Below are 70,836 nucleotides of genomic sequence, written 5' to 3'. Positions count from 1 at the left end.
CTGGAAGACCCTCAGGGATACTTTGCTCAACATCCTTATTTCACAGAGAGGCAAGCTATGGCCCAGACAGGTTATGTGATGTATTCAAATCACAGAGTAGGCTAAGAGAAAGCCCCAGAACTGCATCAGTTCTTCTGACTTCAGTCCAAAGCTCTCCCTCACCCCAACCTCCCACCCCCAGTGTGGACTATCGTTAGACTGATTCCACTTTCCCTTTTCCTCTTTTTTAAATCACTAGGCTTTTGAAATTCACATGTAAACTGCTGGTCCCCCTGAAGACAATGAGAGAAACCAGGTGTCTCAAAACCTCTAAAGCTCTACTCTTCGGGAGGTGCCTAGGCCTGGGCATGTCTCCTATTGGGTCCAGTTGACTATGAGACATTTTAAAGTTAGTTTTAAAATGTACCCACATTACAGGTCATCCAGAAGATCTTCCTATGACTAAGTACTCCCTCCCACTTCCAGGGCCCATGCCATCAACTTAAGAACCAACCACTGCGTATCAGTCAGGACCAAGAAGAAAAGAGCCAATGCTGGCTTACAGATTCACTTGCTCTAGATGCAGATGAAGAAGGGCACTCTGTATAACGAATACCCAGTACATAATATATCTCCAAACATATTTGTTAACAAGTGAATGTTTGAAGAGAATAGTAGGAAAACGAGGGTCTCCACAGAGCACGGTTACAGACACGTGCCCAAACTTAAAAGAACCTATATCGTATTCTCTGAGCAAGCTGCAATTATGTTTCAACAAAAAAATGTAACACTCATATTGAATTGTTCATTTATATTTTCTTGGTTTTGTAGTAGTTTTATTTTAATGCATGTTTGGGTTTTATGGTTGTGTAAACACTATAAGCATCAAGAGCTTCTACCCAATTTTGTTTATATATATATATATAAGTGCACAAAAAATTCGTTATCACTAGAGGTCCAGGATAAGTTCTTTTCCTTTAAGACAGAAGGGTACAGCACTCAGGTTTGGGAACATGTCATACACTGCTAGCAAACAGAGTGTCACTTTTATACAGCACTCCACACACATATCACCCTCCTCGCCCCCCAACCCCCACCAAGTGCTGGAAGCTATCTCCCCTTGAAGCTTACCTGCAGGGCGATTTCCTTCTTCTTGCTGCCCATGGCTCTGCAAAAAAGACGAAGCCCGGTTACCACTGGCTTGGGCCTTCCCAGCCGCAGCCCCGCGACAAACCGCTGCGCGGGTCAGCAAGCCCGGAGCCTTCACCAAACAGAGCCCCCGCCCCTTTCTTAAGGCGCTTCTAAGTGGCAGCAAATCAACGCAGATACAAAATGAAGACCCCACGACGGGGAGCAGAGTGTGCTGCCCGCGAGCTCGTGGCTCGCCCGGTGGTTTTCTGGGGACCTGCGAAGCCCGTTCCCCACCCTGGAATCGGCCAAGGGGCGCGCGCACAGGCTGGATCAGAGCGCGCGGTACGGCGCAGCCTGCCAGGCATCGGAAAGAGGACACGGGACCCTGTTATCCCCACCGTTCCCATGTACTACCGGGAAACTGAGACGCTGGGAACGGTCTCCCGACAGGTACACGGTCTTCGACGGGCCTGGAGAGGCTCCAACGAGTCTGTGCCGACACCAGCGTGTCGTCATGGAAACCCAGCTCCCGCCAGCCCGCAGGGACACGTGAGCCACGCCCACTCGGCTCCGCGCGCAATCTCTCAGCAGAGTCTCTGAGCCCCGCAAATGGCCAGAGGGCGTCCCGCCCCCTGCCGTCAGAATTGGGAGATGGGAACGTGTCATTGGCTGGCGCGTTTGTCAGTGTCTGGAGGCTTTGCACAGCCAGGCAAAGACCCGGTGCATCTGTGCGCCGTGCAGTTGCGTCCTAAATCCCTGCATCCCTCCTGCCCCGCCTGCCGGGCCCAGTGTGCAGCTTTTCTACCACTGTATACCCGCATAATGCGTGCCCAGCAGGGTTGGCTCCAGATTTTGAAGGGTCTGCAAGGGTTCTTTTTAAGATAAGTAATACAAAATTACAAATCCAAAATAAGGAATAAAAGTCAAGTGGAACAATTACAAACATGGTAGATATTATTCCAACAATACCAGTAATCACTTTAAATGTGAATAGTCTAATTAGACCAATTAAAAGACAGAGTTTGTCAGAGTGGATTAAAAAACAAACAAGCAAACAAACAAAACCAAGGACCAACTGCGTGTTGTCTGCAAGGAACTCGCTTTAAGTATAAAGACACAAACGTGTTAAAAGTAAAGGGATGAAAAGCTATGCCATGCTAACCCTAATGGAAAGAAAGCTGAAGTGGCTATATTAATTTCAGGCAAAACAGATTTCAGAACAAGAAAAGTATCAGGGATAAACAGGGGCATTACATATAGTGAATATGGTCAGTTGTCTAGGAAAATATAACAATACGTAACGTGTATGCACTTAACAAAAGAGCATCAAAATACGTGAGGTAAAAGCCAATAAAACTGTAAGGAAAAAGAGATAAACCCACTATAACTGAAGATTTCAACATCACTTGTTTAGTAATTGATAAATCCAGCAGGCAGGAAATGAGCAACAATACAGTTGAACTGAACACCAATCAAATTGGTGTAATTAACATTTATAAAATACTTCACCCAACAACAGCCAAATATAAATTCTTCTAATGCTCACATGGAACATTCACCAAGATAGACTATATTCCAGGCTGTAAAATATACCTTAACAAATTAAGAGGATTACAGATCATGCAAAGTATGTTCTCAGACTACAATGGAATTAAAGTAGAAATTAATAACAGCTGATTAAAAAAACCTAAAAGATTTAAATATATGGAGAGATATTCCATATTCATAGATAGGAAGAATGAATATTGTTAAGATATCAATTTTTCCCAACATGATCTATAGACTAAACATAATTTCACTCAAAATCCCAGCAAGCAGGCTATTTTATGGATAGCAACAAACTGATTCTGGAGTTTATATGAAAAGGTAATATACCCAGAATAGCCAACACAGTAATGAAGAGGAAAGAACAAAGTCAGGGAACTGACACTACCCAACTTCAAGACTTACTATAAAGCTAAAATAATCAAGATAGCATGATATTAGTGAAAGAATGGATACATAGAGTAATGAAACACAATAGACAACCCAGAAATTGACCTGTATAAATGTAGCCAACTGATCCTTAACAAAGGGGCAGAGGAAAGCCAAAGGAGAAAGGATAGTCTTTTCAACAAATGGTACCGAAGCAATGGGTTGTCCATTTGCAAAAAAAGAATCTGGACACCGACCTTACACCTTTCAAAAAATTCATTCAAAATGGACTATAGACCTAAATGTAAAATGCAGAACTATAAATCTTCTAGAAGAAAACCAAGGTGATCCTGAGTTTGGTAATGACTTTTTAGATACAACACTAAAAGTGTGATCCATGAAAGAAAAAATTGATGAGTTGGATTTTATTAAAATCTTGTGCACTGCCAAAGACTGTTAAGAGAATAAGACAAGCCACAGACTGGGAGAAAATGCTTGCAAAACACATATCTGATAAAGGACTTGTATCCTAACTATACAAACCCAATAATAAGGAAACAAGTAACCTAATTAAAAAATGGGCAAAAATCTGAAGACATTTCAGCCTAGAAGATATACAGATGGAAAATAGGCATATAGAAAAGATGCTCAATATCATTTGTCATGAGGGAATTACAGACTAAAACAACAATAAGATATTTCTACATACTTATTAAAATGGCTAAAACCCCGAAAAACTGACAATGTCAAATGCTGTTGACCAATAACAAGGGTGATGCCAGTCTGAGGTCAGACAGTTGCTGGGCAGATGTCCTCACAGAAGTATTTTTGTGTAAGTTTGCTATGGACTTTGTGCAAGGTTGTGGTTTTGCAGAGTCCTTTGTGATAATTTTTGTTATCAGGCATTCATGCATGAGAACCCTCTCTTCGTAGCCTTCCCCAGCTCTGTTTGTCATAGGTTTTTTTGTTTTTTATCACAAACAACTCTATTTGATTCTGACAGCTTTCACACAAGTCATGTTTGTTGTCACAAGATGGTGGTTACTTAAGCTCTTGAATGGTTTGAACTTAGATCCCAAAATGAAATTCAAATGAGATGCTAAACTCCTCCTGCCACACATTGATTAATAGACACTTTTTATTCCTTCTGAAAGGGTTAAGTTTCTTATCAAGTGGTCTCTGCCATGAACTGTATTCATATCTTTGCCAGGCTGAACCTCAGAAACAAGTTTAGGGGAACCATATGTCCCCAGTTTGCCTGGGACACCCCCACCTTACACCTGTTGTCACATACAATTATTAATAGCAACCCCTTTCACTTTCAAAAGTGTACTGTTTGGATAATATGGAATCTCATCAATTTTTCCCCAAACAGAACACCTTGGGTCATTCCTGCTTATCACATCTTGATTTGATGAAACTTCCATTTTTTTATATGTTTTGTAATATGGGTCAATTTGATTGCTTTGTCCAAAGGTCAGATATCTTTTTCAAAGACATCTGTTTTTAATTAGACATGCCCTAAGGGAGGCACTTTTTTTTGTTTATTTTGCTTTGTTTTAATGCAAAAAACTTCTAGCTTTAAGGGTTACTGAGATGTTTTAGAGTCTGAAAGGTTAAAAAACAAATTCTTTCTTCTGTAAGTCATGTTCATTGCCACAAGATGGTGGTTTATTCAAAGAAAACCCTTCTGACACACAAATTGGACACCAGGAACATTTTCCATCAAAACACTTCAGAACTGATGTGACTGTGTGAAACAAGAATGAACCTACTCATTTTAAGAGCAGATCATAAACCAAAGCAGGCAATGTCTTCGCCCAGATAACATTCAATTTTTCCTCTTAGATAACAGGAATGTATAGGCACATTGTAGTCTAAACTGACTTCTCTCTGCTTCCACGTTGTATTAGTCCGTTTTCTGTTGCTTATAGCAGAATATTTGAAACTGAGTAGTTTATAAGAAAAAGGGTTTATTTCTTAATAACTCCATGAATGGATTAATTCAAGAAGTCATACTCCTCACTATCCAATCACCTCTTAAAGGTCCCGTCTTTCAAATACTATATTGGAAATTAATGGGCTGACCTGTTAGCTCAGTTGGTTAGAATGTGGCCTTATAACACCAAGATCAAGGGATTAATCCCTGTACTGGCCAGCCACCCAAAAAAAGAGAAAAAAAAAATTAAGTTTTCACATGAGCTTTGGAGGGGATAAAAATTAAGACCATAGGACAGATATAATGTTTTCTTTTTTCCACCACTAATAGCATGTCGCTCCTATGACTTGCTGTGATGAAGGCAACTGGGAGTAGTGCAACTGGGAGCTGTAGAGTCAGACTTGGGCTGGATCCTGGATCTACCACCTACTACCTGTGTAAGTTTGGGTAAGTTACTTCAACTTCTTCCATCTCAGTTTTCTCATCTTTAAAATGGGTAATATAATACCTACCTTTCAGGAATGTTGCAGAGAGAGGTAATGTCTTTCAAAGTTTCTTGACATTAAAGCCAGTATTATTGTTGTTGTTGTTAAGGTGTCTTGCGCCCTTTGCACAGCATAGAATCGATCATGCTGGGCAGTAGCTTCCCAGTCGAGGATCACAATGGCCTCCCGCCTGCCCCCCATGCCTTACATCTAGATGGAGTCATTTGATTATTTTTCCTCAGTCAGGATGGAAGTAATGAGTGTTACTTTTGGACACAAGTGGTTAAGTATCAGATGTGGAGTCCTCCATACTATGTCCCCATCTGCCAGCTTGATGCCACCAGAGTGACTTTAATGACCAGAAGTTTTACAATTTTGATGCAATTTAATTTACCAGCTTTTTTCTTCTATGATTATTGGTTTCTTTGTCCTATCCAAGAAATCTTTGCCTACCCCAGGTAATGAAGATATTCCCCTTATTTTCTTCTAGGAAATACAGAAACATTATAATTCTAGGAATTATTTTTTAAATTATAATGAAAGAAATTATTTAAAAAGTACCTTTAAATTTAGGCTTATGATCTATCTCAAATTCATTTTTTTAATTGAAAGTTTTAGTGAGATTATTATAGATTTATACAGTTGTAAGAAATTAACACAGAGAAATCCTTGGTATGCTTTACTCAATTTCTCCCAATAGTAATATTTTGCAAAACTATAGTACAATATCACAATCAGGATATTGATGTTGATACAATCCATCCATCTTAGTCAGATTTCCCCAGTGTTAGTTGTACTCATTTGTGCGTATGTGTGTATTATGTATTGTAAAATTTTATCACCCGTGCAGCTTGGCATATCCTTGGCCATGGTCAATAACCTGAATGCAGGACCCCTGGTGTTGCTTTTTATAACCACACCCAGCTCCCTCCTGTGGATCTCCTTCTGTCCTTAATGTCTGGCAACTGCTATTCTCTCCTCCATTTCTAAAATTTTGTTGTTTAAAAAATGTCATATAAATGATATCATACAGTATGTAAACTTTTGGTATTGGCTTTCTTTCACTCAGCATAATCCCCTTAGAATTTGCACTTCCCCTGGAGACTCATCCAAGTTGTTGCATATGTCAATATTTTAATTCTTTTTTATTGCTGTGTACTCCACAGTCTCCGTATACCACAGATTGTTTCAAATTAATTTTTGTGTGGTATGTAAGGTAAGGGTCAAAGTTGTTTTTTTTCCATATAGATTTCCGGTTGTGCAAGCACCGCTTGTTGAAAAGACTTTATTTCATTGGATTGCTTTGGCACTTTTGTCACAAGTCAGTAGGCCACGTACGTGTAAGTTTCTTTCAGGACTCTAGTCTATTCCGCCGATCCTTTTGTGCATCCTTATGCCGGTACCTCACTGTCTTGATTACTAGTTGTGTAGTAAGTCTTGAAATCAGGTAATACAAGTGCTCCAACTTTGTTTTTCTTTTTCATAAAATTTTTTGGCTATTGTAAGTTCTTCAATTTTTATATAAATTTCTCTATAAATATAAATTTTAGAGTCAATATTTTTTGAAATCTTTTGTTGCAAATTTGATTTGGATTGCATTGAATCTAAAGATTGACTTGGGGAGAATTGACATGTTAAAAATATTGAGTCTTCCAATCTGTAAATGTGGTATATCTTTCCGTTTATTCTTTAACTTCAGCAACATTTTATAGTTATTGAACCAATCTTGCAAGTCATTTGTATTTTATGTTTATTAATATATTATTAATAAAATTAATTTTATTTTTTTACTTTTTTCAATTACATGCTGCCAGTACCTAGAATGCAACTTTTTGTTTGTATTGACTTTTTGTTTATTGACTTTGTATTCTGAAATCTCGCTAAATTCAGTTACTAGTGCTAGTAGTTGTTTTGTTGGTTGTGAGGGTGACTTTGAAAACACAAGATAGCAAGCCATGAAGTGGAAGCAGCCTGTCTATCTGAGCCTACCAACTGACATTGGACTGTGTCACATTTTCTTCATGGTATAGAAGTCAGTGGGGACCATCAAACTGCTGATCTGTGTGGTGAGTCCCTGTATGGCAGGTTGTCCTAGCTACTTTCCAGTGACTTTTATCATGGAGCCTCAGGTTCCCATCATGACCGGAACTAATGAGCCCGGTGCTAGCCACCGTTCAAGCTTCCTGAGAAGTTAGAGGGATGGCGAGGAGACGTTATGCATGTTGGATAGTAGTCTGCTCATATATTGCTCCTGTTGGTAGACATTTCTCCGTGGATCTCTCATGTTTCTGCACATTTTGCAAGCAGAGGCACTGAATGCTTTTATTCTTAACTATCTTTTCAGGAATGTTTATTCAGTGAACAGCTTTGAAAGAAAAGATAGTATCTCCTTCTAAAACAAGGAAAGGTTTGCTTACAACCTTGGAAGATTGAGTCTCCCTCTATAGAAAGCATTCTTTGCAGTACAAAAGCATTCTTTCCAGTACAAAAGCTTTGGTTTCTTGAACCTAGGGTTCTTCTTCTGTAACACAACCCACTTTGGTTGCAGGTGTTACCTGGCCCTCTTTGCATTGTGCTGCGGGAATTTGGGTTCTGGAAACCCATGCAAAAATGCTAAAACCCTAGCTACTGCCATTGCTTTGGGTACTAAACTACCCTTCACCACTGACCCTGGGGCTTCATGTATTCAGCCAACATCCATGAAACTATGGACTGATAACTTGTTAGCTTGCAAGTGGGATGAAATCTCAGATGCTTCACTGTTCTTTTTTTTTTTTAAAGATGATCGGTAAGGGGATCTTACCCTTGACTTGATGTTGTCGGCACCATGCTCTCCCAAGTGAGCCACAGGCCGGCCCACTTCACAGTTGTTGACACCTCCAGAGAGGTAATGAACTTTGTCCCTTGGTTGTTTAGGCTCCTCTGGGAGATCAGAGAGCATGTCATTCTAACCTCCTACTAGAACTTCTTGCCCATCTATTTGGGCTGACAAAAGAAGCTTTTGAGACAGAGCTAGATCTCAGTCAAGCCACAAAGACCTCATTACCAAGGACTACACTTCTCCCGTGCTTCCTCTGAAGCTTCCTGAATGGCTGCCCCAGCGATTTGAGGGCTTAATGCTAACTGGCCTTCAGGGATCTCTAAACCTCAATAATATTTATCTCAAAGATTTGTGTGCATTTTGAAACATGCTACATACCATATCTATATTAGCTTTAATGTAAAAATGCTATCTTAAAATTCTATCAAGGATTTAAAAATTGTTTTCTAATTGTCTTATTTGTCAACAGGGGTGAGGCTTTTGGATTTCAGACAATTGGGCTAAATTGAAATGAGCAAGCCCTGCATTTCAGGATCAGCATCCAGGCAATTTTCTTTCTCTGACTTGGTATTACAATATTTCAAGTACTAAGACTCATGAAAACATGTGACTATGAGTGACGGAAATTTTTCCACAATTTTACAAGCTGGGGCTAGGTAATTACTGAGAAGAGATGTTCAGGAAACTGGTCCCAGGCTATGGGTTGCAGAAAGTCATAGAGAATATCCCCCATTGTGAGGCTCCCATCCAAGCTCAACCTCTTATCAGCTTCCAGGAAATGCTCATTAAAGCATTTTTTTTTTCAATGAAGAAAGATGTCTGATGCTTTAAAAATCATGTTTTATTCTCAATGCTGTCATTTTTATCAAATGTAAGTTACTAAAAATGTAAGATTTAGAGTTAAATGCAAGTTACTCAAAAGACTCATAGTCCTATTAACGTGACTCCCCAAGATTTGGGAAGTAATAAACAGTTACATTATTTTAGTGCAGAAGACAACAAATTTGCTGTCTAAACAGTTAGCTGTCCCCCACTCCCAACAGGACACAGCACCAGCTGTGTGGGCCAGAGACATCAGTTAACAGCCCATACCCCAGTGATCACTCCCCCCATACCACGCCTTTTTACTTGACCATGTCTACAGAACCAATACCAGCATCAGAGAAGAAAGCCTTTTGAGGCCTTGGTCTGAATGAGACTAGAGGAGGTGGCGGGTGCAAAGGGACTGGCAGGGAGGGCTAAAGATGAGAAGTGACTGGACTGGGATTAATAAAGGCCATGAAAACCCTGAAAGCAGACTGCATAGTTCTTGGTGCAATATCATGGGCAGCCCAGGGGAAGAAAGGCCTCATACCTGGCACAGAAGAAAGCTCAGCTTAGGGGATGAACAAGCATGGGAATGCGGCAAGGTTCTCTTGCTGGCCAATGGTTGGTGCTTCAGAGTCACCCAAAGATCAAGTTCCAGCCACAGGCCTGAAGAGACTGACTGGAATGAGTGCTCGTCCCCTATCCACCTTCTCCCTGCTTCCCAAATACCAGGCAAACTGAGTGCCAACCAAGGGGTAAGCAGTGTGGAGGAGAGAAGCAGAGGGGCTGTGGGAGCCCAGAGGAAGGGCACCTAACCCAATGTGGGGAGGGGGCAAGTGTCCAGGGCAGGATTTCTATGATTGCTGATATTTAAGTCAGGTCTGGAGGGAGGAATAGCAATCAGGTAGGCTGAGAAGGAAGAGAGAAAACCTTATATGCTGAGGTATGATTGACTTCTATACCATGAAGAAAACGTGACACAGTCCAATGTCAGTTGGTAGGCCCAGAAAGACAGGCTGCTTCCACTTCATGGCTTGCTATCCTGTGTTTTCAAAGTCACTCTCACAACCAACAAAACAACTACTAGCACTAGTAACTGAGTTTAGTGAGATTTCAGAATACAAAGTCAATAAACAAAAAGTCAGTTGCATTTCTAGGTACTGGAGGTAGCTCTCTGCCCAGTGCCCATCACTCAGTAGGTGTTCTGGAAGTGTTTACCAAATGAATGAACTATCAAACCCAGACCTCACCTTTCTGCTCAGTGACCCTGTTCTCTAAAGCCCCTATTTGCCAGCAACTCAGCCACAACTTTATTTCAGGATTCAAAAAGCAGAGGAGGCAGTCTAAATGGGATAGCCTGTCCCCAGTCACAACCTGCAGGGTTTAATCCCACCGATAGAGAATCCCAAATTCCTGGGTATGACTCCTAGCTGTTTATGTTCCATTTCTGAGAAGACATATTATTAAAGATTTGTGTATGAAAGCAGTATAAAGACAGCTCTTTGACTCTTGTGTAGATCTTGTCTCTGCTCAAGCCGAGGGCAGCAGTAAGGCTGCTTTCCACGTCAGGGCCCAGGAGAGGATGTCTCTTGACAGAGGAAGCCCATGAGGGCTGACAGACAGACAACCAGGATGCACAGACCCTAGGCCACCTCGCCCAAGGCCTGTGGGAAATGGAAGAGGGAGGAAAAGGCAGTTTCCAGGGCAAGACCCAGCCAGTCAAGGTGAACTTCTGTCCTTCTAGCCCCCTTCCCAATCAGTTCTTTTACTCCCTGTTGCCAAGGTGTGACACTCTCAATGGCACCCAATCTACTTGCTCTCCCCTGCCCTGGGGACTCCCCTGAACTCTGGGGTGCACAACAGCTCTCAGTAAATGGCTGCATGGGTGGTTGAGATGCCAATGGAAGCCTGAATCAGATTGAGAACCTGAGGGTGCTGGCCAGTTAGCTCAGATGGTTAGAGCACAGCCTTGTAACACGAAGGTCAGGGGTTTGGATCCCCATACTGGCCGGCTGCCAAAAGCAAAAGCAAAAACAAAAAACAAAAACAAAAACAAATTGAGAACCTCAGCGTGGCATGATGGCATGCAGGACTCAGGGCGGTGAGATCCCCTTAATCCTGGGGTGGAGGGAAGGGAGTGTGTTCCCTGGATGTGTAAAGCTGCTTCCAGGTCATCAAGGTCCATCCACAAAAAGACTGTCCTCAGAAATGACACTCATGGGCTGGCCCCGTGGCTCACTTGGAGAGTGCAGCGCTGGTAGCGCCGAGGCCGCGGGTTCGGATCCTATATAGGGATGGCCGGTGCGCTCACTGGGTGAGCGTGGTGCGGACCACACCGTGCCAAGGGTTGCGATCCCCTTACCGGTCAAAAAAAAATTAAACATAGAGTTAACGTATGACCCAGGAATTCCACTCCTAGGTATACACCGAAGAGAAGTGAAAACATATGTCTATACAAAGACAGGAATGTTCATAGCAGCTTTACTCACAATAGCCCAAAAGTGGAAACCTAAATGTCCATCAACTGATGAATGGGTAAACAAAATATCCGTATACACATACAATGAAATATTATTCAGTCAGGAAAAGGAATGAAGTACGCGTAAGTATGGACCATGAACACACTATGCTAGTCACAAAAGACCACATGTTGTATGATTTCATTTATAGGAAATGTACTGAATAGGCAAATCCATAGCGACGGAAAGTAGATTAGAGGTTTTCAGAGGCTGGGGGCAGGGCAGGATGAGGAGTGACTGCTCATGGGTACAGTTTTTTTTTTTTTTTTTTTTTTTTTTGGAGGTGGTGAAGAAAATGTTCTGAAATTAGATCATGCTGATGGTTGCACAATTTTGTGAATATACTAAAAACCACGGAATTTTACACTTTAAAAGATGGAATTTTATGGTATGTGAATTTTTTAAACGGGGGAAAATGACGCCGTTGGAAGGAGTTAGCGGAACTGAAACAATGAAATGGTGCTCGAGCGTCGCCTGACCCTGTCACATCCATCCGAAAGAACTTTGGGCCCCAGAACGGTGCACCCAGAGGGCCCGGGGGAAACGACGCCGGAGGCATGATCTAGGAAGAAAGACGTCTCCGGCTCCAAGGGAACGCGGTTAAGGTGGCGCCCGGGGACCGCCTAGGACTGGGGAGGCGCCCATCGGGTCACTCGTTGGCGGGGCCAGAGCTGAGATTTAAAGGTCGGCGCACAGAGCCTCTTAAAGAGACCCGGGTGAATTCCTATTCGGCGTCCGCCTTAAAGCCAGCTCCGCAGCGCCCCGGGCCGGTCCCCGGTAGGTGCCGGGGCTGCGGGGTCTGGCGCCGCCGGCCGCTCTATTTTTAGCCGGCGCTGTCGCAATACCAGGAATGCGCGGCGCGCGGGGCGCTCCGGGCGCGCGCGGGCTGCGCGGTCGCTTTAAGGAGGCGCCGGGCGGGGACTGTCCGGAGCGGCCGGCGGGCGGGGAGCCTCGGCGGGCGCGGCGCTGCCCCTCACCGGCGCGAGCGTGGAGCGGGCGGCCTGGGGGCCGGAGCCGAGCCGGGGCCGGAGCGCGCGGTGAGTGGCCGGGCAGCCTTGGAGGGGAGGGGGCCGGCCGCGCCGCCCCCGCGCGGCGCTTTGTTCCGGGGCGGGAGGTGTGGGCGCGCCCTGGGACTGGCTGCGTGTGGCCTTTTGCCCCCATCGCGGGCTCCCGCCTGACGGCGTGGGATCGGGGAGCCGGCCGCGACCGAGACCCCAGTGGGGAGGGCCCACTCACCGATCAAAGAGACACTTTCACGGTCATCGCCCTGGGGTTCCTTGGCTGCCCTGGCGAGGACCCGGCGGGGCGGTGGGCGGCGGGATTGGGGTGGGGGGAGCTCTTCTCCCCCTTTAAAATGTCGTTAACGCGGACAGGGACCCGCCAGGGAGGTGTCAAATTCATCTGAATAATAAAAAGCAGCCTGCTTCATAAACGACCCTTCACGGCGCCCCGGGGCTTGGGGAGCTGGGGTTCTGGTCACGACTAGGGCCTGGGCTCCTACGTTGAACTGTCGCGGCCAGGCGACCACCGTGTGTCGGGCACGGAGCCAGCTCCTGCCCCTCCGAGAGGGCGGGGGGCGCAAACCGAGTGACAACCCAGTGTGCTCAGTGCTGGGAAAGGGAAGCCCGGGGGTTACCGGAGCCTCTAGGGGCCCCGACTTTAGTGTGAGAGGTCAGGGCAGGCCTCCTAGAGGAGGTGATGCCAGGCAGCAGCACGGGCACTGGATGCCCATTTAGACTCTGGATGGAGCTGAGGTCGGTGTTGGCCTGGGGCAAAGTGGAGGCTGGAGAGGTGGACAAAGACCACTTGACTGGGATTGCCCTTCCTCCCCCAAGGGCCCCTGCTGGTATGGAACCTCCTTGGGCTAGAGTGGCGCTTGCTCCTCTCTCACTCTCCGTCCTGGATCTGACCAGAGACGTGACACGAGGCTCGGAACTGTGTGGCAGCAGGAGAAAGGAGATCCACTTTAAAAGCCCTAAAGTTTTGCTGTAATAACAGCAGCCACCAGGGCTTACAAAAGAGCAGGCACTTGACATGGATTTGCTCATCATCTGACAAGATGCTTCCAGAAACGTTTTATTATTATCCCCATTTGCAGATGGGGAAATTGGGGCTAGAAAGTCAACAACTTGCTCAAGATCATGGCTCGAGTCCATGCTTTTGACCATGTGGCTGTTCTGGCACCTGTTATGAGGGTCAGGCTGTCCCGGGCTTGAAGGCTCTGGTGCAGCCTGTATTATGCTTTTACAGTATAGCATTCTCTATAGACATTCACTAGCCGGTTGAAGTGTGAGGTAGTGAGCTGTGGGTATTAATAACTGACACGTGTCAGAGGCTTAGCAGTGAACAAAGCACTTTCACTGAGACAGTTCTTAGAGTTTCTCCTGCTTCTTTTCCCAGGGAAGAAACTTAAGCTCCTAACGTTTTGTAAATCTCCTAATTTCCTGTTAATTGCATGTCCCTGCTGATGGGCTGAAAATGTTTAGGGCCTTGGTTTTAACTGTTGGGTCTATTCACACTGCCCAGCAGCCAGTTTGCTTCTCTGTCTGTGGTTTATGTATAGTTTGTCCTTTCTCTGCCAGGGCAGAAGGATGGGGCTTTGATACTCTCGAGTTTTCAAGGTCTGCCAGCCTCTTTTGGGGGGTGGGGGGGAGCGGTGTTGAGCAAGTCCGGATCTCTGGTGGAAACTGCCCCCCCCCCAGGTGTAACCTTGACATTTCCTCTGGGAGGTGGGAGTTCAAAGCCCTCTGGTGAGGTCAGCAACTGTCTTCCAGGGTTGCCAGCTTTGCTCTTGCACGAAGCATTTTATATTTTCCACTTCTCATGTTTTCACCTACATAAGACATTTTAATGACTGGTATAACTTTTATTTTGTTATTAGCTCTAGCCACTGGTATTTCACACTTTCAGTTGATCTGAGCTGCTTATCAAGTGAAAAGTCAGTTACTTCTGGGGTTGGCTCCTGAGCTCCAGTGATCACCTGGAACCTGGAAGGACTGCTGGACTTTGATAAATTGAGCTCCTGGTCCTAACATCATTCAGAACCACATGTTGACCAGCCACTCAGATCTAGTGAGTTCTCAGGGAAATATGACCTCCATTTTATATTTTACATCTGGTCTAATTATTGTAATCTGTCCTGCCAACCAAATGCCCCCAGAGTGTGCCTCCCTGCAAGTGATTGGAAACATACATGCTCATGAGTATTGTGTAGTTTGTACAACCATACTCATGTGAACTAAGTGGGGACACGTTCTTGTGCAAAGCTGGAATGTTCTCAAGTGTACAGAGGGAGTGCATTGACTTCCAGAGGCTCTGTACCTGCCAGGCCTGGCTGTAAACCTTTGTCTGGGAATGGGAAAACATAAGGAGCTGGATAAGCTCCCTGTGACCTGGGGGATCTGGCAGGTACCCATTGTCTAAGAACTGAGCAGAGAACTCAAGCTTTGAGAGTTATTTTGTTGGTGGTCTCTGAGGCCCTGCCAACCCTCATAGTCTTGGATGCCTCTAGGCCCCATGGTACTAAATCAGTAGGGATGCTTTTGGCTGCAAGTAACAAAATACAAATAACAGTAGGTTAAGCAGAGCTCAGATCTTCCAGAGATGCTCTCAGCTTTTTTGAGTTCTGTGAACACAGGAATGGGATATTAATGCCACTTCCAGCAAGTTCTTTTTTCTTTTTTTTTGGTGGCTGGCTGGTACAGGGGAGCAAGTTCTTACACAGGAAAGATAGCCAAGAAGGCTGAGTATCTGCAGTTCAGAGTAATGGTTTTTACCTTCTTGGGTCACAGCATCTTTAACATGCTAGTGAGAAGACAGGAAAAATTGTTTGATGTACAAAGTTGGGCAAAATATTCAGGGGACTCACAGATCTCTGAAAACAAGCCCTGGATCCCAGGTTAACCCCTCTGTTCTAAAGTCATGTACTTCACTAATGTTTATTGAGGACCTACTTTGCAGCCCTATCATCCCAACCAAGCCAGCATGCACTCCAGGGCAGCCTGAGAGGGCAGAGTGGGTGTCAAGAGTGCAGATAGAGTGGGCCAGTTACCACTTTTCAGCCTGCCAGTTGACTGTGCAGCCAGCCAGCGAACCCGTTCTGGGGACTCTGACAATGAGGGTTTCAGACAGCAGAGCCAACACTGTTGAGGCTGAGGTGAATACCATGTCACACTCCTTGGCAGCCTTCTCTTGTGTGCTAGGTAGTACTCCTGCTCTGTGTGATGAGGTTGGTCCTGCCTATTCCCAAAGACTTCACCCTGGCTTTCTGTGGCCTGCCCCTCCCTCCACCTGCGGCCCTAGGGCCTTTTAGCTGGTCAGCGTGATCCAAGGCAGCTTCCCGCAGGCATCCCTCTTGTAGGAGTCATGAAGCAGCAATGTGTATTTAGCTTCTTGATGTCCCTATCATTGTCCTTTATCATTCTTGGTAGCTTCACGGTGGGGGGGGGGGGCTGCTGATAGCCAGATGACAATGCAGGTCATCACCAGTTGCTGAGATGATATTTTTAGGTCTCAGAGGGCCATACTCTGTCTCGACAGCCTGGTATCAATGGATAAAACATGATTTCCATATGGGTTGTATTGCTAGTGAGATTTTGGAGAGCACCAAGAATGGGTCTGGCTATACAGTTTGTAGTGGCAGAACGAAGGAAAGGTGGGAGCTCTGAGTTCTTGTTCTGGCCGTGTGTGACTGTCCATAGGGCCTTGGGTGGGCCCCATGCTGCATGGGCCGGGCTCCATCTGTGACTTCTCTGCCCAGCCATCAGGGTTGTCATGGGGATTAGATGAAATACACAGATGAAAATATGCTTGTGAAACCAGAAAAAGCCATAGAATGAAGAGAATTATCAGTATTCAAACCATCCTTAGATAACAGAATTGTAGACCCAGAGGGGCCCCCTGAGCATAGTTAGTCTAGATTCACACCTAGCAGAGCCCATTTCTCATAGTGATAAGGGAGATACTTTTAGGTGGGACACAGAAGCAACTTTCATTTTAATAGTTATATACCTGTTTACATGTATTATAAAATACAGGCATCACATCAAATCTGTTTCTTTTCAAATGGATATTTTGCCCAGATTAAGGCTAAAGAAAGATTTTAAGTTAAAAAGTGTGGTGCTTTTTTTTTTTTTTTTAAAGTATGGTGATTTTAGGGTAAAGATTAAGCTAGGAATAGTACAGCAGTGGATAGATACGAGTATGGCCAAAATGGGTAAGTGACCCCTTGAGTAAGGGCTGGGAAACTTTCAACAGGGCAGTCCCTCCTTTGGTGACAGCTGTTAGGGGTGGGTCTTTGGTCTCAGGGTGCTGGCTGCCCTTCAGGTCAGTCCACTCCATTTGGGGATTCTGTCCTCCTTGCAAAGTTCTTTCCTTTCTTCCCATAACCTGTCCCACTGGATCTGTACCACACGAACCTTTGACAGTCTTGCTTTTTCTCCAGCATGAGCAGCTTTACATTTTTCAACTGTTCCTCAAATGGCATGGTTCAAAGACAGCCTCTCTGTATATCCATTCGTCTGTCCTTCCTTCCTTCCTTCCATCCATCTCTCCTTCAACAAAGACTTTTGGGCTGGCCTGTACTGTACACTTTATATTTGCAATCTCTAAGCCTCACAACAATTTTGTTGATGCCGTTAGCCTTTTACAGGTGTGGAAACTGAGGCCCACAGAGGTTAAGAGGTCGCCCACAGTCATAACCTGAGAGAAGCAGAGCCAGGAAGGAGTCTGACCAAGTTCTGTTCGAGGCACATACTCCTTCTGTTACACTGTGCTGTTCCCAGAACTGGATGGCCGAAAGTGACACAGTCCCTTCTCTCCTGGTGCTACGGGACATATCCCAGGGGAATCTGACTATACATAGTCAGTGCTGCAGTGGGGCAGAGCCCTCATGAGGAGAGGGGACGGGGCTGCCCATGCATACAGACATTGTGCGGCAGCAGATGCCACAGAGGTGCAGAAATGGCTGGTTGGCAAAGAGAGGCAGAGAGATGGCAGTAATCTTTCCTGATGCTCATGAATCTTGTAGTCAAATATGAACCCCTAAATGATTTGTGCCTTTTGTTTTATTTAATCTTGAAAAACAAGAAAAATATAAAGGATGATATAACAAACACCACATACCCATTACCCACAGTGAACAGATGTGACCATTTTGTCTCACTTCATACTTTTCATGGTAGAGCAGTACTTAAGAACGGATCCCCCATCATTTGGCTTGGCTAATTTGGGTCCATCCTCAGCCCATGCTGGGCTTCGGGAGGCTTGCTCCTGAGTTCCCATTGGCTCTTGCATTTGGCTTCATGTTCCCAGCTAAGTCAATGAAGATGCCACCTGGGCCTCCATCAGGGTTGTTGGTGGAAGATCCTTTTGCTGCCTCTGACCACACTGGGGAGAAGCCACTGGAGAGTAGGACGAGTATGCATTTTTTGCTTTGACCTTTTTCAGAGAAGTTCATCCACCCTCACAAACACCTGCCTTGACCATTGTGGGTTCAGACCAGGCTACAGAGCATGATTTAGTCACAGCTGCCCAAACTGAACTGTAATTTAAATGGTAGGTTTGTATATTTGGAAAAGACAGAGAAAACATGATTGTCTTTTTATAATTAGATGACGACGACTTGTTAAGCAACTTATCTTAAACAATCTTTAGCAAAATACATTTTATGTTCTAAAGTATAGAACTGCTTTAAAGAAAGGGGACTAACGTACAACTGAGTACTTTCTAATCCTTAAGTGCACCTGTTCCAGCTTTCCCTTTCTGCAGCTTTCACAGAAAGGACATGCACCAGAGCTTTCCATGCCAGCAGGAGGCAGTTTCTCGCCCAGCTGCGTGCAGCCTTCTCCTTTCTGCCTACTGATCCACTCCCAAGCTGGAGCCTGGCCTGATCCATTCGCAGGTAGCTTGAGTTAGAACAGTGAATGAAGTACTGCTTTTAAAAGCTATGCAGCAAAGATTCAAAAACTTCTGGAAAGGCCTTCCTTACCCAGGCAGAATCCACTTACAGTGAGTCACGATTAGAGGCCAAGATTTGAACTAGTTTCATAATAGAACGTGGGGACCTGAGGTGGTCCCCAATTCTGCTTCCTTAAGTGGTAAGAATGAGTTGAAATGTCTTCTGTCCCTGAGTTTCCAGCAAGGAGTAACACCACCAGGTCCTTTCCCCTCGCTCTGTTGGAGATGCTGCAAAAGCCAGCATAGACTGGTAGCTGAAGGCCTCAGAAGGGCCTGCTTTATTGGGGCCTGTCTTGCAGTAGAAGCTGTACCAATGAAGGCAGTTAAACATAATATAAAACCACTTCTTATTTTATTAGACAGAATATTCATGTGTGTTATGTTTATAGGCCCACTTTTTAAAAAAAGGTTGGGTTTAAAAAGAACGTGCTGGCTGGTTATCTCACTCAGTTAGAACATGGTGCTGTTAACACCAAAGTCAAGGGTTTGCATCCCTGGATCCCCATACTGGCCAACTGCCAAAAAAAAAGAACCTGCTCTACATACTATGTGTTAGGCTATCCCTAGTATACCAAGTAGCCAGATTAAAAGCAAAGGTGTGTGTAGGCATGTGGAGCTGTGTGGAGACTGCTGGAAGTGTGCTGGAGTTTGGGAGGCCCTCCCACCCCTTCAGGAGCTGACCATGTGGGGAGGGTTTGGGAACAGGTTCTTGCCTCCCCAAAGCATTATATATTCATTTCTAAAGCAAAATTAATTTTAATTCAGTTTAGTGCTTTCTCTTTTTATCCTTTAGAATTTCAACATGCCTTTTTGAAAATTCCCCCTTTTTTGATGCCCCACAAATTCATCTCTTTATATTCTAAGTCCAGGGGAAGTGGAGGTTCCCAGGAGGAGAAGGAGGCCAAGCCATCTTTCTTAGCAAGTACCATTCTCTTAAGAGTTGGCTCAGCAGCCCAAAATAGCCTCTATCATGCTCTTCTTTCAATGGCTGCTTTACTGTAACCGGAGATGATGGAAGGAGGGTGGAGCTGCTGTCCCAGAGCCTTGGGGGCATATATTAAAGGAACTTGTGTGAGAGATGTCTCCTCAGCCATCCCACACACCCACGTTTCTCAGGCTGCCATTCCTTGGGCGGAGAGCTAGAAGGCCTAGCGCTCCTCACACCCAATCCCTTCTTTTCCCTCAAAGGAAGTCAGGTCCAGAAGAGGTCAGGTGCCCTGTTGGCACTCCCAGGCAACTAAGGCCAGCTGGCAGCACAGCCTTCCCATCCACCCCACTCACTGACCCGCCCCCACCCAGCACAGTGGACAGCGGCCTGAGCCCACTTATCTGAGACTGGGTGGGCGTTTCCTGCATGTTTGAGATTTTACAGAGGAAATCAAAATAAAGGAACAAAGCCTTTGTTTTATTTCTGGACTCCAACTGGGGATGGCTGGAGGGATGGAAACGGGGAGCAGGAACAGGTCACTTGGCACTTCAACAAAATAATCATTCTAATAGAGCATTAATGGGACCTTTTCTGCTTAGAGTTGGTGTGGGTAAAGAGGGAAGATGAGTGGAGGACTGGGAGAGCCCCTTTCTGTGGAAGGAGAGGGCAGGGCAGGGTCTCTGGCAGTGCCTGGTGTTCAGGCAGGGGGCAGGGGCCACCCAGCTGGGGTGCAAAATTGGCAACTTGGGGGCCTTACTTCCTGGAGGGAATCCTCCTCCACTTTCTGCCCTGCTGCCTGTTGTTGTGTGACCTTGAGTGAGACCCCCACCTCTGTGAGCCTTCTTTTCCATATCTGTAACAGGGGGAGTGGGTGTCCTGGCCATGCCCTGTCCCCTTTCTTCTCTAGTCTAGTTATACTAGGTCAGGCCCTCAGCCCACATGTGGAAATGGGGAGGTGCACTCTCCAGTATTTCTTAATTCTTCCCAAAGGGTTGTCTCCTTGTAGAACTTCTCTGGGGGGTATCATTTATTTTTCTTTAAAAATTGCCGAAGTATTGATGAAAACCCTCCCCACCTGTAGTATTTCTAAGGATTTGGGGATGGGGACCAGGTTGTGGCCATCTGGCCTCCAGGATCAGATGCCTGTGCCACGTGCCTTGGCTTTCCCATTCCCTAAGCCCCACTAAGCCCCAGCTGTTGCATTTAACAGGCTTTCACCTAGAGCTTACAAGGAAGGGCGTGACCCGTAGCTCAGAACAGGGCAGACATTAAAACTGAGTGTCGGACATACTCCCCTAGCTTGGTCACACCCTTGGAGAATTTCTCCCCTGCTGTCTCTCTCCTTGAACCTAATTTACTGCCATTTTCCAAGGACCAATTTTCCTGGACACTTTCCCCTAGACCTTCTGAAAACTCCAGATTTCCATTCTTTTGATTGCAGAGCATGATGACATCTGTCCTAGACTAGGCTATGTTTTTACATCTGAATCAGCTCATCTAAACAAGAATTTAGACCTACACCTTTACCTACAATAAGAACCAGCAGAAGCTATGGGATTATTACTAATGTTATTACTAGCCAGATCAAATTCTTAAGCCAGACCTTCTCTCCTAATGACCAGAGCAAATCCTGATGTTGATTTTTTCCCCTTAGAATATTTTGTTAGAATATTTTGCAGAGTAGCCGTGAGGATTGGAGATGATGTGGTTCCGCGGTGTTTACTGAGCACCTTCTCCGTGCCAGGTGTGTGCTAGGCACCAGAGATACAGTGGAGACTGAAACAGAGGACGGGCCCTGCCCTCATGGAGCTAAGAGTCTGGTGGAGATGACACATTACTTCATAAATAACTAAGCAGTTAAGTACCAGCATGAAGAGAAAGTGCTGTCTAGGCAGACAGCTGGGTGCTTTGGGAGAATGTAACGGTAATCTGACCTAGTCTGGGGTGCAGTAAGCATCAGGGATGTGTATGTGAGGTGCTTAGCACATGGTCAGGGCTTGGTAAACAGGCATCATAATTATCCACCCTGGCCCCAGCACTCAGCCTGGTTCCACTTCTAGCTGATTGCTGCTGTCACCTACCACCCGTAGTTCTGCACAGAGCAGTTTTAAATTTGCCTGTGGCTATACAGCTAGCAGAGGGCTAGCTGTGGCTATAGAGCTAGCAAAGCATAGTCAAATGCTTTGACTCATGACTTCTTATGAAAGTGCTGGTATAGAAAGCTGAGGGGTGGGAGGCTGGCTCCCCAGCCAGTATGGGACCTGTGGATGGGCCCTGCCCTCGGGAGCAGAACAGCCGGCCACCCCTGCCTCCTGCCCCCTGGCCAGGCTGCTTAGGAGCTCAGGAAAAAGCAGCAAAAAAAAAAAAAAAAGAAAGAAAAAGAAAATAAAAGGAAAAAAAAGGCAGCAGCCATTTAGAGCTTAGGGAAAGAGATGTGAAAAGTGGCCGCCTGCCGTTCCAGCTGAGTGAGCTTAAAGTCCCCCTCCCTCCCGCGCTCCCGCGTCCCGCCTCACAGGACTTGGCAGAAGAAAATGACACACCTCCCTCCGGCTCATTGCCATGCCTGCCTCGCGTTCAGGAAGTTTCCCTTTTATTTGGCTCCAGTTCGTCTCTCTGCAGTCTGGTTACTCTTTAAAAATGGAGATTGGATCTCCTCTCCACACCTCAAGGAAGACACTAGACAGACCTGTTTCTTTCTCATTTTTGGTAAAGCATAGAAATGTTCACATTCTTCGTTAATGGTGATTAACACTTTGAATATAAATGACGAAAACAAAGCAATGGACCTTTTAAAATGTGCCTTTTTGTGTTCCGCCTCCCTGGGTTGTGGCACACCCCTGGGGTGGGCTGTGTGCCATTCCCCTGAAGAATGCCAGACTGGACGGCTCCTGCAGGCTACCAACCCCTGCTGCTGCTCTCCTCAGGGTCACCTCCACGTCCTGTGAACTCACACCTCTGCAGCCACAGCCAGGCCAGGCCAAGACAGTGCAGAGTCGTCTACCTTAAAGTGGCCGCACCACCCAGACGTGCATACACAAGAAGGCCAGGGTGACAGCAGGGACCCTGTGGGCTGGGGCCACCAGAGGGTGGTGGTGATTTGTTTTGCTTATTCAATGGGTAAAACTTTTTAATTGGTGGCCAGTATTTAAAAACCGGAATTTTCACATAAAAACTCAGATTTCTGGCTTCTCCAAAAATTTAGACTACCTGTCAGCCTGGTTGCAGATATTCTTATGTTGTAGCAGTCACCTGGCACAGGATAATAGCAGCCTCCTGTTTGCCACAGGCCCCACTGCTCCCTGTTGCCTATAACTGCCCCCTTCTTATTTATGGACCTGGCCTCTGCTAACATATGAGTTTGGGATGTCCATCTGGTTCCTGAGGCCTCTTTCTGCTGTTACAGGATGGAGCAATTAGAAGGGTGGGTCAGCCAGGGCTTGGAGGAGGACTTAGCCCTAGCAAGGGGCTGCTGGTGCGGAGGGATGCCTGCCTTGGGCATCCAGGACTTCTCTTTCCTCTCTGTCACCACCCCTGCCCTTCTCCTGGGCCGCTTCCAGAGGGGGCTGGTGTGAAGCTGTGGACTCCATGAGATGGATAGCTCTGGGCTAGGACAGCCTAAGCGACAGCCTGTGGAGTGCTTTGGTTAGCTCCACATATACCTGCCTGGGAGAAAGATACAATATGAGAAGAATCTGCCTTATAGCCACTGGAGGCTCTGGGGATGGGGTGTGGCATCCCCGGCTCAGAAGGCAGGGATGGTTGGGGAGCCAGGTCCCGGGTGCTGGTGGGGCTCAGTGCCTTGGGAATTTGGGCGACAAAGAAGGACCCCTTGTCACCACTCCTCCTTCTGGGCTCATGCCTTGTTTGCCAGGGATGTAGGGGGCCCAGAGAGATAAAGAAGACGGGGTCTGATCCCCAGATCCCTGCCCCACTGTAGCAGGGGAATGTGATAGTGAAACAATAGCCAGCTCCTAGAGGTGAGGGGAAAAGAGTGACGTCCTCCCCAGAAGAGGCAGATTGGCCACATGGCCGAGCTAGGAGCTTTGCGACAAACTTGGACAAACTGCAGAACCTCTGACCTTCACGGCTCCTGGAGGGGCTAAAACAATGCCTTCTCAGCAAGGCGTCTGTGAATCGGCAGATGGAATGATGGCAGCGTCTCGCAGGTGGAGGCAAGGTGGCTCTGCAGGAGACCTTGGGAGGTAGAGGTGGCCCGGCCCGGACCCCCGGAGGAAGGAAGCCCTTCTGGGGCTGGGTTTAAGAAGAGGTTGCTGGCTATGGGGAGGGAGTGTTTGCATGGGCAGAGGAAAGGTGAACAGGCAGTTCAGGCAAAGAGAACACTCACTGACAGACTCCACATGCCTATAGGCACCCTGCCAGGGACTGCGGCCTGACAATTGGGTGCCATCCCTGTCCTCCAGGACGCCGTACCAGGAATCAGTGGGAACAGAGGCTGTGTGAGGAGAAAGGGGTGCTGGGCAGCTCGGGGAGGGCCTAGAATGCCAAGGTCAGTGGGGAGAGTGTCAGCACCCATGGGGGTGTTGGGAGGCTTCCAGGAGGATCGGGGGGATTCCAGGAGGATCGGTGTGCTTGGGGGCTAGTTGAGGAGCCATAACGCTGGAGTGGTGGGGGGACGACGCTAGGGTGGGGGCCAGGCACAGGGTGGACATGAGCCACTGAGCAGGCGAGCCACATACAGCCTAGTTGCTAGGCCTTGGCCGTGGGGTGAGGTCGAGGGGTGTGCCCGCTGCTAGAGGAGAGAGAGACTCAGGGCAGAAGGGTGGGAAAGGAGGCTCTGGCTGAGTCCAGTTGGTGCAGGGTTGAGCCTGAGCAGTGAGGAGGTGAGGGAGGGGTAGGACGCGGCCTGCTGGCTGTGCGCAGTCTGAGGGCCCTCAGTATGGGGACCCCAGAGTGTGCAGAGGCTGGTCATTCCTATGAGGTTCTCCTCGTTAGCTGCAGGTCAGACTGCCCAGCACTAGGAAGATATTAAAAGACACTCAGGGACTAAGAACAAGGATTTGAAAATAAAGCCACTTCCTCCTCTCTTCCCTTAGCTGCCACTCAAGGAAGCTGTCAGCCTGATGGCTGGCCTGCCCTCAAAGCCCACGCGTGACAGGGGAGCCCTGCCTCTCACCCCTGGTTTGAGTGCCCTCCCATCCTCCCTGTCGTTGGTGGGGCGTGGGACGTGATGGGGATGCCTGGGACCCCAAAGACCAGGTGGCCAGGTGGCAGGAACTCCCATGAGTCAGGGATGCTGGTGGGGCACGTTGTTCTCAAGATTGTGTGGACCCTTAGATCTTGAGGCCCTTGTGAACCCCTGGGTTCTGATAGCTTCTTAAGACCCCCCCCACCCCACCCCGCCAGGCGTGCTGGACGAGCTGGGTGGTGACTGGGGAGAGTTTTAGTTTTGTAGCTCGCAGGTCTCAGTGCCCAATCCCAGCTTCTTCCTTTACCCTTAACCCTCCCTTCCAGGTTCCTGCCCTAGGCCTTCGTGACCCAGCTGGCCCTCACCTGGGTTACCTGTCCCTGCTCCCTCCTGTACCCTCTCACCCTTTCTCATCTCCTTCCCCTCCTCTGGGCTTCTGGAGCCATTTATCCAGTCTCCACTGGGCTTTTCCTGCTGGTTAGCCTCAATATGGTTGTCAAAAAGAGTTGTGAGGGTCCTGTTTGACCACCGTCAAGCCTACATTGCACTCTTGTGTGAGCCTGCGGGCAGAGGAGGGTCCGAGGGCCTCAGGCACGTGCAAGGCCTTGCCTGCCTGGCCCTGCAGCCTGGGCATTTGTGCTGTCATCACAGTGCCGATGGCTCAGCCACTGTGTGCCAGGCACGGTGCTCAGTGTAAGTTGCAGAGATAAAGGAGCCAATAGTGACCTCCTCCCCTACCCCCAACCCCCATCACCCTTGCTGTACACACGTTCACGTTGCATACTCCAGCCTCATCACGTCGCTTGCAGTGACTGGCACCTCCTTGGTTTTTCACACCTCCATGCTTTATATCTTGCAGCTTCTGCTTCTGACCGGGGACGTGCTCGTCCTTACTGTTTACCTGGCTAACATTTGCCTTTTTTTTTTTTTTTTTGGTGGCTGGCCGGTACGGGGATCAGAACTCATGATGATGTTATAAGGCTGTGCTCTGACTGAGCTAACTAGGCAGCCCCCCTGGCTAACATTTGATTGGCCTCCAAGACTCCATCCTGGCCTTGGCTTTACCAGGAATCCTTCCCCAGCACTCCCAGGCTGGGCGAGATGCGCCCGACTCCTGTGCTCCCATATCTCTTAGCCCTGGGCAGAGAGCAGCTGGAGTGCAGGACCACAGGAGGGGCTGGGTCTGGGTCTTGGGTAAGGAACAGTGAAGTGGGGAGGGTCCCAAACAGAGATGCTAGAAAATAAGGGTCTCAGAGCTGCCTGGTGCCCCCTGCTTCCTCCCTGGACCTCAAGGCAGAGGGCCACGTGCCAGTACAAGACCTATGTCCTGTTTAGCAGACTTTGTCCCAGTCGGGATCTGGGGTGGCAGTGTGGGGGCATCTGTTCCTGGTAACTGGTATTTGACCTGGGGGCCTCCTAGCCCTGATCTGCCTGGCTGCTCCTCCCACAGGGGCAGTAATCTGACCTTGGAGGATTCCTTGACTCTGACACCACCTCCCTGGCTCCCTGTCGACCATCCAGCTGCCTTGGCCCTGGCCTGACTCTGAACATGTGTACACCACCCCACCAGCCATGAGAGGATGCCTAGCACAACGGGCTGGCAGTGGCCCTGGAATCACACTGCATGGCTTCAGATCCTGGAAGTGCCACTTTCTAGCTGGGTGACCTTAGAAAAGTTATTTTACTTTTCTGTCCCTCAGTTTCTTCAACTGTAAAATGGGGGTTATCAAAGTCCTTACCTCATAGGTTTCTTCTGGGATTTAAATGAGCTAGTTTGTAAGATCTTCCAAAAGCATCTGAAACATGGCTCCCATTAAGTATTCCTATTGTTTTGATATGATCACTGTTGTAATTATTAGGGCAGGTGGTTTCTGCACACCTGCCCTGGGGCTGATAGCACTAGGTCACGGATGACTGAGCCCTAGGACCTGTCCAGGAGACACTCCTGTGCTAGTGGGAAAGACCTGGGGGTTAACAGTTGTGATATAAGGAAGCATGTGGTGCCTGGAGGCCACGAGTAAGCCCAAGGGTATTGTGTACCTCCCCTGGCTTACTTCAAGTTGGCCTTTGCTTGGGTCTCTAGACTCCTGTCTGATCATTTCCGCCCAGCTGCCAGCAATCCAGGTGTGATCCTGGCAGAGGAATTTGGATTGGTAGAAAAGCAGGGGCTGATGAATTAACAGGAAACTTGGGTAATAAAACCCCTAAAAGTTCTGAGTCCTTCCCTCGGAAAAGGATGGCACTAAGTGGGATGTTTTGGAGGGAACCACAAGGGTAGTGGGTTACATCTAGGATGGCAAACATCCTAGATGTCCTTCTGGCTGCCAGGAGTGCAGTGCTGAAAGGAGTTTCAGACTGAGCAAGGCGGAGGACCATGATCAATCCGGGATGTCTGCCATGGCTCCGGGGATGGGAGGAGCAGCACCACGTCATGTCTTCGCCTCCAGACTGGATGACGTTTAAGGTCCTTGACAGCACGAAATAACACACATGGTTGGATGGGTGGTTAAAATAATGGAGTGATCTGAACGCACTGGTGGCCTCCTTAGAGGAGTTGAGTGGCTCAGTGACAGTGCTGGCCTTGGATTAGTGAAGGTACAAGGCAAAGAGCTGAAGCACAGTCTTGGGGAGTGGTGAAGCCTTAAGGCATGCCATGTGGCCCAGACCCCTAGCAGGGTCACATGCCGTTCACGCACAGCCTGCAGGTCAGCACCTGTGGGAAGCTGCCCGTTTCTGGGAATTGTGCACAAGGAAAGGGCAGCTCCTAGAATGCAGAGCCATTTCCTCCACAGGGGTGGGGTCACTCCCCCCAGTGTGTCCTCATCCCCCTAAGCTAGGCACACCCAGACACCATAGACATGTGATTAGCTTCCCTGGACTGATTCAGCTCAACGTGAATGAAAAGTCTATTCACTCTCCCAAGAACTCCAGTAATAGTGAATGTGTCCTCCTCTTCCACTCTTATTTACCTAGAAGACTCACAGATCAACTGATAGCATTAGGAGGAATCTTTAAAATAATTAACATAGAAATAGAGAAGCAAAACACAGTGAACACCAAACCTTCAATACAGTTGGCAACATCTTTGAAAGAGGTTCTGGACTGGCCACTGCTCCAGCCTTTGAGAGTTTGTGGTCCTAAAGTCAGCCAGGGAAGTAGCCACAGGGATGGAGAGTGCCCTGTGGAGTAGTGAGTCATGATGACAGTTAAAGAAATGCTGTGTGATGCTGCAGCACTAGTTGACAAAAGAATCAGAGGCAGTGTGGCATGACAGTTCTAAGCATGACCTTTGGTGTCTAACCAATCCACAGCGGACGTCTATTGAGTGGTGGGGTTGTTACGGGGTGCACTGCCTCCTGGGCACCATTTCTTCTGGCCAGCACTATATGACACTACTTTGCAAGTGGTGCTGGGCGAAGGTTGGGTGGGGTGCATGGAGAGGCAGGGAGCCCACGGACTCCTCGACAGCATCTATACCCAGAACCATTTCTTTCACATGTGCAGCTCACTTGGAACAATGGGCACAGTGTTTAGGGGGCTATTCTTTTGGGAAACAAGCTCTGTAGAAGCCCTAGAACCTGGAACCTGGGGAGGAGGGGGCAGATTTGGTGAAAGATAATAACCACTGGGCACTGCTGTTTTGGGGGACTCCTGAGGCCCACTGCTGTCCTGGGCATTTATATTTGTTACTGCAGTGGGTCATCCTGCAGCCCTGTAAAGCATAGGTCCTCTTAGCTTGGGCCATGGATGGGGCAGGGAAGTGGTCGATACCACTGGGGCCTACCAGGTTGGAGGGCCCAACTGCTTTGCATATAAATGCAAATATGCCCTTGTTGAGGGGCCTTCCAAGTGTTTTTCACTGGGGCTTTACACACTCTCAGGGTCCTATTTTTCTGCTTTATAAATGGGGAAACTGAGGCTCCAGGAAGTTAAGAAACTTGCCCCAGGTCACACAACAGGTCCATAGTGGAACTCAGGCTGCCTGGCTTCAGAGTCGAGGCTGTTACTGACCCCCCAGGGTGCCCCAGTGAGAACTGCTGGGGCTTTGCATGAGACTGTTCACAGGAGGTCTCAGACCCACCCACCACACTTTAAAAATTGCTGGATGAAAAGGTTATGCTGGGTCATCAGTCCACACAGCCAGCCACTTCCTAAGGGTATGAGCTGGCCCCTTTCAGAAGGATGGGCATCGCCCCCTGCTTCTTGGCACAAAGGAGGACTGGGTGGGCGAAAGTCTGCGTTGGGGTAGGTCAAGCAGCCACTCAGTGAGTAGTCACTGTGCCTCCCACTGTTGGGCCCTGCCTTGTCCTGTGAGAGGCAAGGAAATGAGAACAGGCTTCTGTCCTCTAGGAGCTTACGATCTGCTTGGGGAGACAAACTGGCCGCTGGAAACAACTTGAAACCATGTGAGATGGTGCTGACTCTGGGGAAAGAAAGGGAGCAAAAGACAGACAACAACCAAGAAAGCTTATTTCCCAGTTTAAAGATGCCTAAGGTTTTCATATCCATGTTATTAAGGTTGTTGAGGAAGCAATGTTGCCTTTTGGGAAGAAGTTTCTAGTATGAGCAATGGTTTGGGTTGCTGAGCAGCCTGTGGACTGGGCGGGGCCCTGGGAGCAGTGGTTGCCGTGGGAACCAGCTCAGCCGCCTCCACTGCCAAGTGGCTGCTGTTCCAAAAGTTGGTTTCTGCGTAGAGGGGGCTGCCTGGAACCTCAGAGCCATTTCCCATGGAGACAATGCTCTAAATGACGGTGACGTCCCACGCAGGCCTGTTTGATCTGGCTGTAGCAGAGCTGAGATGGCAGTGGGGCTTGTAAAGTAGGGGAGAAGGAGGCTGGGAGTCTCGGTGCCTCAGAGTAGCAGAACCGTGTGTGTCTGTGTCTGTGTGTGCACACACGCTCTCACTCTTGGGAACAAAGCAAGCGAGGCAAGAGTGAGCCTCTGGCACCTTCTCTGAGCTGGGCAGGCCTCATACATCTTTATTTCATGCTTAGAGCAATCCTGCAAAGTGTGATTCTCTAACCAGCCCCATGTTACAAATAAGGTATTGCGGCTGTGAAAGGTAACTTGCCCAAGGTCACTGGATGGGTCAGTAGGAGAGTATCTAGCGTAGAAAAATGAGAAGGCAAGTTTTAAGGAGAATCCCAAGTCTGCTTTATGCCACCCTCTCACCTCAGATGGGTATATCCATAATCCCCCAAAATAAAGAACCAACATTCTAGACTGATCTCTAAGGTGCCTTTTAGTTGAGAAGGCTGGAAAGGAGAGGGGTGCTGTGAATGTAAGTGCTGTGATCCTTAACCACGGCCAGCCAACCTTTTTCCTGTGGTGGCTTTCGTCATAGCCTGAGTGTCTTTTTAAAAAATATTTTTCTGCACTACACAAGACCACCTTATTTTATAGGAGTGTGGTACATGTCTCTTGGCATCTTGATTACCCTCCTCATTTCCAAAGACATTATTTGGTCAGGGTTGGGGTTTTTTGGTGGGAAAACATGCCCATCAGGAGAAGATGCGGCCTAGAGCCTAGAGGGTCTCCTGCCCTTGCAACTCCTTCTTTCTTCCGGGGCTCACAATTTCTTCCAGAAGGGTCCTATCTGTGTGACTCGTCGACCTCTTGGTAGAGGGAGAGACAGTCCCAGCCCCTCGCTGAGAGAGTTGCCCCTTAGCCCTTCACATGGTGGGGGACAGCTCTGTGGTTAGTAGATTGCCTGTAGTTCACAAACACCACTGTTGAGCCTCTGGTTCATTCAGCAAACGTCTGCTGTGTGCCCAGTGCTGTGTCAGGCTCTGGGGGGACAGAGAGGAACAATTTGCAGTCCCTGCCCTTTTGTGCACAGTAAATGTGTGTACAGTTCCAAGCATGACATGCCTCTGCCCCCGGAACCACAGGCTTGAAGCATGGGGTGGACACAGGGCCTCCCTTGGGAAGCAACTCCTGGGCCTGACCCACAGAGAGGTGTGTGCTCTCCCGGGGGTTCTGGTGTGTGCAGAGGATGCAGTGTGACCACGGGGCACCCTGGGAGAATGCAGAGCTGGTCAGGGGTGAGAGTAGAGTGAGGGCTGCGGCACCGGTACGGCCGGACAGTCAGCAGTGGCAGCTGGTGACAGGCCTTGGCTGTCCAGTGAAGGAGCCTGGACTCGACTCCTCAGCTGTGGGCAGCACTGAAAGGCCTCTCATCACAGGGCACCCAGGCTGACTTTTGTGTTAATCGTGTCGTCTAGCCCTCTCCATGGAGTCAGAGTCAGAAGGAAGCCTCAAGTGGGAAGGGAACCCTGACCTGGCTTCCTGTGGCCTCCAGGGATCCAGCCCCTGAGTGCAGGGCACCATGACAGGGAGGAGCCTTCCACCGATGCTTCCTGCCAGCTGCTTTGGCAAGCAGAGGGCATTTTTTATGAAGTCCCCAGGTGATTCTGCTGTGGGTGGTCTGAGCTCTTACTCAAAGGTTTGATTCACATCCTCTGTCGTATTTACTAGTGGGTTTCTTGTTTTCTTTTGAGAAGAAAATCAAGAGGAATGGTTTGCCTTCCTGATATGTCCCTGCCCACTCAGTATTTTTTTATTCATGTCGCCGCCAGCAGAGAATGGAAGCTTTGGAAACAGACTGTTTCACTAGCACCCACGTTTCACCCCTAGCCCAGCATCACTGTCCACCCAGGCCGGGACAGCAGCTGTCAGTGAGGGGCAATGCGGAGCTGCCCTGAGCGACAAGCGAGGGTGGGACCTGGCCCTTCCCCAGTGCTCTCCATTCTGTCACCCTCCACCTCCCTTCTGTCCTTTTGGAGCACCGTCAGCTGTGGCAGAGCTCAGTTCACGGAAGCCTTAGCTCAGCCCCATCTGTGCGGGGAGATGCTGGAACCAGGTCCTGGGGCTGCAGCTTAAATCCCCACTTGAATGAGAGGAAATCAAACATTTTCAGGTGGCTTGAACATTTTATTTTGGGGGGAACATGTTAATACTGTTCGGCTTTTCCAGTATACAAATATAATCCATGCCTGTTGTAGAAAATTGAAACATTGAGAAAAGGAAAGTGCCCTGAAACCTGCCTCAGAGACAACCGCCTGCCAAACCTGGCGCTGCCTGGATCCACACCTGGATATGCAGATTCACAGATGGGGTCTTCCCGCGAGTGGGATCACCTGTGCTTGCTGATTTGCAGCCCGGTTGTTTTTTCCCACACATAATATAAACCTTCTCTAGGTTAGTGAACATCATCCTTTTTAATAGCTATATTGTATTCTATTGTATGGATAAACTTTAACTTTTTTCTCCCAACATTTATTTCCATTTTTCCCCATTCTTAACATCTTTGTACACTTCTCTGATTACCACCTTAAAATAAATTCTCCCATGTGGTAGAGCTGTGGGAGAGGGTATGTCCGTTTTCAGCTTTGATGTAATTGTGTAGGCATACTCTCAGCCCAGCCTGGACAGATTTGCACTCTCACTGCCTGTGTAAGCCTGTACTTCCCCTACACTTCACGGAAGTCCTAAATGTCAACATCAGGCTTCAGTAACTGTGAAGGATTCTGCAATGACTCTCGCCTGCAGCCCATGCAAATCAGCGTGGCCACATAACCCACATTTGTGTCTAACACCCTTTCTGTCAAAATCTAGAATTGGAGGCTCTTTTAGAGCTGAAAATAACTATAAAAATCACTTAATCCAGCCCTTCAATCTGATAGATTAGGAAACAATGGCTCAGAGAGGTCAGTGGCCTTCCCACACCATAGCGGAGCACACAGGACACCCAGTCCACCGTCCTTCTGGCCACGCTGCTGCCCACCTCTCTCTGAGACCCTGTTTCCCTGCCACACGCACGCCACACCTTTCCCTCTTGCAACTCGCACAGGGATTCTTCCCTTTCTTCTACATAGAAGTAGATCAATCTTTCACTCCCTTGGTTCAGGGTCAATTTTATTGCTAACCCAGGGATGTTCTGTGGTACAGCTTCTCTCTGGCAGGGTCTGCAGCCAGCACTTGGACCCCTGGCCACAGCCCCCAAATTGTTCTTTGGGTGACCCCTCACCCCATCCAGTGTTTAACATTTGGTGTTGTCAACCTCCCTCCTGGAAACTATTGGCTTCCATGCTTATGACAGACCCTGGTTTCCCTCCTGTTTTTCTGAGTGCTCCTTCCATGCACCCTGCCTGCCTCTCCTCCTGTCACTTTGTCACACTGTTTTCAAAGGTCACTCTTCACTTCTCTGCAGTCACCTCTCCACCAGCCGTCCTTATCTGTTAAGGCCCATTACTTTTGAAAATCATGGTCCCGCGTTTTCATCCGCCTCCTGATCTCCTTAGCTCAGGGCTTCTCAGCCTGGCACTATTGACATTTTAGGATGGATAATTCTTTGTTGTGGGGACTGTCCTGTGCATTGTTGGATGTTTAGTGGCATCCCTGGCCTCTGCTGACTACACCAGTAGCACCCACTCAGATCTAACAACCAAAAATATCTCCAGACATTGCAAATATCCCTGGGGAGCAGAATCACCTCTGGTTGAGAACCACTGCCTTCGCTGGACTCCGCATCATCAAAACAAAACTTCCACCTGCTCCTCCTTCCCTTTCTCCTCCCCAACTAAAACAGGGTTGACCAGATCCCCTAAGATTCCAGCTTGACTTTGTGCATGATAGAGGGCAAGGAGACAGAGGGAAAGGAGACAGGACCACAGAATTCTGAGAATTGGAAGGGACCTCAGAGTCCCTGAGCTCAGGAGTGTTGAGCAGTATGGCCCCCTTTCTCTCTAAGGTTAGACACAACCTTAAATCCCTCTCAGCATCGCATTCCAGTTGATGAGATGATGTGAAAGGTGAACTTTCATGCCATCCCTGCTCAGATCAACACCCTCGTGTTTACCTGTACAGGTACAGAGCAGAGTTTAGTGGTCCAAAAGCTTCTTTGACGTGGCTTTTGGCTGTACTTGTTAAAGAAGAGAGGTGGTAATTGTGTCCCCAAGATGAGGCCTGACATATAGTTGGTGTTCAATAAATGATGTTTGAATAAATCATTTTAACAGTAATTGTCTCTGGGTGGTGGAGCCAGGGCTAATACTTTTATTTTATTTTGCATTCCTTCATTCTCAAGACTTTCTATAATTGGGAATATTTATTACTTTATAATAAGATTGGAAAACTCATGAATATTTTTCCCTAAGTTGAAAGAAAAAGGCCCCTGCCTCATTCCACATGTCTTGCCTCCCCAGGTGTGACCTACCAGAAACATGGCAACCAGCGCTGTCCCCAGTGACAATCTCCCCACGTACAAGCTGGTGGTGGTGGGGGATGGGGGTGTGGGCAAGAGTGCCCTCACCATCCAGTTTTTCCAGAAGATCTTTGTGCCTGACTACGACCCCACCATCGAAGACTCCTACCTGAAACATACAGAGATTGACAATCAGTGGGCCATCTTGGACGGTGAGACCTGGGTGGCAGCCCTGCATGAGGGTGGGACATTAGATGGGAGGGTCAGGGAAATTTGACAGACTTAAGTGGGGCAAGATGGTTTCCTTCATGTTGCTGTTATGGGATGGTTGGTATAAGGCCATGTATAGTTTTGGGGGTGCATTCTGAACAGGGAAGGACTTCACAGAGGGCTTGAAAAGCTTTGTGGAAACCAAAATGTGTATTCAACAAAGAGGAAAGGCTAGGATCATGCCAGCTTGGTGATGTCATGTTTGTTATTTCTTGCTGATCAGAATCTCTGATTAACAGCTACAGATGTCTCCAGCTAATAAAAAAGGGAAAAACAAATATTTCTTAATAAGCATAGTTTATTTGGTAATCGTCCTTTTGGGGGAACATCTTGCATCTGACACTGTATTTCTAGTTTAGTGAAAATTAGTCTAGATTAGAAGGTCTAAGTGTGGTAGTCAGGCCAGAGGCAGCAGCATCACCAGAGAACTTATTAGAAATTCTCAGGCCCCTACTGATTCAGAAATTATGAAGGGGGAAGGCAGCAACCTGTTTTAGCACCCCCTCTAGGCGATGCTAAAGTCAGAGAATCAGTGCTGTAGATTCTTAGTGATTATTACTTTCTATTGCTTGAGTCTCTCTCTTAAACAATGACCCATTAATCTTAGAATGTCGGTCAAGGAGGAGAGCTTTGAAAATCATTGGGATACAAGTTGTCTATCAGATATGTGATTAGCAGATATTTTCTCCCAGTCCATGGCTTGTTTTTCCTTTTCTTAACAGTGTCTTTAGAAGACCAGAGTTTTTCATTTTGATGAAGTCCTCTTTATCAGTTTGCTCTTGTATGGATTGTGCTTTTGATGTTGTGTCTAAGAAATCTTTGCCTAACCCAAAGTCACAAAGGTTTTTTCCTGTTTTCTTCTAGAAGTTTAATAGTTTTAAGTTTTACATTTTGGTTTATGATCTACCCTCAGTTAATTTTTGTTTTGTTTTTAATTTAATTTAATTTAATTTTATCAATGTACAATGTAGTTGATTTTCGTGTCCCTTTACCAATTCCTCCCTCCCCCCTCCCTCTCCCTAATTTTTGTATATGGTTTGGGATATAGAATGAAGTTTATTTTTCTGTATATGGATATGCAGCTATTCCACTGGGATTATTTGTTGAAAAGATCATCCTTTTCCCACTGAATTGCCTTTGTACCTTTGGTGAAAATCAGCTGTCCATATATTCTGTTTCTTTGATCTATCTGTCTTTCTTAACACCAATACCACACTCTCTTGATAGCTGTAGCTTTATAAGTCTTGAAATCAGGTAACCTTCAACTTTGTTCTTTTTCAAAGTTGTTTTGACTAATCTGGATCCTGGGTATTTCCAAATGATTTTTAGAATCAGTTAAATTCTAAAATTCTAGATTTTGATTTGGATTGTGCTGAATCTGTAAATCAATTTGAGGAGAATTAACATCTTAACCATGCTGAGCCTTCCAACCCATGAACACAGTATCTCTGTCCATTTATTTTGGTCTTTACTTTTTCTCATCAATTTTCGGTAGTTTTGAGTGCATAGGTCTTTTACATATTTTTTCACATTTATACCTACATCTGTATTGATGTTATTGTAAATGATTTTTTTTTTAATTTCAGTTTTCAAGTGTCTTGTTCTTGAAATTAAAAGGGAAGCTTCCAGTCTTTCAGCATTAAGTATGATGTTAGCTATAGGTTTTTTTTGGAGATTCCTTTCAATTCCTAGTTTGCTCAGAGTTTTTATCAGGAATGGATGTTGGATTTTGTCAAATGCTTTTTCTTTGTCTACTGAGATAATCATATATGGTTTTTCTTTTTTAGTTTGTTGATGTGGTGAATTACATTGATTTTTTTCTAATGTTAAATCAACATTGCATTCCTGGGATAAACCCCACTTGGTGATGATGTATTATCCTTTAATATATTGTTAGCTTTGATGTGCTAAAATTTTGCTTAGAATTTTTATGTCTATGTTCTTGAGGGATATTGGTCTGCAGTTTTCTTGTAATGTCTTTGTCTGATTTTGGTATCAGAGTAGTGCTGGCCTTATAGAATGAGGTGGGAAGTATCCCCTTTCTTCAGTTTTCTGGAAGAGTTTGAGTAATGTTGTTATTATTTCTTCCTTAAATGTTTAGTAGAATTCACCAACAAGGCCATTTGGGCCTGGAGTTTTCTTTGTAGGAAGGTTTTTAACTATAAATTAAATTTCTTCAATAGATATAGGGCTATTTATCTCTATTGTTTACTGAGCTTTGGTAGTTTATGTCTGTTAAAAGTTTGTTCAGTTCATCAAAGTTATCAAATTTATTGGAATAAAGTTGTTTATAATATTTCCTTATTATCTTTTAATATCTGTAGGATCTGTAGTGGTATCACGTCTCCTGTTCCTAACTTTGGTAGTTTGTGTTTTCTCTTTTTTTCCTGATCAGGCTGGCTAGAGACTTATCAATGTCATTGATTTTTCTCAAGGAACCAACTTTTGTATCCATTGATTTTCTCATGTGGTTCCATTGATTTTCACTCTTATCTTTATTATTTCTTTTTGTCTGCTTACTTTGGATTTAATTTTCTCTTCTTGGTCTAATTTTTTAAAGTTATTGATTTGAGACATGTCTTCTTTTCTAAAATATTCTTTTGGTGTTATAAATTCCCCCTAACTACTCTTTTAGCTACATCCCACAAATTTTAATATATTGTGTTTTCATTTTCATTAAGTTCAAAATACTTTCTAATTTCCCTTTTGATTTTTTCTTTGACTCATAAGTTATTTAGAAGAATATTTTTTAGTTTTCAAGTATTTAGGAATTTTCCAGAGATCTTTCTGTTCCTGGTCTCTATTTTAATTCCATCGTGTTAGAGAACACAAGTAGTCTTCAAAAAGTTCATGGAAAGATTCGTATTATCTTTTAATTCTGTTTTTCCATGAACTTTTTGAAGTACCCTTGTATACAGTGTATTATTTGAATTCTTTAAAACTTACTGAGGCTTGTTTTATTGTCCAGAACATGATCTGTCTTGGTAAATCTTCCATGTGCACGTGAAAAGAAAGTGTCTTCTGCTGGTTTTGGGTGGAGTGTTCTATGACAGTCAATTAGATCAAGTTGGTTGATAGTGTTGTGTACGTTTTCTCTCTCTTTATTGATTTTCTATTTGTTATGCCAATTACTGAAAGAAGGATGTTGAAGTTTAGCGTATAATTGTGGATTTGCCTATTTTTTCCTTTCAGTTCTCTCAGTTTTTCTGCATATATTTTAACACTCTGTTATTAAGTGCATAGGACTGATCAGGTGCATAAACTGTTATCAGTTTAGGACTGATATGTCCTTCTGAGGAAGTGGCCCTTTGATTGTTATCAAATGACTTTCTTTATGCCTGGGTTTCCCCTCCTTGCACTGCAGCCTGGAAACTCTCTCAAGGCAATAAGGTGGTCACTCATCGACACCCTCTCTGATTTTGTAGCCCACCTCTCAAGGCTCACTGTCCTTAGTTGGCCGATGTCTGGTGTCTTGAAAACCATTGTTTCATATATTTTGTCCGCTTTTTGGTTCCTCAGATGAGAAAGTAAACCTGATCCCTATTACTCCATCTTGGCTAGAAGCAGAACCAAATCATCACTTAAAAAAAAATGCAACTTTGTGAATATACTAAAAAACTCAGAAATATATACTTCAAAGGGGTGAATATTATGGTTTATGAATTATATCTCAATAGAAGTAGCATCCTTCAGGGTCTTATCTGCAGCCCTGGGACTCTGAACAATGCCACAGGTACCAAGCACGGTCCCACCTCAGGGACTTTGCATTTTGTGTTCTCTCTGCTTAGAATGTTCTTCCTGCAGAAATACTCACTTCACTTAGGTCTCAGCTCAAATGTCACTTTATCTAGGAGGTCTTACCTGACCACACCATCTATGCTAGTATCCACCCACCCCTGTCATTTCTATCCCCCTGCCCAACTCTGTTTTTCTTTATCCTAACTTTCACTGTTGAACATATTATATACTTATTTGTTTGAGTTTTTGTCCCTCCTCACTAAAATATAAATCTATGAGAGCAGAGACTTTATTTTGTTTACTGAGTATCCCTAGCATCTAGAATACTGCTTGGCTCATAGTAGGTCCTCAGTAAACATTTGTGGAATGAATATATGAATGAATGAATCCTGAACAATATATGTGCAGTCACAGGTTTGCTGTGCTAGCTATATTATTTACATTTTTCTAACTCACATTAAAATAAATATATATATATATAACTATTAAATGTAAAACCTTATATTTATGCAGTTTCTAAAGTCACTTCATGCATCACCCATTGGAATATATACACTGCATTTTGGGATATATCGAGTTAAATGTAAACAAATTTCTTTATTGCAGAACTTATAAGAACCTTTAATATACAAACATATATTAGAAGTCTAGTCATAGGATATATTGTCCCTAGGGTTTCTCAAAGAGACCATTTTTTGCACATCATTCTGGGCTACATTCCACAGAAAATATTCTGAAAAACATTTCATAATGCACGTAAGAAAGTACCACTGTGCCTGGTAACATAGTTCGAGCTCATTCAATGTTGTTTCTCTCGTATAGCCATATAAACTTCTCTAACTTTTTTCTAAGTAACTTTGGACTTTAGATTAGTTTCTGAGAAAAAAATAAAGTTTTATTTATCATCCTCAGGGGTGATTTCTAGAAAGATTTTGTGGTAACATTTATAGCTGTAGCAGCAGGGAGAGGGGAAACATGGGTGCACATTGCTTCATAAGCATGAATTTGCCGAGGCTCTAATCCTGCTCCAGAGTCAGCCCTGATTTAGGGCGTTGCCCACCTAGGCCTTCCTCAGGAGCAGATACCAGATTCCCAGGGTAGCTCACTTCTCTACTGTACTCAGTAGGTCTTCTATTAAGAAAAGGAAGGCTAACTGTTAATTAGTATGGCATTTAAAAAGCTGCCCCGCATTTTGGGAACTTTAATCAAAGGCTGTTTGCATTTAGGCTTCAGTGTGACTCTGAACCTTTCTAGGGCTGAACTCTGGGGAGGTGTGCGGCCCTGGGGTGGCCAGGACTCTCCCTGTCCCCCAGAGCCCTGAGGTCCTGCTTTCCTGGAGGCCTCCCTGTCTTGGGGGAGGTGCCAGGCCTGGGGTTGCCTGCGGTCGCCTCATACCCCAGTGAACTCTGAGTGCTGTGAACTCTGCGGTTTCTCTTCTTCCGGACTCAGAAAGAGTAAAAGCAAGGCCAATGCTGAAGAGGAGGAGGAGAGTAATTATGATGACAGTGATGTTTATCTGGCAATTTGTGTGTGGAAGGCCCGTGCTAAGCAGGTTGCATAGGCTCTTTTCATCCTTACAGACACTGTGTGGTAGCTACTGTTGTTATCTCCATTTTGTACAGGAAGGAAATAAAGCACAGAGTTTCACATGACAGCAATGGTTCGACTCTCCTTTGAGTCCTACACATTGTCAGTCTGGTTGGGTAGGGAATCCTCTCCCACGTGACCCAGCTGATTCCTGTGTCCCTGGAGATGGGAGATGGAAACCCCGGGAGAAGGGGGTGTGGCTGAATTATCAGGATCACCAGACACCTCACCTGCCCTTCCTACTCCTTGCCCAAGGTCCTTCAAAGGGCCAGGTGCTCCAGTTCCGATCTGAATCTCACATCAGAGATTTGTCAGGTTTTAGGGAAACCTTCTCGGTGGTTTCCACACTGAGGATTCTCACAGGCTTCCCGCTTCCTTACGAACCTGTTTCTTGTTTTCTTTGAAGAGGCCACATTGCCCGTGTCCTTCCAGAACCTAAGAGGCAGGGCACAGCCAGCTCCCCCGTGCCTGTGGGACCCCAGGCTTTGGAACAAGCCTGCTCTGAGTTCTTCCCTCATCAAGGGCCCAACTCTGGGAACGTCTCTTCCTCTCCTTCTGGCCCCCACCCCTCGGCGCCGGGGTTTTCAGCTCCACTGTCTCCATCCGCCCCGGCCCCCTCTTCCGGTCTCTGACTGTGGACCCCACGTCGCCCTGGCTTTCCACTGCGTGACTCCCCTCACCCCAGTTCTCTCGCTTCATGAATCAGGAAGCCCTGAGCCTTAGGCAGAGTCTTGGAGTTTTGTATTTGATTTTTTTTATTGTGGTGAAATGTATATAACATAAAATTTTACCATCGTAGTCATTTTCAAGTATACAGTTCAGTGGCATAAAGTACGTTCACATTGTTCTGCAACTGTCCCCAGCGTCCATCTCCAGAACTTTCTCCTCTTTCCCAAGTGAAACTCTGTACCCATTAAACACTAACTCTGTGTCCCCCCCCCCCCCCGGTTCCTAGGAGCCACCATTCTTCTTTGTCCCTATGAGTTTGGTTACTCTACATACCTCATTATAAGTGCTGTGGTAAGTGGAATCTTACAATATTGGTCCTTTTGTGACCAGCTTGTTTTACTTAGCATAATATCTTCAAGATTCATCCATTCTGTAGCATGAGTCTGAATGTACTATCTTTTTTAAGCTGAATAATATTCCACTGCATGTATGCACCACATCTTGACGATCTATCCATGTGTTGGGGACATGCGCTGCTTCCACCTTTTGGCTATTGTGAATAATGCTGCTATGAACGTGGGTGTGCTAATAATGTCTGATGGGTATTTCTTTTGTCTTAGAGTTCTTGTGTGCCTGTTTTTCCTGCTGGGTTAGGGCAGGAAGGTGCTAAACTTTGTGGTGTCAACTTCCTCACTCCACAGCTGAGGAACCAGAGGTGCAGACAGAGGAGTGACTGGCCTAGGGTCAGACCTCACTAGCAGCAGAGCCAGGCCTAGAGTGTCCTGACTGCCAAGCACATCCTCCCCCATGTCATGCTGTCTTCTGCTTTGGTCCAAGCCTTGGGCCTCTAGTTTAGGATGCTAACCAAATCCTCTGCCCCCTTACAACAGGGGCAGTTTCTGGGCCTCCTTGCCCCGCCTTTCCCTTATGGTTCCCAGCCTCACCCTCTGTGCAGTTAGCCTCTGGAAGCTTGCATCTTTCTCCCATCAGTGGAGAACAGCAGTGGCCCTGAGTCTCAGGAAACCCCTTCCCACCTAGAGGCTCTTCGGCCAGCTCTGCAGCCTTCTACCCCCCATCTCCCCAGCAAGGGCTCAGTCTTTGCAAAGAGTAAAAGCCTGGCTCTTCTCCTATACCCTCAGAAGCCGGGACATTTCCACCCTGGCTTCTGCCCAAACCTCAGACACAAGTGCTGTTGTCTTCTCCAAGGGGCTTAGACCTGGCTTTTCCTGGAACACTCGGATCCGCATTCTTTCTGGAGACAGGGAGGAGAGAAGGACGTTGGAAGGACAGCAAGAGGAAAAGGAATATTTATTGAGGGTTTTTTTCTCAGTCAGGGGCTTTACCCAGTGGGCTCCTATGCTCAAAGTGGGCACTTCCTCATGGATCCCAACCAAGAATGGGGTGCAGCAGAGCTGGCCTGTCCCTCCACCAGTCCTCCGAATTCCCTGCCTGCCGTGATGTGGGAGGAATTTTCCTCTTTCCCTTTATGAGGGAGCATGGCCGCTGGCCTGAGATTATGAAATCCAGCCCTGCGGGCCCTTGCTTGACCCTTTATCCTGGCTGCACAGCCACGCTGCTTGACTGCTTCCAGTAACTTGGTGCCCAGGGCGGTGCTTGCTGGTAGAAAGCCCTTCCTCACATTGAGGCCGGATCTCCTTTCTTGCTGTTGCTCCTTCTGCCCTCAGGGCAATGGTAGTGGTTCTACTGACCAGACTTTTCTTGAAGGCCAGACCCCATGCTGTGGGCTTTACAAGATTGCTTTATTTCATCCTTGTAATAATTCTGCTAAATTGAGATTATTAAAGTGTGATTAGATCACTTCATAGGTGAGCACAGCTGCTCTGCAGCCAGCATATACCAGCACTGCTGTACTAGTTGATAAAATAGTGACAGACTCTGTACCATGGCACAATTGCTGCTGCTGCCGCCCTGTGTCCCAGCAGCCCTTCCCCTGGGAACCCCAGACCTCCTGCCCCAGCGCCTGCCAGGCGGGCCCTGCAGGCAAGGGAACTGAGACTGAGAGGAGTCATGAGGTAATATGCTCCAGGTCACACAGCTGAGTAGAGCCCTGTGCCCTCTGACCCCAAAGCCAGGGATCTGTGCTGCTCTGTGCTCACCATAGCCCCACTAGCCAGCCTGGGGCTGGAGGATCCAGAATCAGCTCAGCAAGGCTGGGACTCAGTGATGCAGGTGGGAGTGGAATGCGTATGTCCCCGTCCCAGAGTCTCAGCACAGCCCGAGCTCCTTCCAAGCTTGTCAGCACCCCACACTCCAGGTGTTTTTCCTCTTACATTGCTGACCTGTCCTGTACTCCTGCAGTTAATGTGCGGTTTTGCCCTAATTTCAGAACTTCATGTTGATCACAATTAGAAGTCACGTCACCTTGGCCGGCCGGTTAGCTCAGTTGGTTAGAGTGTGGTGCTGATAACACTAAGGTCAGGGTTCAATCCCTGTACCAGCCAGCAAAAACATGTCATGTGACTAGCTTGAGCCAAGCACACCAACCTGACCGGTGGGTGTGAGACCTCTCCTGTCTGCCCTTGTGTTGGGTGATGCCACCAGTTCCAGGCCCCCGGGTAGCCTCTGTCAGCCTGTGCTCACCGTGCCCAGGTCTGATGACTGGGACCCCTCTTCCCTTTGGGCAGAGACAGCCTCTGGATGAAGACCTTGGTCCCTCACTGGTGGGGTCTGTATCCAGATGGGATATACCCTCACAGCTATTGCAAGGAATAAATGAAGAAATAAATTGTAAGCTCCTTGAGGAATGGGACTATGTCCTTTGCCCACCATTGCATCTCTAATGCCAGCCCAGACCTGGCACCTATTAGGTGTTTAATTATTGTTTATTGAGTGAGGAAACTAGGCATTTGCGAGGGGCTTGGCACATAGTAAACCTCAGTAGATGCTGTTGTTGCTCTGATTTGCTCTAATGTGATTTACAAGGGTGGCTTGGTGAATGAGGAGCACTGTGTGGATGGAGGTACTGACCCATGCTCTGTGTGGACAGGGGGCACTGACCCATGCCTCTGTGTCTGGAGAGGTCGAGGAGTGAGGCTTGACTTAGGGATACTACCTCCCCTCCCCCGGCCACCCCCGAGAAGTGTGGATTGGACTCTTGAGTCTTCTGTACCTGGGTGTGTCACTAATTCATTCAGCAAACACTTGGTAGTACCTGCTGTGTACCTGGCTCTCTCTGAGCCTCTGAGGATGCAGCAATTGGCAAAACAAAGCCCCTGCTGTCATGAACTTATGTTACCCTGGCGGGGTGGGCGGGCAGCAGAAGCAATGTATGCTGTCAGGTGGAGATAAATGCTATGAAGAAGAATAAGGCAGGGGAAGGGAATAGACAGTTAGGAAGGGGTTGCTAGCTTACGTAGACGGGTCAGGGAAAGCCTCCTGATGAGGTGATGTTGGAGCAGAAACCTGAAGGAGAAAGCTGTACCTGTATCTGGGGGAAGAGAATCTCAGGCAGTGAAAGTATCAGGTGCAAAGGCCCTGAGCCTGGCTTGTTTGGGGAATAGCTAGGAGGCAAGGGTGCAGAGCAAGTGACAGGAGGCCAGCAGGAGAGGTCAGAGAGGTTGCTGCAGGGGACTGGTCTCACAGGGCCTTGCAGGGAAATAAGAAGCCATTGGAGGGTTTTGAGCAAAGGAAGGACATGATCTGTCTGGTGTTCTAAAAGGCTTCCTCTGGCTCTGATGTGGAGAACAAACATAGGGGAACCAGGACAGAATCGGGGAGACCAGTTAAGAGGCCCTGATGGTGAAACAGGGCACTAGTGGAGGAGGTGATGGGAGAGGGTAGATTCTGGATGTATTTTGAAGGGGAAACCACAGGATTTGTTTATGGGAGTATATAGGGTAGGGGTAGGGAGAGAAGAGTCTTTGACCTGCACAACTGGTAGAATAGAGTTATGTTTCTCAAGATCAGGAAGACTGGTGAAAAGCAAGTTTTGGAGGGAAATCAAGAGTCTAACTTTTGACATGTTAAATCTGAGATGCCTTTCACACGCACAAGGAGAAGCAAGGCAGCAGCTGGATATCTGAGCCTGGAATAGGGGAGACATGTGGGCTGGAGATGGAAATTGGAGTTGACATGTAAAGCCACGAGATGAGAGAGCACCGGGGAAGTGAATGGGGTTAGAGGACCCACAGTGTGTAGAGGCTGGGGGGGAGTGGACAGAGCAGGACCAGCCACTGTGGTCGCAGAGCGCAGCGGCCCACAGCCAGGCGGAGGAGGTGCTTCGCAAAGGACAGAATGCCAGCCACATCAAATGCATGCCGAGGGGACCCGGGATGGGGACTGAGAAGTGCCCTTTGGATTCAGTGACATGGAGGTCATTGGGGACTTGTCAAGATTGATTCTGGTGGAGTGGTGGGGAATAAAAGTCTGATCTGAGTGGGTTCCAGAGGGAGGGGAGGGAGGATGAGCCGGCAGTGAGGACAGACAGGTGAAGGCGCGTTGCTGGGAAGAGGGGTAGGGAAATGGGGGTGGCCCGAGGGAGACATGGGGCAGGGTGGGTTTATTTTTAATTTGGGAGGTTTTATTTTAGTTTCATTTAGTTTTATTTTTTAAGATGAGAGAAATTGTAGCATGTTTACTGATGGAAATAAACCAATAGAGAGAGAAAAGGGATGATACAGGAGAGGGAAGGAACCAGAGCCAGTGCCCCGCTGCGGGGCCTGGTCTCAGATGGCAGATGGCCAGGTCACCATCCATAGTGTGGGCCGCTGGAGCACGCATTTCAGAGAAAGAGAGGTAGGCTGATTGTTTTTCTTGTATAACTTTTTTCTTGTGATATGATTCACGTGTAAAGTTCACATATACCGTTCAGTGGTTTTCAGTGTATTCACAAAGCCGTGCAGCCACAAATGGCTGATGGACTCACAAATCGGCCGGCACTGGAATCACCAAAGACAGGTTGTGCAAGGAGCAGGGCAAGGCTCGGACTCAGACAGACTGGGGTTCAAATCCTGCATCTACCGTTCATTAGCAGTATGAACCTGAGCAGGTCACTAGCTCGGCCCTGCCGCAGTGTCTTCCCCTGTAAAAGGCTGGCGTCCCAGAGTGATCGTGAGGTGGAAATGGGTTCCTCTACACTGCCAGGCCCTCCCGGGCTCCCGTCTGATTCTGTGATGTTCCTGAGCTGTAGATTCCCTGCTTTCTTCTCTTCCCTCACTGGGAGCAACATTTGAGGGGGAAGACAGGGAGTCACGTTCCAGGCTCCTCTAAGAATCTCACAGAGCCATGGACCATCTCCCCAGAATGTCACCAACTCAGGGGATCATGGACCTCCTGAAAACTCACCACATGGCCTCCTTACTGCATCCCACAGCTGCAGTTGTGTGGCCTCTAGAATGAGCGTCCCCTGGGGTCGGTGGCTAGCGCTTCTCTCTGATGTTGTCCTTAAGTCAGATTACATCCAGATGCTGATGGAAAAATAGAAGTATACACACCCTTACGTATACAGCATAACAACCAGAAGAACAGAAATAAAACCCCACTGACTTTTATTTTTAAAATAAACTGACTTGTAAGTCAGCGTGTTGAGGAGGTTGAGGGCACTGCCAGAGGAATCTTCCCCCGTCCATCACCAGGGTGCCTGCTACAGGACTTTCGGCTCCCTGCCCTTAGAGAGTCCCAAGTGGCCTGGCCTTCCACACCTGCCAGCACTTTGGAGAAGCAGAAGAAAGCAGCTCTCTTTCTGGGAACAGTGCAGGGGTGACATATCTGGCCCCTCTGCCCAGCACCAGCCTGCTCCCTCACAGCTCTGCCCAGAAAGTGGGGCCCAGAGCCCACATCACTAAAGCTCAACCAGGTGATGCTATTTTATTTGAATCTCTTCCTAGGAAAGGCACAGGCTTCCCTGCCTAACTCTGCTGTAAAATGGGCACAATCACTCCTGCCTCCCATGGTGGGTCTGCGTAGAAGACTCTAGTCATGGACCTTGGAAGCATATTATCTCTAGAAATTATTATCTTTATTGTTTGATATTCCAGAACCCTTATTTTACCCGGAATGGTGTGTTATGAAAGTTAAAAAGTCAGTTTTTAGTGATTTCCCTTAAAGCTAATAGTGGGCTGTTTTCACATGGCTTCAGCATTTCCTATAGCATGCGTATGACTTGTCTAGTCAATCTGTGGGTATTTTTTGAGCCCTCACTAGGTACTGAAGCTTCTGGGGGACTCAGGGAAATGAAAGCCAGGCTACCACCCTCTAGGGCTCCTCCCAGTGGTGGGGGCTGAGCTGGGCCTGGAGACACAACCTTGGAGGACAGATGACACAGGCAACAAGAAGGTTCAGAGACAAAGGTCAGAGGTCAGAGGCCTGGCCCTCCTCTGAGGAGGAGGGGGTGGACTGCAGTGAGCTGGAGGGCACTGGGACAGCCTAGCGGAGGAGGGGAGAAGGCCTTCCAGTTGGAGGTCACAGCTTGGGCACAGCCCAGTTGGTTCTAGGGTGGAATGATACACACCCTCTGGTTGAAGAAAAAGACTGGAGAGGCTGGGGCAGCTGGCCCTTGGGGAAATAGGAATGACCTCCTTCCCAGCATGTGACCTTGTGTGGGTTCCTCTAACTCCCTGGGCTTCAGTGTCCTCATCTGTACTAGGGGGGCGGTAGTACCTTCCTTTCAAGGCCATGAAGAGGATAGAGAGGGCGGGTATGTATAAAGTCCCTGACACAGTCCTTGATGCCAGCAGGAACACAGTGGGCGGGACTCTTCTTAGCCAAAGGGCGCGGACTGTATCCTGCGCTGGGATTTGCCTCCTGAGGCCCCGTGGGGAGTGGGAAAGGGAGGGGGAGGGGTGTGCGCACACACGCGCACACGCGCACACACACACACACACACACACACTGGCAGGACACCTCTTCTCCCACAGTGACTAATACTTTCTGTCTCCGGAGTCCTCCTACCTTCATGACATCAGGCATGGGGAATGCAGGCAGAATCATAATTTCTTAATAGCATAGCTGCCTTCAGCCTCCCCAGGATGTCTTTGAGGCAGAACTGCTCACCAGGGACCTGTGCCCAGGCATTTCCAGATGTATGTGTGTGGAGGGCAGGGCTGGACAAGGGCTGGACCCCAAACCGGGCAGGCCCAGCACAGCCCCCACCTCCTCCTGCCTGGTTGCACTTGCCCTTCTGGGGCCCAAGAATAGCTTCATGCCATTTGTAGTGTAGGTTTTGTCTCTTCAATTTCGTCTGCAATTACTGGCGTATTCGGGTTTTATATACTTTCTTGAGCCAATTTTGATCATTCATGTTTTTTTTAAATCATTCATTTCACTGAGAATTTATTGTGTATAGTCTTCTCTCATAATTCAACATATATCTTTATCCATAGTCATAATAGACCTTTCTCATTCCAAATGTTTACTTGTCTTTTCTTTTTTCTCTGGTAAGAATTGATAAAGGTTTTTTTTTTTTTTAATTGGTCCTTTCAAAGAATCAGCTTTTGATTTTTAGATATCAACTGCTTTCTCCCTCCACCCGTTTTTGTAATTTCTACTTTGATGATTTCTTTTTTCTTTGTTTTGTCTTTTCTAGCTAATTTCTGAAAGTTAAGCATTTAAAGAGGTCTGTTCAGGTTTCTCACAATGACGATGGGATGTGCCCGTTTCTACTGTTTTTAATAATCAATTTTTTATAGAGGCTGGCCAGTTAGCCTGGTTGGAGCACAGCCTTTTAACACCAAGGTCAAGGGTTTGGATCTCCACACTGGCCAGCCGCCAAAAAAAAAAAATTTTTTATACATACACATTTTTAAGGAACATTCTTAGGTGCTTATGGTTCATGACTTTGGCATTTCTTGATGCTTGTACCTTTCCCCATAAATACCCTGTCTTTGTCCTGCCTAGTGATTTGGCCTTAAGTTCTGCTTCGTGTATGCACTTCTGGTTAGCATGTGGCTGGCATGCTCTTTTCATCCTTGCATTTTTTACCCTTTTTATTTCACTTTGCTTTACATGTGTCTTTTGGAAGTAGTAGACAAGTGGATTTTGTATTAAGGATCTGCTTTTAGTTGGTGAATTTAACCCATTTGCATTTACTCTGATTAGTCGTAGTGAGATTTATTTCTGCCATCTTATTTTATATCTACTTTTTATTATACTTGCTTATTTTTGTTAAGTTTGCTTTTGCCTTTTTCTGGATTGGTCCCATTTACTTTGTTCTGTTTTTCTTTTCTCTGTTGACTAGGAAGTTCTAGGTTTTATTTCTGCTCTTCTCGTGGTTACGCTACATACGTACGTGTATGTGTACTTATATTTTTCTATCAGCATCTGCATGTAATCGGAATCTTTAGCTTCTTCCCAAATTAGGCAAGAACTTTAGTGGTAACTTACTTTTCCAGGCCCTACCCTCACACATGGATGATCATAGCTTTAGTTCTAAATTATCGTCTGTTCTCTTCAAACTGTGCAACAACATTTACACATACACTTAACTCTTAACTCTTGTGTTTTGCTGTTTTCTTTGCTTACTACTGTTCCTAATACCACTCATCTTTATCTTTCATGGATTTATTTTTCACCTCGCTGGAGGATGTTCTCCAAGAATTCTTTTCAAAAGCATGGGTAATATCAATTCTAAGACCTTCAATGTCTGAAATGCCTATTTTTCCTTTCCAGAGGGTCCATTTTGATTTTTAGCTCCCTGTTGAGCTTTTTAAAACACTTTTTAATGATCGTATTTTTAAATTTTCTAGATCTCTAAATTTTGTGTTAGATAACATATGCCTTCAAAATCTGTGAATATATTAATTACAGTGTTACCTTAATGTCTTCTGCTGTTCAGTTCAGGCCTTCCCATCACCACTTCAGCCAAATTCAGGCCATTTTCATCTGTTTTGTTGATTGCAGTTCTGAGTGGGATTTATTTAGGAAAGAAAGGCTGCAGTCCTTCCAGTTGAAGGTGCTGTCTTCCCACCCCCTCAGTGGGAAATATTGGGGAAACTGCTCCGTCACCCCTCTGGACCTCAGCTGTAGGTCCTGTCTTCCTGGCCCCTTCATTTTACATCCAGATGAAATAGTTCTAGGATGTTGGAGCTGCAAGGACCTGAAGCTCCAGGAGCCCCGCCCCTCATTTCCTACCTGAGACCGAAGCCCAGGGAATGGGCAAGAACCTCCCTCGAGCGGCTCCAACACCTGCAGCACATCCAGTCCTCATGTCCATCGGTTGCCCCTCTGAAATGCTGCATGACACAGGGTATGTGCAAGCAACGACGGGCTGTGGGGACAGGCCACCTTCTTAGGCACTGTCTAGAGGTGCCTGCCTGAAGAAATGTGGACTCCTGCATGTCCCCGACAGCTCTTGCTGTGGCACATGTTGCCGTCGACACACTGGCAGCTCCCACATCTGTATCTGTTGCCCCCTCTTTTCTTCTCAGTGTCTGACTTTAAGTCTCCAGATGCTTATTTGGAGTCCCACAGAGGTGTCTGATGGGCTCTGAAGGCCGTGTCAAAAGCTGAGCCCCCCAAACCCTTGCACACCCCCACCTTATAGCCCTCAAGTTTGCGTGTTCCCTCTGCCTGGAATGCACTTCCCCTGGGTCACATGGCACCTCCCTCCCATCACTTACTCACTGATCAAGCGTCACCTCCTGAGAGATGCCCCCCTTCCCTATCCAAAATGACGTTAACTGCTGCCAGTGACCCTCTAACCACTACCTTGTTCTTCATAGTATGTATGTATCTCCACCTACAATTCTATTAGCCATTCGTTTATCTGTCTCTCTACTAGATTATAAGACCTGTGAGAGCAAGGATTTTGTTTGTCCCATTCACCTTGCATCCACGGGGACTAGCACACTGCCGGGCACATAGTAGGTCCTCAGACATTTCTTAAGTGATGAACAAAATTGGCAGACTTCTTTATTTATTCACTCAAGTACTGTTTGGGCACTTTTTGTGCCAGGCCCCAAGTGGCCAGATGACTCACACAGACCAGATCCCTGCCCCTAAGAGCTAATAGTCCAGCTGGGGACAGTTAAATGGCCAGTGAGAAGAGTGTACTGGGAAAGGCTGGGGTCAGGGGAGCGTCCTGGGGGCTCGGGCAGCAGAATGCTGAGTCAGAGTCTGATCCTCTCCTTGGGGCTTGGGGAGAAGGGACAGAGGTAGAGGAAGGAGTCCCAGGCCAAGAGGGTGGCCTCTAGGAGGCCCAGAGTGAGAGAAAGGACCCTGGAGAGGAAGGCAGGCTCACAGCAGACTGTCCTATAGGGCTCTTTGGTGCCAAGCCCTGCTCAATGGGCATTACATATATTAACTCAAAACAACCCTGACTGTCCCCATTTTAGGAAACGGAGGCACAGAGAAGTGAGCTTGCCCAGGGTCACACCCTAGGAATAGGGAGCCAGACTCAGCCCAGTGGTCTGGCTCCAAAACCTGTAACCACCCACTCCACCACCTCCAGGGAGAAGGAGGAGTTGGTCTGGTGGAGAATAGAGTGAGCTGGGAATAGGAAGGGGGCTGATGAGTGGGCGGGGGCTTGGGGCTGCTGCAGGCACAGGCTTCGTGCTCCCAGGGGGCGGGAGGGGGTGCAGCCTGCACTGCTAAAGAGAGACCCCCTCCCCCAGCTGTGGCTGTGATCTCTGGAAACAGACACAGGGGTGAGCGCTTTAGCTCAGCATGGGTGGGAGCAGTGAGGGGGAGGGATGGGCTGGGGGAAGAGCCTTGGCTGAGTGGTCCTGCCCGGCTGCCCCTGCTTCCTACCCCAGCTCCCCCTCCCGCCAGCCCTGTGACACACCCAGTCCTTCCCCAAGGCCGGCCTGGTATCTGTCCACACAGGGCAGAGGAGCCCTTCCTGCCCTAGGATGGCCTCTCTGGGGTCTCCTCCAGGCAAACATGCCCTCCTCCCAGGTGGCAGCCAGGTGGAGGCGTTGCTTCCTTTGCATAGAGGAGGAGATGGAGGCTCAGGGAGTCAGGTAGCTTCCCAAAGCATCACAGGCTGTGAGGGCTGCAGCAAGTCTGGGGACTCCCCAAGGGATTTTGCAACAGAACTGACCACTGACTTTATGAAGCTTGTCTGTAGATAGAGAATTTAGGCCCAGTGAGCACTACAGGTTGGAACTGGGGAAGGAGGGTTTGGTGGGTCCACAGATGGGTCAGTTGGAGCCTCATGCTGAAGCAGCAGCACAGGGTCTGCAGGCTGTGGGGGCTCCAGGGTGGACGATGACAGCCCCTGAGTGGCCTCATCGCACCCCAGTTCTGGACACAGCCGGGCAGGAGGAGTTCAGCGCCATGCGGGAGCAGTACATGCGCACGGGGGACGGCTTCCTCATCGTCTTCTCCGTCACCGACAAGGCCAGCTTCGAGCACGTGGACCGCTTCCACCAGCTCATCCTGCGCGTCAAGGACAGGTGAGGCTGCTGGGCAGGGCCTCGCTGCCCCTGGCTCAGAGGGGCTCTGTCTGTCCCCGACTCCCGTAGATTTTCAGGTGAAAGCCAGGCACAGGGGCAGAGCTGAATCCTCCCCTCCCCACAGGGCTCCCTCTGGTCCCTCCACCACCTACCCTAGTTCTCCACGCAGCCAAACTGCTCCGAAGGCTTCAAGGGTCCACTCCCTCCCATCCCTCCTAAACCATCTCCTCAATCAAGGAATCATCAGCAACATCTTCGTTTTTTGAATCCAATTTAATCAAATTATATTATGTTCAAAGAAAAAATGAATTTTCTCTCCAGTATATATTGTAATTGGATAAATTGCATTTGACAGTGAGATCGATATGCTCCTAATTAAAGGCTCATTTTTCTCTTAGCATTATGTGAAGTAATTAAATAATTTGGAGTCTGTTTTAAGCCCAACTGGTCTTGTTAGTTAATTGGATCTCAAAGAGGCAATGTAAAGAAAAGAACAGAACAAACTAATAGGAAAACAGCAGGCTTTGAACAAATCCTAGCAAAGATGAAAAAAATCCATTGAACATTTATTCCAAAGGCAAAGTGTTAATAACTTTACCAGGTAAGAGAAGACACACACAGACACGTGAGGGCCCCAATAGCTTAATGTGGGGTAAGCCCCTGACATGTATGAATCTCAAAAGAGAAAACATAAATGACTCAAATGTGGGAAAATATCCAACTTTCTTGCTAATCAAATAAATATAAGGAAAAAGTGCCATTTTTTACCTGTCAAATTATAATTTTTTAATGAAAATACCCAGTGCTATCAAAGATTCTGTGAGATTGACATTTCGTCACTTTTGGACAGCAATTTGGCCACGCATGTCAATAAGAATCTTTCAGGCAGACACGCCTCTCAACCCTGCACTTCCTCTCCTGGGAGCCATCCTAATTTTGCAGCTGCCATTTATCGAGAGCCAGCCATGTGCTAGACCCTGTCCTGGTGCTCTTCATGAGTTGGTGCTGATGCCCACAGCTGCCCTGCCTGGCCACTACATTAGAATGACCGAGAGATGGCCACCAGGTCTGGGGAGCCAGCCCTGGGGCCAGAAGCTGCTGGGGTCTCCCCACTGGCCTTGCAACAGGCCTGAGGCTTCAAACCAAGGCAACCAGCAGCCCCCAGGCCCTTTCCCCTAAGCCCTTGCCCCTGTCTGGAAGAGAGGAGGGAAGGGTCTCTGCAGCACCAGGCCCCTGGGGAGGCGCTGCGGGCTGTGCGCTGCCTGAGGTGTGGGGGTGGCAAGACCTCACAGAGCTGCCGTTCCTTTATTTCCCAGGGAGTCATTCCCAATGATCCTCGTGGCCAACAAGGTTGATCTGATGCACCTGAGGAAAATCACCAGGGAGCAAGGAAGAGAAATGGCAACCAAACACAATGTAGGTGTGTGTGTGTGTTGGGGTAAAGGGCTGTGTGACAGTCACCTGTCACTCCTGCAGTCCTGGTGTTTGGAAATGGCTCTTGGGCCTCTGAGGTAGCCAGCTGGATTCCACAGAGAGTGCATGTGATGGGAAGATATCTTGGGAAACAAGGCAGTAGACCAGAGAGAAGGCACCCTCTGTCAGTCATAGAGGCTCTGATGTGGGGACCAGGTACCTTCAAAGTGGTCTGGAGGCTGTGGTGCTCACCTGCCTCCTGGCCAAGGGCTGCTCAGCCCGCTCACAGCTGATTCACTGCCTGGCTGTACAGAGTGGTTGGCTTCTGTCCGTTTCTCTGAGACAGCACCTGGTTATGCTCAGAATCATTGGGATGAGCGGCTGCTCACTGAGCCCTGCTCTGTGCTAGGGGCACACGCACAGCGTCCCATCTGCTCCTCACAACCACGCCCGCGGTGGGTATCACTATCCCAGTCCACGCGGTGAAGATCTGCAGACATCTTTGTTTTTCCAGTTCATGATGATGCCCCTTTGCCCTCTGGACAATGCCAGGTGGGGTCTCCAGGCTTCTTCCCTGCTCCCAACACTGGCATAGTCTGTGCCTCTGGCCTCACAGGGCCAGCTGTGCACAGATTCCCTCTGCCTGCTGTGAAGTCTGCTGCAAGGCTGCCCCCTTCCCTCAGCCAGGGGGGCCCAGCCCTGCAAAAGGAGGAGGGGCCCACTGAGAGCTAGCTCTGCTGTGCTCTGCCTTCTGTGTGCATTCGCTTACTCGTCCAGTAGTGCTAGCCCTGGGAGACAATCCCTGCCTCAGGTGCTTACTTCCAGTCACGGGAGATAGACAATAAACAAAGCGCATTAGAGTGTGCAAAAGGTGACATGTGCTGCGGAAACAAGCAAGTCAGGGACGGGGACAAGGAATATGGAGTGGAGGGGGACGCTTTTCCAAATAGTGTAGTTGGGGTCCATTTCAGCGGGGACTCACAGGAGTTGGGGGAGTGAGCCGTGCAGATTTCTGGGGGAAGAACATTCCAGCAGAGGCAGTGATCAGTGCAAAGGCCCTGAGGTGGGAGTGAGGAACCGTGCGGGAGCCAGTGTGACTGGGGTGAGGGCAGCAGAAGGGGCAGCAGCAGGAGGCAAGGTCGGGCAGGTGGCTTAGGGCCTTATGAACTTTGACGGCGAGTGAGAAGGGAAACCACTGGCAGGTTTTGAGTGAGTAGTGACATGGTCTGACTTAGAGCTTCTCTCTGGAGGCTGCATCAAGGCGACAGTAGTCCGTAGGGGACAAGGGTGAGAGCAGGGAGACCAGTTAGGGGCTGTGACAACCCCCTGCAGGTGACTTGCACCAGTGAGGTGCCCGTGAGGGTGGTGAGAAGGGGATGCATTCTGCCTCTATTTCTAAGAAACCAACAGGATTTGCTCACAGATTGGATACAGGGTGAGAGAAAGAAAGGGTAGAGGATAATTCCAAGGTTTCAGGCATGAGCAGCTTACAGAAGACTGGAGTTCTGGTAACTGAGCAGGGAAAGACTGTAGGAGCACGTGTGAGGGAAGGACCGCAGCCTGGTTAGATCTCTCCAGTGTGCGGGGCCTGGTGGATAATCAAGGGAGCAGCAGGGCAGTGGTCAGACATGCCCGTCTGCAGGTAAATAACAGCCTGTAGCTAGAAGGCAAAGCCACGGAGCCCAAGGGAGACGTGTAGCTAGGGAAGGGGGCCTGGGCTTGAGGCTGGGGTCATGTCAGTGTCACAGGTGTAGGGAGATGAAGAACAAGCGGCAAGAGGGACTGAGTGGTTAGTGATATATGAGGACCAGAGCAGGGTCTCTTGGGAGCCGAGAAAGTGCATTAAGGAGACAGTGATTGCCCAAGGCAGGGGCTGCTCCCAAGTCTCGAGAAGAGGCCTGGGAACAGACCACTGGGTTTAATATTAGAAACGTGCCTTGTGCCTGACATCCTGGACAGAGGGGCCCGAGGAGCCATTTAACTTTCACAGTCCTGGGTTCCATACCATGACTGGTCCCTCAAATCTGAGGAGCGTTTGCTAAGGGCTTCCACAAACACCTTCTCCTGGCCCTCCCACAGCCCTGGGTGGGACTGCAGAGGGGGAAGGGTGCTGCAGAGGCAACAGTAGCCCCATTGTGCAAATAAAAGGGAATGAGATACAGGAGGTTAAGTGACTTCCAGGGGACTCACATCTGGTGAATACTGCCCCCTTCCCATCCAGAACCTAGGTCCCCAATCTCTTAGCCTGATGTTTCTCCTACAGCAGATGCTGCTGCCTCATTTATCATTTGACCAAATGAGAGCACAAGCTACTATCAATGACATTCTGATTTTACAACTCATAAGGCAAGTTCCTCTTTAGCTGACCATGATAGGTCACTCCCACCTGATGCAGGAAGGTGGCCTTTCCTAGCCCTTTGGTGGAGTTTAATGGTGCTATCATTTAGTGCAGGTTTCCCTTAGTTTCAGTCTTGTTGCTACTGAAATCCTAGAATTCTAAGAACACGGATAATGCACATCAGTGATTCTTTAGCGGTAGAGGCAGGACCCCCTAGAAAGGTGGAGGGTGTCTGAGGACATGTCTGAGGGGTGATAGTACAACTCATGCACTTCTAAGTGATGGGGTGGGCCTGCAGGCAGCAGTGGTCTGAGACCCTTGGGGCCTGAGGACTTACTGAGCTGGCAGGAGGATAGGATGTGAAGGGTCTCCGGGTAGGTCCCAGCTCCAGCTACAGGTGCCTTGCTGCTTCCATTCTGGGTGTGCACAGGACAGCACATTGTCCTGACCTCAGAGGGGCCTCACAGAACTCTACCAGGCACTTATCAGGGGCACCTACCACACCTGGACATGGTGTTCAACCTGGAAGAGGTCCCAAAGCTGAACTCAGCACCCCTCACCTGTCCATGCAAGGCCAGCTGGGGAAGTGGAAAGTGTACCTGTTTCAATTCTTGGTTCTCTGCTGGCCGCTGTTGACCTTGAGTGAGCTCAGTCTCCCTAGCTACGAAATGGAGATACTTGCTCACCTCAGAGGGTTAACGAGAGGATTAAATGAGGTCAGGGGCACTGAGACCTGAGAAGCCAGATGGCCTGCAATTGAACAGTCCGTGTTGAAGGGCAGTTTCCTTTCAGTGTTATCAGAGGCTCAGATATTTGTCAAATGAATATTTCAAAGGTCTGAGCTCTGCCCTTTGTGCTCTGTCCCTTGTGTGTCTGTCAGCTACGACAAGACCTCTGCTTGAAGCCACAGCAATGTGTGAACATGTGGCCACATGCCATGAGAACTGATGGGAAAAGTCAGACCGTTTTATGCTCTGGGCAGTGATTTACAATATGTTCCTATAAAATAAAGTGTTGCTCATTTTTATTTTCTTCACTGTGCTTTTCTTTTTCAAATGTATTATAATGAAAGGCACTGATTTTGTAATCAGAAAAAAGTCTAATCATAATCGGCGTATTCCATCACATCAAGGGAGACCTGTGTGTGTTTTCCCAAACCCTCCACGTGTGGGGGATAAGCACTTCCTGTCGGTGTGGGGTCCCCATGTTAGGAGAAGGTGAGCGCTCAGGAAGGCATCCTGACCTCATGGAGCCCTGTTCTCCTCCCTTTGTCAGCCCGAGGCTTGGTGTAGACACGGCCCTGGTCACCCGTCATGTGGGGTCACCTCAGCCACATCTCCCCATTGCTGCCACCTTTCAGCCAGGTGATGACTCCTCAGTGTTAAATGTGCAAAAACCTTGTGTAGCATGGTACTGATAACACCAAGGTCCAGGGTTCAATCCTTGAACTGGCCAGCTGCCAAAAAAAATCAAGACAAAACAAAAAACCTTGTATAAACATGGCTGAGCTCCCAGGCTCGTAGATACAGACCAAACAAGAGCTGGGCTGGGGCAGGTTTGTGGGGGGTAAGGTTGGACTTGACTGGCCAGGGTCACTTGGGTGCAGAGTCCTGCTCACACACGGCCCAATCTCTCCAGCCTTTCCTGCCCAGTCCACTCTGAGTGGCCCAGAAAGAGGGCAGAAGTCACCCCAAGGTAGGAAAACAGACTTCAGAAAGAAAAACGAATGGTGTCAGAATGTATTTTAGTTTGATAAATGAAGCAATCTTAGTCTTCAAGTATATAAAAAGATCATTTTAATTCTATTTTTAGGGAACTATTAAATATCTCTGTGACTAGAGAACAGAAGGGAATTGGAAAAGCCATTAGTAAAACTTTCCAACCTTAAAGAGTAAGAAGCCACCAAAAGAGGCTTGAGGCTACTGGGGGCCAGGGGTTCTGTGGGGGGCTGTAAAAGCGTCCAGAGCCCTTGTTCTGAGTGTAGCTTTAAGGATGGCACAGGGCTTTGTGGGTCTTGGTGTCACTTTGACCAAGCTGAGCTCTGCCTTCCAGATTCCGTACATAGAAACCAGTGCCAAGGACCCACCTCTCAATGTGGACAAAGCCTTCCATGACCTCGTTAGAGTAATCAGGTGAGCACTGCACACCTCCCTGGAAATCGGCCTCTGCAGGACGGACAGGCACCTGGCTGCAGCTCATGTTCTGAGGCCATGAGGCTGGGCAATTCTGGGCCTGTTTGTGGATTTCGTGTTCCTCCTTCCATTTCTTTCCCCTGCCTTTTCCACCCATCTCTGCCCTCCCCCAACCACAGAGGGTTTGTGGGCAAAGCCTGCTGTCCACTGCTACGTGGCAGCACACGGCTTCCTGCCTGAGGTGTCGGCTCTGCAGCAGCTCAGGCTCCCAGGAAAGCAACTCCCTCCAGCCCTTCCTCTGTGTTCTCCTAACACACTGGAACTTTCACCGTAGTACAGAGTAGGTCTCTTTCCTCTTCCCCGCCCTGATAGCAGAGCATCCTTTGATATTTCCCCTGAACAGCCACATTCTGAGTCAGGGGCTCAAATTTTAGAGGCATTGCACATGTCTCCTTTCCAGACCCGCTCGCCGTCAATCTCCAAGTGTCGTCAGCAATCCTGATGAATGGTCTTGTATATTCCTTTGCACAGTCAGGATCCAGACCTCAATCACCTTGTGCTCACAAGACTGAAAAAGCCTCCTGGCTACATTCCCTGCCACCCATCTATCCCATTTCCCAAATCTTCAACATGCAGAGCAGCCTAACCCATGGTTCTCAAACACCATGCACTGAGCGTGTGGCTTCTATGCTGTTGGTTAGCCGTGAAGTCAGACCCGGGGCTTGAACAGTGGGGGTCTCAAGGGCACTGTCCCATTTCCCACCACTCTCCCCCTGCTGTACACCCCCCTCCCCACACACACACGCCCAACATCCTCATTTTCTCATTGTTCCCCAGCGTAATGAGAAATATTGGCAGCCTTCGCTTTGTGTTTTTGCTGGCAATTTGCACTCGTGACATGGTTTTCTCTGGGCATTTTGCCTCCACTTAGAATATACTACCACCAGGTAGCATGAGGTAATGTCTTGGTTTCAGACATAGGAAAAGTTAAGAGAAAACATGTAAAAAGCTTTTGCACTCAGTTGACCTGTCATTTTATTTAAAATATGAAATACAGAAATAGAGGCCAACACTCTATAAAACATAAAACACGTCGTAGCTTATGTTTTAAATAAATGTAGCCATAGCATAACGTCAGTGATCTCCATCAGTAGGATGATTTAGGTGTTCCCTCCTCTCCCTCCCCAGTTTCTTGGCCTCCAGACGCTATCCCGGCGGGCCCTCGTCCAGTGGCTAGGACAGCAGCATCTCCGCGTCTGTCCCCACCCCCTTCTCCTTCCCCCACCCCCATCCCACCAGAACAGGCCTCCTGGGCCCCAGATCCAGGGGTAGGGGAGGAGAGGGGCAGACAGGAAGCCGAGCCCATTCTGATTTTGTCTTTCCGTCCTTCACTGTTTCCAAAGGCAACAGATACCGGAGAAAAGCCAGAAGAAGAGGAAGAAAACCAAATGGCGGGGAGACCGGGCCACAGGCACCCACAAACTGCAGTGCGTGATCTTGTGACGGGTCTGAGGCCCCGGGCACAGTGACCGTGAACCGGCCAGCCCTAGGGACCCCTCCTCTGCCTAACTGCACTGAAAACCATTTCTAACCACGACCCTTGGCCTGAGGACTTGGCCCGGGAAGGGAGAAAGGGAGGGTGGCAGGGAGCAGACAGGTCTGGCTTTGCTGAGAGGGCACAGGCTTTCCCGTCTCTCACAAGAGACCAGGAAGCCACCAGAAACAGCAGCGTCCAGCCCCACGTGTCTGTTCACCCGCGCCTGGCCCTCCCGGTGGGTGTGTTGTTTCTGTTAACTGCATAGTGTTGGTTTGATGTGGAAGTGTTTATCCACGTACAAAGTACGAAACAAGCCATGAACAAGCTTCTCCCCCTCGTCCCCAGTCCACAGTGTCTGAGCTTGGATGTCTTTTGTAGATTTTTAAATTATTTTCATGATTATTATTTTATTAAAGGGGTCTGCACCCACTGCCTGGTGAAGTTTCAAGTCTTCAGCAGACCTTTCTGGTAACATGTCTGGAATATTGTTGTTGCTGTTGTTTTAACTGAGTTTTCCCAGCAGTGCCAAAACTCAACTCAGTATGAAAGTAGAGTGACTGAGGGGACAGAAGTGAATGGGAACTGTAGCTGGAGGCCTCAGGCCATGGGTGAAACCTGGAGGGAAACAGACCCTACTCATGGCCTAGAAACGGGAGAGAGGAGAGAGATGTTGACCCAGAGGCTTTTGCTATGGTTGAGAATGCAGATATCAGACAAGAGAATTTTGTTTTGCTGAGGGGAGTGGCTGGCACGAGCACGTCAGTTATAGGAGGGGTTTGCATTGTCCTGGAAGTGTGTAGATGAAAGTACGCCGACTGGCTCCTCAAAGCGTTCATCTGCTTTCCGACGGCGTGGGTAAGCTCTGTGTTCTTCCAGCTGTGCGAGACCACCCTGGCTTCTCAGAGCTGTCTCTTGCCGCTCTCATGGCCCCTGTGCTGCCTGCTGCCTCTCTGGTACACACTGATACATCACAGTAACCTACAGTGGACACCACCCAGAAAACTAGTTCATGCTGAATTTTAACCGAAAATGATTCAATACTTTTATCACTAACACAGCACCACGACCTGAAGCCATTCTCCCTTTGAGTCAACCGACTGCGACCTCTGGAAGGCCAGTAGATGAACAGACCCCTTCCAGAATGTGCAAACTTAGTGGGAGGCTGCCTTTTTGGTACACACTTTTACTATCCTCTCAGATCTCGACTGTCATATGAGGGTACTTTTAAAAGTTTGTGGAAAAATACGAATCTTCCGTGAACTTTTTGAAGACCCCTTGTATGGAATCAGAGGAGAAAAGAAGGTTTGGTGATGGCGTGGCTCCATGCACCTGTCTGTGCGTGTGGGGGACAGCCCCCCACTCCCTGACGGTGCCCACTTCTCTCCCGGAGCTGCTGGTGTGACTGGATTTCTTCTGGTCAGGGTGGGGGTGGGTGGTCGGCAGGGACAACAGTGTACCCCCAAGAGAAAGGTGAGGTGGCATGGCTAGTGACCATATTTTCCAGATGTTACAAATCAGGTCACTGTGCAAACCAGAACATCCCAGGCAGGTAGATGAAAGAAACCCAAGGAAAGTGAACACCCGCCTGGACACCAAGACATCTGGATTCTTCTCCAGTTCTTTTTTTTTTTTTTTTTTTGTCATTTTTTCGTGACCGGCACTCAGCCAGTGAGTGCACCGGTCAGTCCTATATAGGATCCGAACCTGCGGCGGGAGCGTCGCCGCGCTGCCAGCGCAGCACTCTACCAAGTGCGCCACGGGCTCGGCCCATCTTCTCCAGTTCTGAAAGTGTGCTGAGTTCCCAACTTGGCAAGATCGCCAGCACTGACGAGGGCCCAGCTGAAGAGTGATTCTGCTGTAGAAGAAACAGCTGAGACTTCTGTTAGCTGGAAATCAAACTTCTTATTTGTCTAAAGGGCTCTATTTTCTGTTCCTAAAAGGAAGGATGAAAGAGAGCATTCCAGATGAGGCGCTTCAGAGTTTCCCAAGAGCCTGTAACATTAATGGATATTTTAGACACTAAAAGGACAAGGCTCTTTCCAAGGCTTATGCTCTCTAAGTCACGTCTGCAGCAGGCACGTGTGCAATTTGATGGCAGCTGCAAACAGGAGGGGAGGAGGAGGAAGGGCTGGCAGGAGGAGGCGAGGATGACGAAGCTCTGCAGCAAGAGAGTGGTGGAGTAGGACAAGGAGCCCTGCACGCAGGGCAGCATCCAGTGCCAGGAAACTTCTGCAGGCACCAGCCCCCACCAGCACACCCCTTGCCCACTGTGTTGCTGCAACTCCGCAACTGCACTGGGGCCAGGGGGTCATATTAGAAGCAGATCAGTTGACCTAGAACAAAGTCCTTAGCCATAAAAGTAACCAGACATAGGGGTTCCGATCACTCCTGCCCCCAAACAGAAGGGGTGACACATCTGTGTGTCTGTCCTGTGCTTGGCCCACAGCTTAACTCCACAACCAGGGGTGGGGATAATCTAGTTCAGGGCCAGCCTTCTACAGCCTCAGCTGCTGGGTTCATGGTAAGCTTTCACCTCTCATGACTTCGTTTTCCACATAGGTGAGATGGGTAAATAATGCCTCATCTTTAGAAATGGACCCTTGTGACAGAGATGGCTTCCAGATAGGCCAGAGTACAGTGTACCCAGGTGCATCCCCAGTGCTCCTCCTCCGTTGTCATCTGGCAGGGTCAGTCTGGGAAGGCTGGCTGGGCCACGCTACTCCATGACTGAGGAGCCCACTGGAACTTGTGGCTGTGCTGACATGCTCATGTTCCCACCGGTATTCCAAAGAATGGTGCGTCTCCCATCCCTGGAGCGCACCCTTCCTGGGATCCCCTCACCCCACGCCTTCGCCGCTGTGTGCTCTCAGATCTCCTCTCACTGTTCTGACACCCTCCTTAGCGGGCTCCTGTTCTCGTCTCCCCCAGCCATCCTCCCCACGCACCCCCGACAGCCTGGGCTCTGGCCACTTACTTCCCGTGCACTTTGCCACAGGCAGATGCCTGGGTGTTTTCTCTTAGGACTTTGCCCACCACCTTCTCATGGCACTTACTGTGGAGAGTGCCTGGTTGGCCAAGTGTGGCCTGTCTCACTCTGCCAGGAGACGTGACCCACTAACACGTGGCAATGCTGACCCAGAGGGCCCTCAGACGTGTTCCAGTAAATCCAGAGCCATGCAGACAGGTTCCCTCCATTAGCAGCCCATTGGGTTTGCAATTCTATGTTGGGTTTACTTAGAAGGAAAGATACTTGAATTGTTGAGCACCTGTGAGTGCCCAGCTTCTGTTACACAGTATTAACAGGTGGCTGTTGACGTAAAATGAGTGATACCTGAAGAGCTCGATGATGCTTGAGCCTTTTGTGTAACTTTTTATTAAGTCTTTGTGTATCTTGACTCATTAAATAAAGAGAAACACTTGTCTAACTTATTTCAATTCATTCAGTATTCCTAAAGCTCTCCTGAGAACATTGTAAGTTGTCACTGTTTTGCCCAGTACACCCACCTCCTACAGAGCATGACCTTGGTCCTAGCCAAACTTAAAGTAAGGAGGGGCCTGCTGGTGGCTGTGAGGGGTGTCTCCTTCCTGCACGGGGCCAGAGGATGATGGCAGGTTAGCATAGCATTTAAAGGCACAGCCTCTTGATGCTGGGCAGACCTGGATTCCGGCGCTGTCCCCCACCTTTGTGTGGCTTTGAGCAGCTGACCTCCTTTAGCCTTCAGCTGCCCTGCCTGTGAATGGGACAGTAGGCACCTCCTAAGTAGCTCGAGGACTAAAACTAAATGTAGGAGCACGGCGTGAGGAGCCCAGAAGTGGTGCTCTTTGTACAGGACACCTATTGGGTTATCTGCCTGACGTTCCTTTTCATGGAAACCGCCCCCTGCCCCCATCCACAGGGTTACAGTCTTTATACAGTAAGATTTTATTTCTTTATTGACTGAACCTGATGGGTACTTGACCAAGCTGAGCTCCTCAGGTTCTCTTTTCCAAGGAATAGAAGCCAAACTTCCCACACCCTGGGCTGGGAGCAGAGAAGGCTGGTCTACAGACTGGAGGGGCACTGGGGCCAGGGGCGTGATGTGGTAGACGGCTCAGGCCTGGCTTCCTGCTCATTCATTCATTCCAGCAATATGTATTGGGCCTGATAACCAAAAAAGCTGCTCTAACCAGGTCAGCTAAATTATAGTGCCTTGGGAAATCTGGGATAAGTCAGTAGTCCTGTCCGCCTGTCCTGGAAAACGTTACCATAAGACCATTTTTACTTAGAAGCAGACTTAATGGCACCAGAACACCATAAAATAACCTAGAATGCTTATCTTAGACCCCTGCATGTAGGATGTAACGTAGTGACAATTCCAAATCTATATGCAATGTAAAACCAATAGAAAACCTGGTAAAGTAATTAGGCAGGACAGAATCAATCTCTCTCTCTCCCCCCCCACCCCTTTGACCCTTCTCCCTTCTTGTGATTATGAAATGCTAAGCTCTGCAGTCCTATTTCTAAAGAAGGCAACCTGACTATGTGTCTCCCCAGCTGCAGTCATTGTATTGGCTCAATAAAGCCTTGCTCTATGTATTTGGCCTCAGTTTCTGTGTAGGCCAACAGGCTCTACCATATGCCAGACATTAGGCTGGGGGCTGGGCACATGGTGGTGAATAGGGCAAAGGGTCTTCTGATGGTCAGTTCTTTCTCCTCTAGTCTTATGTTAATTTCCTGTGGCTGTTGTAACAAATTGCCACAAACTCAGTGGCTTAAAACAGAAATTTATTCTCTTGTAGTTCTAGAGACCAGAATTTCAAACTCCGTATCACTGGGCTGAAATCAAGGTATCAATGGGGCCACACTCCCTCTGGAGGCTCCAGGGGAGGATCTGCTGCTCACCTGTCCCAGCTCCCGGCAGCTGCTGGCATTCCTTGGCTTGTGCCACATCTCTCCAGTCTTCAAGGCCAACATCTTCAAGTGTCTCTTCTCCATCTTCGCACTGCTATCTCTGTGTGTGTCAAATCTCCCTCCCTCTCAGCTGATGTTTCCTCTTTCACTAAGAAAAGTGAAGCATCTGCTGAACAGAATTTCCACAGACCCCGTCCACCACCCCACCACCCGGCGGCATCTGCACCCACATGCACTGCCTTCTTGGTTGTTACGCATGAACCATCCATGCTCCTGGCTAAAGCCCAGCCCTTCTTTTGGGCACTAGAACACACCAAGACATGACTCTGGCACTTCACTCCTCTTCTCTGTCATCAATTTTTCCCTCTACTAGATCTTTCTCATCTTAAAACAAAACCTTTCTCTGACCCACTTCCTCTGCCACATACCTCTTGCTTCCCTGCTGTCTTTTGCAGGAAACCATCTTAAAAGAGTAACGCACCCTCACCATCATGAATTCCTGTCATTCTTTCCTCTTTAAACTGCTCCAGATGAGCTTTCACTTGCCACTCCACCACCACTACCGGCCTCCATCTGGTAAATCCAAAGCCTGGCTCCCAGGCCTTTGCCCGCGGCCTCCCTCCAGCCAGGACGCCGTCGGTCACTCCTGCCTCCTTGTTAAACTTCCTTCCATTGACTTCTCGGATGCTGCTGCCACGTCTTGGATTTTCTCCTTCACTGGTCACTCCTTCTTAGTCTCCCTTGTCGGTTTCTCCTCTTCCACCTGGCTGTCAACTTTGGAGCACCCAGAGCTCCGTCCTTGATCCTCTTCTCTACCCAAACTCACTTTCTTGTGATCTCATCCAATCTCGAGACTTAAATGCATTTTATGTGCTGACAACTCCCAGTTGTATATACCCAGCTTGAAACTCTCTCCCAAGCCCCCCATATCCACCTGCCTACTTGACATCTCCTGTCTCGCTCTCTTAATCCTGTTCGTGACGTCAGTTGTAAAGCTAGGCGAACACACCAGTTGTCGGGCTCTTTTACCTGCCGACTGGGCCGATTGTAAAGCTAGGGCTGGGTCTGGAGCTCCCAGACCCCTCAAGCCCATTCACAGACTAGGTCACAAACCCTTCATACGCCAGGCTGGGACACCAGACCCCATCATGCAGTCCTATGAGCTAGGTAACCGGCCACACGGTCCTTGGAGCCATAGTTTGGAAAGCATGGCTGCGCCAGACAGACGCCCGAGGCAGATGCCCACCTGCCTGCTTTACTAGAACCTCTCTCTCTCTCTCTCTCTCTCTGAAGAACACAAGAATAGCAACAAAACTAAAAAGATACTTTGGTGTGAATGTGCACTAACTCCACGCACACACACAATTTGCTTTCAAAGACTGCTGGACCACACCCAACTGGACCCGAGACGAGGGCCCTGACCAAACTATTCTATTTTCCCAACATCTCCACTTGCATATCTCAAGTACAGTGTCTCAAAGTTAATGTGTCCAAAAGTGAATTCCTGATTTTCACCCTCGCATACCGATTCCATCTGTAGTTTCCGCAGCTCAGCTGATGGCAGCTCCATGCTTCCAGGTACTCAGGCCAAAAGCCTTGGAGTTGTCCTTCGTTCCTCTCTTTCTCTCTCACTTCACATCCAATCTGTCAGCAAATCCTGTTGACTCCACCTACAAAATATGTCCAGAATCTACCCACTTCCCACCCCCTCCATGCTGACACGCTAGCCCAAGCTGCCCTCCCTCCTTCGTGCCTGTTCCACCCTTTCTGCAGATCGTTCTCAACACAGCAACCAGAGAACTGTTGGTAAAATAGAAGTCAAATTATGTCTCCACTCTGACAAACCCCTTACCCCACTTGCTCCCTGTCTTGCTCTTTTACCTGCCCGTAATCCAGCCAACTGGGCCAATTGTCGAGCTAGGGTGGGTCTGGAGCTCACAGACCCCTCAAGCCCATTGTTCAGACTGGGTCACAAACCCTTCACACGCCAGGCTGGGTCACCAGACCCCTCAAATGCCAGGCTGGGTCACCAGACCCCCCCCACACAGGTCTACGAGCGAGGTAACCTGCAAACAGGTCCTTGGAAGCTGTAGGTCCTAGAGCATGGCCGCGCAAGCAGATGCCCGAGGCAGTAGACGCCAGCCAAGTCCCAGTGCCATGCATGCACACTAACTCCACCCATACACAGCTTATTTACAAAGAATGTGCCGCACCACCCCCAACCAGACCTAAGGCAAGGGGGCCTGATTAAACAATTCTATTTTCCCAACACTCCCCCACCTCATTTTTAAGATATATGAGAATGGGCATGTCACTGTACACCTAGGAATGGGCTGATGTTCATTAGCCACAAGAGAAGGAAAGTCAGATGTGTCTGTACATTCAGGCAACAAACACTCTTGCACTTTTTTTTTTTTTTTTTTTTTTTGTCTTTTTGTGACTGGTAAGAGGATCGCAACCCTTGGCTTGGTGTCGCCCGCACCGCGGGCATCCAGTGAGCACACCGGCCATTCCTATATAGGATCCGAACCCGCGGCAGGAGCGCCGCTGCGCTCCCAAGCACTGCACTCTCCCGAGTGTGCCACGGGGCCGGCCCAATACTCTTGCACTTTGAGCCACACATCAGTGCTACAGAGAACATTAAAACCCAGTCACTTTGTCACAGGGGTTCATAGCCTAATGGGATGATGAACCATCGTGCTCTGTGCATTAAGAAGAACCTCTTGCCCTGGGAGAGCAAAAAAGTGGGCTCTTGTAAATCTCAGGCTCTCATTGTACCCAGTAGATGAGGAGGTTTTTCACTGACTACCCGAAAATGTTAGTCACATTTTGGGCCCAATGATTCCATCACTTTTTTTTTTTCTTTTTTCTTTTTTTGTGACCCATAAGGGGATCACAACCCTTGGCTTGGTGTCGCCTGCACCGCGCTCAGCCAGTGAGCGCACAGGCCACCCCTATATAGGATCCGAACCTGCGGCGGGAGCGCCACTGTGCTCCCAGCACTGCACTCTCCCGAGTGAGCCATGGGGTCAGCCCGATTACATCACTTTTGAAGACTAAAGGTTCCACTTTCTAAAGCATGCCCAGGTTTCTAGGTCTGTACCAGGACTATTTTAAATAAAGTCCACCTCTATCTCCACATACTTCTGAAGAGGCTGTGCATAAAAATTGCCAGGTGTCACCGACATCTGCATTCGTCACCCAGGAGCTTGCTGGAAATGCAGACTCTTGGGCCCTGTCTTGACCTACTGAATCAGAATCTGCATTTTAACAAGATCCCCAGGTGACTGTGTGCACAATACAGTTGGAGTAGCACTGCCCTTGAACATCAGGCTTGGCATCCGCATGAAATCCAGCCCTAGATTCGCTGTGCCTCAGGCCCCAGTTCAAATGTCCAGCCAAAGGAAGCCTCATCTGCATTCATCCCACAATTAGAGATTTCACTCCTCTGCCTTTAACAGCTGCAAGATTCTGCCTTGCAAGGTGGTGAGCTCAGAAGTGTCCTCCCACAGTCAGTATGTGCATCCTTTAATAATGGGAAGTTTTTGCACAAAGGCAAATGGGCTCCCAGTTTGCTTCTCAAACACTGACACTTTTCCTTAAAATGTGGACAACTGTATTAAATGTAAAACAAGAGAAATCTAAGATCTGAGCCAAGAACTCTTAAAGGTTCCGTGATCTTCAAGCACTGTAAAGGGTGAGATAGTCTATGCAAGCCCAAGATATTCATTTTGTGTAGCTTCTGAGCTCCAACATCATGCCAAATAATTCATTATCATGCTAATATGAAAATTTAAACACAGAAAAGGAAAGCTGAGTTCATGCCAAGCAAAGCTCTGATGGATGCTTTCAGTGGAATGTACATCCTGGCAATTATGTGGTAAACCATTAACTCTGATTCAACTCAGGTGCTCTATCAGTCATGAGACCTGCAGCTGGCTGGCGAACAGAGGCAAACCACTGGATAAGTGGTTCTCAAAGCGTGGCCCCTAGGCCAGCAGCTTCAGCATCACTGGGGAATTTGTTAGAAATGCAAATTACCTGCCCCTCACCCTCCCAGACCTACTGAATCAGAAATTCCGAGGTTAGGCCCAGCAATCCGTGTTTAATGAACCTTCCGGGAGATTTTTTTTTTCTTTTGAATTTTTATTGAATCATAATTGATTATACATATTTTGGGGGTTCAATGTTGACATGTTGATCAAATCAATATTACTAGTATATATATTGTTGCAAATTTTACTTATTCTTTATGCCCCTTGTCCAGTCTCTCCCTACCCCCCCCTCCCCCTCCCACCGCTGATAACCCTAGATTTCTTCTCTCCCTCTGAAAGAGTAATGGTTACTCTGTTGATTTGTTGCCTAGATGATCTGTCCAATGCTGAGAGGTGTGTTCAGGTCCCCCAATATTATCATAGAGCAGATGCCGCTTCTGTCACGCTGGGATGGGCTTTGTGGAGAGAGACATCTTCTTTTCTTTATCTCTGCTGGTGACTCTCCTTGTGTCAATGCACTCCAGTGGCTGGTGGACCATCTGCATGGTGGTTGTGACGTCTAGCCACTTTCACGGCAGCTGTGGTTACTGTGGTGCCTGTGGTGGGCCACCCATATGGAGGTGATGTTTTTGGCATGCTCCTTGGTGCTGGTGGTGTGCCTAGTTGTTGAGGGGTGAGGGGACTGGTTCCCAGCTCTATGCCTCAGGACCCCAGTCGGGCCCCGAGGTGCTGGCAGTGTGCCTGGCTGGGGGGAGTCCATATCCCAGATCCATACCTCAGGTCCCCAGGCAGGCCCTGAGGCACTGGCGGTATGCCTGAACTGGGGGTCCAGTCCCTGGCTTCATGTCTTGAGTCCCTGGGTGGGCCCGAGGCACTGGCAATGTGCCTGGTTGTGAGCAAGGGGGTCTGATCCCCTGGTAGGCCCTGAGGTGCTGGTGGTGTGCCTGGGCCGGAACTAATTTTTTTTCCTTTGGTTACTTCTAAAATAGGGGAACTTCCTGTGGAAACCAGCTGTGTGGTTGAGCTAGATTGCTGCTATGCTGCTGTTTCCCTAGGGAAGGCTTTTTGTGCAGCTCAGGGTTTAATGGTTGACCTTATAGGTACTTACAGCTCTCCAGAGACCTGGTGGATCGGTGGTCTGTAGAATCTCTGATTTGGGCCTGAGTTTTTTCATCGAACTGCACCCCATGCAATTCTGCATTCCTGACCAGTCCCCTCTGAGTGATCCTGTGCTGATTAGGGTGCAGGTCAGCTGTCCTTGCTGTGTCCCAGTGTTCTCCCAGTGGGCCCATCTCCCCCACAGCCCATGCTGAAAACACTTCCCATGGGATGGGCCCTGTGCTGGTCCCTCGCAATGACTCACTGGCCTCTGAGTATCTCCTTTTTTCAGCTGTTCTGGCTCCTCACTCCTGCGTGGGTCCACGGAAACCCTATTACTGGTCTTGCTGTCCAGGGGGCAACCAAGGCCCTCTTCTTCCCTGCCACCTCCAAGCAACTCCATATGAAGGGCACAGCTGTGGCTTCTGCCAGCTCCTGCTCCATGCACTCAGCAGCTCCAGCCTGGACACGGCTGTGACCCAAAACACTCTGAGCAGGTTTTTCTTTCTCTCATCGTGGCTTCTCCCACCTTCGTGCACTCTGTAGGTCTCTCCTCCTCTTCCCCTGAGCTCCAGCGGCCCCAGCTTGGCTGCTGTTGCTTTTTTATAGTTGTAAAATTGGTTGATTTGTGGGAGAGAGTGATGCTGGGGACTGTCTATTCTGCCATCTTGACCAGACTAGGGTGATTTGACTTTTCCTTCCAGGAGATTCTGATGCTCCCTAAAGTTTGAGAACCATTGAACTACTTAAATGTAGGTAAAAATAAAAGTTCCTATTACATGAAGGTAAATAGCAGTTTAGTTTTGTTACTGCTTTAGGTTCTTGGGTCTCAATGTCATTGAAATGAACAAACTACCAGCAGAATCTAAGGCAAGCAGAGCTTTATTAAAAAGAGATAGACTTATGCATAAGGGAGTCGGCATTAGAAAAGCTGTGCCCCCCACTGAGAGAAGTTGGTGAAGGGTTTATAAAGGCAAGCAGTTCCTCAGTTGAGGTAGGCATCTTGCCTTGATGATTTCTGATATCTTTACAGGGGTTGTGAGGGGGGTCAGTTTCAGGAACATCCTGCATGCAATTCCCAAAGGGGTCTTAAGGTTAATCTGTAGCTTAATTTTTACAATTACAGGAAAAGAAAGAATGAACAGATAATGATAAGTTTTAAATAAAGTTAACAGTTATATTTTACAAGCCTTGGGGAAGGGGTTTTGCAACTCTGTGAATATCTGTTCCTCTCTTATCTTCGTTTATTTTATCAGGGTGGGCCATAGGGTAATCATGTGCTCTGGGGGGTCTCATGACTGAGAAGTGGAAAAGTAACAAAGTGTCCTCTGCAGGGAAAATGGGGTCAGTTTGGTTCACAGGCCTAGCCCTATTCTGTCTCAGTTTGTTCTTACCTGCAAAGAGGCTGCTGGCTTTTTGGGCAAAGTTGCCCCAAGTCCTCCCTCTTTCCTTCCTGCAGCTGATCAATGAGGGTCCTTCAAGGTAGGGAACCCAGGGACCCCAGTCCAGGGGTCCATGGAGTTACAGTCTGATGCCCCTGAAATCATATGCAAAATTATGTGTGTACATGGACTCTGCAGGGAGACAATAATGTGTTATGAGTCTCACTGTACCACTGGGTGTTGCCCACTGTAAAAATGAACCAGCCTCTTTAACCTTTTCTGACTTCAGGCCCTTCTGGTAGTTTCACAACAACAGCGAGTAGGAAGAGGAATTGAAAGGAGCAAAGATTCATCTACTCCACGACTTCTAAGAAGCTCTGACAAAATTGTTCACTTAGTGGACACAGCCCTGAACTCACTCGCACGATATCCTGAGGGAGGGGCAGAGGGTGGGCTGCCCTCTTCTCCCAGTTCCCTCCACATGACTAAGTGTGTGACACACACGTGACTCTGCCACCTCCTCCCCCACTGTAGTTAATACCACCTGCCTCTCTGGCCCCCAACATTCTGGTCCAAAATTGGCAAAGGGAATTCAGGATGCCAT

At 48.1% G+C, this 70,836-nt stretch overlaps 2 protein-coding genes across 4 annotated transcripts in view; one reads left to right on the top strand and one right to left on the bottom strand.

The window, feature by feature from the left end:
• NME9 (NME/NM23 family member 9) overlaps positions 1-1,143 on the bottom strand; it is a 19,203-nt gene extending 18,060 nt beyond the window's left edge. The window contains exon 1 of the mRNA XM_063113359.1: positions 1,111-1,143. Within this exon, the coding sequence (XP_062969429.1) occupies positions 1,111-1,143 (33 nt within the window). The remainder of the gene's footprint in view (positions 1-1,110) is intronic.
• Positions 1,144-12,517: 11,374 nt separating this feature from the next.
• On the top strand, positions 12,518-59,296 carry MRAS (muscle RAS oncogene homolog). 3 transcript variants are annotated; one of them, XM_063114847.1, is made up of 7 exons: positions 12,518-12,632; positions 31,631-31,826; positions 33,833-34,043; positions 51,293-51,446; positions 52,763-52,862; positions 57,250-57,329; positions 58,733-59,296. In XM_063114847.1, exons 3-7 carry the CDS (start codon positions 33,851-33,853, stop codon positions 58,830-58,832), a joined length of 627 nt encoding a protein of 208 aa, XP_062970917.1. In that variant the 5' UTR covers positions 12,518-12,632; positions 31,631-31,826; positions 33,833-33,850; the 3' UTR covers positions 58,833-59,296. The 3 variants fall into 3 exon arrangements, with proteins under 3 accessions (XP_062970917.1, XP_062970916.1, XP_062970918.1); XM_063114846.1 differs by lacking the exon at positions 31,631-31,826; XM_063114848.1 differs by lacking the exon at positions 31,631-31,826 and having other exon boundaries at positions 52,763-52,866; positions 58,733-58,815.
• The last annotated feature ends 11,540 nt before the right edge of the window (positions 59,297-70,836 follow it).

Source organism: Cynocephalus volans, chromosome 11 (assembly GCF_027409185.1).
Source record: "Cynocephalus volans isolate mCynVol1 chromosome 11, mCynVol1.pri, whole genome shotgun sequence".
Taxonomy (NCBI): Eukaryota; Metazoa; Chordata; class Mammalia; order Dermoptera; family Cynocephalidae; genus Cynocephalus; species Cynocephalus volans.
Note: the sequence above shows the minus strand (reverse complement) of the source record. Positions and strands in the feature narration are given on the sequence as shown.

Bases quoted from the DNA above. Each gene is read 5' to 3' on its own strand.
- MRAS (XM_063114846.1), top strand. From the start codon at position 33,851: ATGGCAACCAGCGCTGTCCCCAGTGACAATCTCCCCACGTACAAGCTG. The intron at 34,044-51,292 runs GTGAGACCTGGG...ATCGCACCCCAG, and splicing joins TCAGTGGGCCATCTTGGACG to TTCTGGACACAGCCGGGCAG. The intron at 51,447-52,762 runs GTGAGGCTGCTG...TTTATTTCCCAG, and splicing joins ATCCTGCGCGTCAAGGACAG to GGAGTCATTCCCAATGATCC.